The following is a 72,089-nucleotide window of genomic DNA, read 5'->3' as shown; positions in this document are numbered from 1 at the left end:
TTCTCCCACAACCACAATTTTTATTGGGCTGAGCTGCGCTGCGCATCGCACACCGCATCCGAGCTGAGAAAACATGAAAGTCAAAGTGTGGGACTGTACAAAAAAACCCGATGGACAAGATTACAACAAATCACATCGAAATGTCGACAACCAACTAAAATACTGAAAGTCACTTACTCCTAAATATGGCCCTTGCTCTTCTTCATCATAATCTGAGCCTAAATCAGACATTTTGAGAGTTTTTATGTAGTAGCCTGAACTAGAACTTAGAGATAATCACTGAATCGTTCTTCCTTGCAGCAGAGGTTGTTGCTAGGCAAACCTTATTTAGCTGTAGTGAAGGATTTTTCGACAGAAAATTGGGTTAAAATAAAAAAAAATAATTGCACTATTTTTGAAAAATAATTGGAAATTATCAACCAGATTTGATCTTTTGCTTCAATATTAAGTATTTTTGTACACAATATGTGACCAAAATGTTATAATATTGAACAATTATGAAATTCATATAAATTATAGGATTTCACACCCCTACATATTGTGGAATAATCCAACATCAAAACTGCATGTATTCCACCGCACCAAGAGGGCGCTATTAGACAATGCAAGCATGCAAGATCGGAAAAAAAGATCGAAAACACAGAATGAATAGATCTCTCTATGAAAAAAAAGAGAGAATAGTTGCATTTGTATCCTTCATCATAATCTGCTGTAATCTTTAAAGGGCTCTGCAGACTATCTCGAAGAGGAAATTAGACTTGGATGGGAGGAGTGAGGGGAATTTTCAGGGTGATTTTGCAGGAGTTATGAGCTATTTTATTTATGCGGTCCCAAATTATGGAATAGTTTATACCAATTCATCTTCGATCAGGTACTTCTGTCGAATCATTTAAAAGACATTTAATAATAATAATAGATTATTTCTTAAGCGCCAAATCCACATTGATCATGTGCTCAAGGCGCTGCGAAAAGGAAATAAGAGAAAAAATTACACGGAACAGGAAGGGACAAAGATAAAAGAATGACAGTCATGACAATGAAAGGAAACTACTGGAAGGCAATTTTAAACAAATGGGTTTTTAGAGTAATTATGAAATTATCGATATTTGAAATACTACGAATAGAATATGGCAACTGATTCCACAAGGATGGCCCAGCATGTGCAAATGACCGATCCCCCCATGATTTCTTGGATTTAGGAACTGTAAAGCAATTTAGAATCGGAAGATCTTAAACGTCGAGGAGGATTGTATGGCATCAACAATTTAACATTATATTCTGGGGCAGACCCATGGATACAGTGAAAAAATAACAATAATAACTTAAATACAATACGGTACTCGATGGGTAACGAATGCAGTGAGGACAGAAATGGAGTTATGTGAGTAGAGCGTCTGATAAGGGTAACAATACGGGCTGCAGAATTCTGTAAGTTTCGTAAGCGTGAAAGTTGGGATTGTGGAAGCTGAAACAAAATAGAATTGCCAAAATCATGTCGAGATGATATCAGAGCATGTATAATCTTTTGTGTAGCGGAGCGGTTTGAATACTTGCGAATGATGCATAAATTTGAAGACATACTTATTAGTTTGTTTAGTGTAATTGTTATATATATTGGAAAGTAATTTGTATATGTAAACCGCATGATTATGTGCTATATAAACACCAATTTATTGTTATTATTATTATTATCACTAATATTATAATGATCAAATGTAGGCCCTATAATTAAAAGAAAACGAAACCTTTGGAACAATATAGTTTTTGAGCAAACCGAAAAGAGACCAACAAAAGTTTGAAAAAAATGAATAAATAATATGAAAGATATGAGTGTATTAGATCGTTATTGTAATGTAGATGTGACAAAGATGTGTGATGTCACATATGAACTACTCTTCCATTACTTTTATATATATTTTACTTAAATTGCCTCTCTTATCACATCTATCAGTAGATTCTATAGAACATTTAGAAAATGTTGTCACTCCTCCAACCTTTCAAATGTTAAGTTAACATTTCTTGTTTTTAGAGTGAATAAAATACATAACAAGTCTCAACTTGGTTCAAAATTAGTAAAAGGGAAAGTGGTTCACATGTGACATCACACATCTTTGTCGCATGAGAAGATCTCTAGTGATCGCAATATTAAAGGGGAAGTTCACCCTGACAAAAAGTTCATTGTAAAAATAGCAGAAAAAATAATAAAATATATTGCCGAAGGTTTGAGAAAAATTCATCAAATAATTAAAAAGTTATTAGAATTTCTATTATTTGATTTGTGACGTCATATGCGAGCAGCATTCCTACATAGCAAATGGTAAAAAATCAATGAAATGTCATTTTCTCAGAAAATTGAAAATGGTTTTCACTTAACCTTTTGTATATCAATAGACAAATCATTTCACACCCGATCATGAATAGAAAACAAAATTAAGTCATCAGGAACCATCAAAAATTTGAAATTCATGCATTTTATATTACATAACAAATGGGGCAGCTGCTCGTTTATGACGTCACAAATCCAAAACTTTGAACTCTAATAACTTTCTTACTCTTTGACGGATTTCCCTCAAACCTTCACCAATATTTTTTTACTCTTTTTTCTGCTATTTTTACAACAAAGTTTTCTTCAGGGTGAACTTCCCCTTTAAAATGTTCGGGACTTTCTCATTTGTTCAATTTTTCTCAAACACTTTCTTTGATCGTTATTTTTGAATTTTCTCTTTCCCGCACACTTGCCCACTTGTTCCAAAGGTTTCATTCCTATTTGAATAAAATATCAAAATTCAAAGTCAAATTACATTTTTTTTTCAATAAAAGAAGGGTAAAGAAATTGATTACATATACACGTATAAGTAATTAATTAATATACAGGATAATCAATGTATACACTTTAAAAAATGAAGTGCTAATTTAGCACTTACAGTGCTTGTATAGTGACTGCACTATACGAGTGCTGATTTTCTAGTGCTGATTTTTTAGTTTAAATTTGAATTAGAAAATCAGCACTCGTAGTGCAGTCACTATACAAGCACTGTAAGTGCTAAATCAGCATTTATTTTTTTTACAGTGTATAAAGAAATTTACAAAATTGAATGTTTTTATGACAATGTTAACCCATTGAACACGAATTTTTGTCTTTATTATCTCGGGCAAAGTGGCTCTTGAAAATGCTTGTATAATGCTGCATCTCCACCTCCGAAAGGAGGGGGCGGTATTTGTCTCTATAAAGGACAAGGATAAAATAACAAAACAGAACGAAGACAAAACAAATAAATAAACAAATATTAACAACATACAGGACTCTGTCACCAGCTAGGCTGCAGCAAATAGGACCTAAATATAAAACAGGGCTCCGAGAAATAATCTTACACAGGTACTATTTATATTATGTAATTTAATGAAAATCTTGGAGTAGGGCTGCCAGTGAAGGCATGAATCTTTAACAGGAAAATGGGAATGGGAAATTAAACGGAAAAGAGAAATAATAAAAGAGTCGGGGGAATCTTTTAAAAGACATTCTTCATAGCCATTTTAAATTGCTTGCAAAATTAAGTAGAGAAAATAAAAATAATAACAAATAACAATCGGAAAATATTTCTTGACTTGTAAGAAGAGGAAATCATACTCCACGAGTGATCGGCATTAAACTAGAACCTTCGACAAATCAGGGTGTTTTAATAACTGCATTATCATTGTTATTTCTTCTAATAGGCCCTATGTATTTTTCTTTTTGCTTTTACAATAAAAATTATAAAACGATTACACTAAACAAAAATAAGTATGAGCTTCCCCTTTAAATTAATGTCCGATGTCACATATTTTCAAGCCCCTACTGAAGTTTAATTCCAAAAGTTGTGCTACATGTAAATTAAATACTCAAAGGGATGTTGTATTAATACGCCTCTGTGAGTTCACTACTTTTTGTAAACCTTTTTAAGGATGAACTTTCGAATCTCAAAAGATTTAAATTCATATCTTTTAGAATTATATTCAAATCTACAAGGCTTAAAACTAAATCTAATCTTCGACTGGTCACTATTCAAAGCCGAATGAGGGGGCTAAATGGACTAAACATAGAATATGTGGGGAAAATTTGTAAAGAAAAAGTTGCGAGAGGGTTAAGCAAGCATTGGCGGTGGAAGTCGAAAAATTTAGGGGGGGGGGCCACCTGAAACTTCAGTTGGATGGACACAGGGCGACTATTTGACGAGCCCTCCCCCCCCCAAAAAAAAGGTTATCAACCAAAATTTTAGGAGGGGATCGCAAAAAATTTTGACATGCAAAAAAAAAAAGAAAGGTTCCCCCACCTCAAATTTAGGGGGGGACAGGTCCCCCTCCCCCGCTTCCGCCGCCTTTGCAAGCAAGTGAGTAAAAATAATAACAATTTGATACCGGGATTTACTCAGCACATTTCACCCTTATCCTTTTCCTTTTCTCTTTTTTTCATGGCAGTGATTTTTTTTTGTACGCCAGTGCCCTTGGCCTTTTGCTTCCATCATTTATAAATGTCATGTTGCTTTAAAATTTTCTGCTACTATCTTCACCCCACCTAACGCGCTTCATAACAACTAATTAGCCAGCGGCTTACCATATTCCTTTTGTTGTGTGATGGTGCGGTGGGGAACTTTTCGCAGAATATTACACCCAAAATTGCAGAGAAAATGCAACAACAGCCGGTATCATCCAACTTGGACCATCAGATAATAACGACTAATCATGATCTTAGCCAACTTGTGCCGTCATTCCTCGGACAATCCATCCAGGCTCAGCAGTCAGCGTCGACCCAAGGAAATGCGGCTCAAAATGTCGCTGCGAGTACGGTTCTTGTCAGTGCGTACAGCATGTCCCCGATGATGAGCGCCGCCGGAACTCCCCGCATGAGTTTTGCTGGGAGTATGGTTTCACCGAATACGTCAGCTCCTCCTTCGGCAGCTGCAGCAGCAGCAGCAGCGGCGGGAGGTGGTGGTATTCCTTTGCCCCTAATGTCTCCGGTCGGAATGCATGGCTTGCCGACTGGTCCACGAACGCCTGATGGACAACCTCTGGTAAATTCTTTACCAGTTTACAGAGAAAACTTGGTCAATTTAGAATTAGACCACTAGAGGCGCTGGTCCAAAAATTGGGATTGTCCCAGAAAACAAGGATATCCTCATAAACCAAGACAAATCATGTCTTGATAAATTGAGACTGTCCTTGTTTATGGGGACGTTTTTTTTTCACTTCCCCCTACGGGACAAAGAAAGCAATTACGGAAATTGAGAGTGCTAAAAATAGATTCAGTGACCTCAATTCCCCCCAGTTCACCGTCTATTTTTCATGACTTACCGTCTTCCAATAATCTTGTTATGAAACCTGATATGTTTACATTGACTAGCACGCTTGATTGGTGTCGGCACTTGACAGGTGAATGAACTTTCCTAGATTTCGTGTGTGAAGAAATTCTTATAAACTGAGACAGTCCCTGTAAACTGGGACGATCTAGTCTTGAGGACGCAATGATGATGATTTTTTTAGATATGTCATATACTTCTTCATCATTGACGTCTTGACACTCTCTCCATAGTGTCTTCAGCGAAGGACCAAAACAAAGATGGATTTCCCCAAGAAATCCATCTTTTTAAACCGAAATCATGAGAATTCTATTAATTTTATTAATTCTTACACCTTCCTACGCCTAATGCATAGGAAGGTTTTAAATATTATTATATAAAAATATAAAAAAATGAAGATTTCTTACCTAACTGATGCCGCGTAGACCTCTCGTTCCACAAAGAGAAAATTCAGAGTGTTCTTATCTTACTTTTGATCATCAGAAATGAGGATTAAGTCTAAATTGCAAACCCTTATTTTTGAGTGTGTTGAGATTGCCAATTTTAGCAATTTTCCCATCATTTACTATGGGAAAATTGAATTTCTGTTTGGCACAATTTTAACTTTGTCACAATTTTGCACTGTGATCTGATTAAAGAAAACATGCCATCAGAGAGAGTGTAAAATTTACTATCTGACACTCTGGACTCTCGAAAGCTGAAAATATGGATTTGTGTGTGTCCCATTTCTTAACTACACAGCCAGCATTTGGCAAAATGCTTAAAATCTGTCTAGGGGAAGCAATCCAGATTTTAACACCAACATCAACACCAAGGCCATCAAGGTAATCACCCAATTCAGCGTTATAAATTGTGGAGGGTTTGACGTTCCGGTAGGGTGAATGCTGATTTTTCTGCTTTTAAAATTCTGCTCAATGGGAAAGAGGAGAATGAAATTGGACCAAGTGCCCTAACCACCCTTATCTAGGACAAATTATAACAGTGCAATCCTCACGTTTCTGAAGCTTTTTAATTGAATGATGATGAAAGTGGAGGTTTGCATGTGCAGTGATATAGAAATGCTCAAATCATAAAGAATTAGATGATAAGGCTAGTCAGCATGCATCAGGATGGATAGAAACGTTCTGACAGTACAGGGAACAATTTTTCTGGTATTGCATCACAATTTGCTCCACATTTTTGAAAGACTGCTATGCATAGTCTTTTGTATAGCATATTTTTACATATGACTGTACATTATAGTTGAGAGCTTTTCTCTTACATGTATGACCAAAAATGTTATTCAAATTTGTAAAGCAAAATTGTTCCCTGCAGAAAATTTGAAATATAAATGACTAACAATCGTATGATCTAGTATTCTAGTTAAGCCCTCAGATATCAAGTGGCCCTGTTTGACGGCTTAGCCCTGTTAATACTACTATAATGGCAAAGCTACCCTCTGTGTAAGTATTCATGAAACAGGTCTACGCACTTCTGAAAGAATACTCTACCTCCCAACCTTCCACTTTCTCGCCTCTCTATTTCAACTCTACATGCACTTCTATCTTTGTTCTAGTCCATCTCCGACTCACCACATGGTGTACCGCTAACATCTCCTGCAAAATTCTGACTGTTGACATTATGTGCTATCGTTTTCACTTCCTTGGCAGCTTTCCCCGATGGGTGCGTTCCCTGGCTACCCCTACCAGGCCGTCATGCCACCCCTGGAGTCTCCTACCAGCCTTCTCCAGGCCAGGCTACAACACTCCCCAGGATTTCCCTTCCCTCAACAGGGAACCATGCATCCACAACAAGTCTTCTTTCCTGGGTAAGTAATAATATACAATGTGTCCCATAAAAAAGGAAACTAGGATTTTCACGTCTTTTTTCTTCAAAGATAGATTAATTATGATGTTTCATTCACATCATCATGTAGTTCAATTATTTTTCTACATTTTGATACCTAATATGTGACGAACACTTCACGCATAAATGAGCAAGATTATTTTGAAATATTAATGTTAAACCAGTCCATTTAGACCAATTGGTATATAGAGTAAATGGCTATTGGACTGGTTAGTTGACCATGTGGATATTGGGCGAACTGATGGTAGACCAATGATAGTAGATGAGTTGGTAATTGGACGAAATGACATTAGACCAATTGGAATTAAACTGGCGAAAATGAAATGTTTCTTAATAATAATAATGCAGTTCTGCTGTTCTTATATACATGTAGCGCATTTCAGACCTGAAAGGACTCTCAATGTACTTTACAGAAATAAAAATGATACAACATAAGGAATAACTTAGAATAACACTTAAATATTATTGACATTAATCAGTTACATACATGTATGGTATAAGTATTGGGAGAGGTCTATTTGAATGCTTCATTAAAGAGGAATGTTTTAAGTTGGGTTTGAAAAGTCCAGGATTATTTTGTGATCGGAGAGTACTGGGGAGGGAATTCCAAAGGGTTGGGGCACTGTTGAAAGACCTTTTACCATGCATCTTAGTTCTTAGTCTGGTACTTGAAGGAGTAGTTGAGTTGATGATCTAAGTGTCCTAGAGGGGTAGTATGGAGAAACAAGTTCAGAAATATATTCTTGAAAAGCTCCCTTGGATTTCAAAGACCATAAATCATGAATGACATCCCAAAATTTTTGAAAAAAAGTTAGATTTTTCAAATGAAAATGAACATTGTCTTATGTTAAGAATTTCCAACACACCTGTCTTTTCTCTCACCATTTGACCATACATGTAGGCCCTATGAGGACCAGGGGACTGGCCAGAGGGTGCCCACTATTGACAAGATGTCTTGGCTGGATGCTGCAGAGGTAACTAAGTTATTTACACTCCCATCATTTTATGTATTACAATGACATAACCAAGAATGGATCAGTGAATAAATGACAGTGGACCATATCTATCTTCTAGCAATGCCGCATAAATAGCTTTGCTAGTCTTCATCCATGCCTTGATTTTAATATTCATTGTGCAAGGCCTAACCTATAATCCAGGCGGATGCTGCAGCTCATTTATTAGCTTTCCAACTCTGATACTATTATGTGAAATTTCAGAAATACGTCTGATGCCAAAGACTAGGCACTATGACTACAAGCAGCCTTCGTCTGTACACCCTGCTCCTACGATATTTCACAAATATGCATGAAGCCAGGAACTTAAAAGAGGTATTTTTCACTATTTTATTCCCTCATCCTTAACTCTGTAAATATTCTCTTATCAGAAAGTTACAATTTTTGCAGCTGTGAATACGTAACATTCAGAAAACTAAGATAGTCTTTGAAATATCAAGCTTATTCTGCTTATTTTCAGATTATCTTAGAGGAAGCCCAACAGCCCCTACATCTCAAAGACATTAAGCAAAGGATCGTAGAACAGGGACTGGTTGGTCCTAATGCAAGGTCCAGTCTAGAGACCCTCATGTACAGGGACGCACAGAAAGGCAGCAAACGATTCGTGAAATTGGATGAACTTCTGGGAGTCTTCAGACTTATGGTGGGTTTTAAGTGTGAAAATACGTTTGTGCTGCTTCTTTTAGCAGAGATCCCACTATAAGAGTGGTGTGTGTGTCTTTCCATTGTAGCTTTCATGCATTCCCCTTTCCATTGTCTACATGTATGTTGAAATGTTAGGATTGCTTGGAAAATACCCAATATCTGACATAAATCCCACACTTATTTTGCTAATTTCTCAGCAATTACACGATTCCTTCCATAACCCTTTAACATCATGGCAATTCCACAGGTTGGTGGACATGAGCTTAAAAATTCAAATTCAATATTTTCTTGAATTTTTTTATAATTCAAGTCCTTCATACATGATAGTTTCAGGAACAAGAAATAAAAAGTTTATTTTCATATGTATACTTTGGAAAAAAATGGTCAAAAGTTGTGTCTTCCATTGTGTACCAAAATACAAGAAAAATAGTGAAAAATGAAATATGCCTTATTACCATTTTTTTATTGCAACAACATACCACTTTATATATTTCTGAAGTTTAGAAGAGTCAAATTACTTAAAATACACAACCGCTTTTCAAGTAAATTTGTAGTACTCATTCAAAAATGAATATTGCAACCTGCTCAGGTGATGTAACGTGAGTAACCGAAAAAACTGACTTTGTTTTCTGAGAGAAAAATTCTTCACAGTTAATTGGTGGGATTTTAAATTCTCTTCCTTCAAACCATCTTTGACAGAGTGATGACTATCAAAATCATTAAAAAGTACAAATTTTTTATAAAAATGATGAAAGAAAACTGTAACGTGAGTAACTTTGTAACGTGAGTAACCATCATGTAATGTGAGTAACCAGTAAAAATTATCCAGTTCGGTAAAATTTTCTGTGGGATGTCAAGTTTTAAGTCTCATGGTGAGTTGTGAAGTTATTTTTGATTAATTAAAAGCAAAATGAGCGTACATCTCTTTGATGCGACTCTTTGTTCATCAAAATATCAGTGGTCATACAATCACACAAAAAATTGAATATTAGTAAAAGTATTCACAATGCGAGAGTGCATTAGTAAGACTTGGTTTTGATTAACCAAACTTTAAAGAGTGTTCGAACAACACATTGAATGCCCTTACCTGTAACCCTATCTAGGCCGGGGTATTTTGGGAGTTGATATGGCCCGGGGGGGGGGGGGCTCCCAGGCCCCCCTTGAGATCTCGGCCATTGGCCGCAAGATCACGCCGAAAATTTGCGTGCAGGTTGTCTTGGACATAATCTACAATACTATACAGTAATTTATTTCATGCAGATTGGTATTAAGTGATTATGCTAATTTATGCATAATTAGTAAGCGAAATCATACTTCCCCCCCTACTCCCTAATAAAGCTCCAATTGTTCCAATTTTCGGTATAAAATCTCTTTTTGATGTTCCTAGCAATGAATTTTACACACATTATTGAATTTTTAATGACATGTGTGTTGTTAACCATACATGGACAAAATGTAACGTGAGTAACCGTAACGTGAGTAACCATATTATCTGCACCCCAAGTAAAAACCATGTGTTCTTTATTTTTTTAATTATATACAAAGTTTGTCTCCCTAATATACTTCTTTGAAATGGATATAATCAACTTTCATAAAAGCCTTGTATGAGGAGACTTTTCACTTATGTCGACTTTTCATTTTATGCATGTCCAAATCATGTAACGTGAGTAACCGACACATTCCAAAGATTTGCCAGGAGCATAATAGAATTTCCCAAGTTTTGTTTTTATACAAAGGATAGTCAGACTGTGTACTTTGTTGTGATAAGGAGATGTTTAGTTCCTATCAATAATAATGGAGTTACAGCTCCAAGTATGAGTCAAGGTGTCTCCAAATGTAACGTGAGTAACCGTGGAATAGCCCATATCTGCATTGTTACTGTCTGCAAACAGGCAATTGGATATTCATTTTATATTTTTCTAACTCAGTTTGAAATTGTTAACACAACTGGCATTAAATCTTTAAAGTCGTGTGTACAGTTTTTTTTAAAGTCATGTGAAGTTGTGTGTAACTTATGAAAACGCCCCCTGATCTCATTTGATCTTACCTAGACACCTGAGGAGAAAAAGGCTGCCAGGAAAACCAACAAGAAAACCCCCAAGCAAGCGACCCCAAAGACAACCTCCCCGAAAACGACCGTCGCGACCACGGTCACAACCACTACAACAGCGCCAACAATATCACCAACAGCCACAACTGAACCCACAACAGTGACTAGTCCCACTGCTGCAGCGCAAGCCGAGAGGAACGCCAAATTCAAGAGGAAGAGCCGAAACCTAAGACGTCTTATCAAGGCCATGGTATTTGTAAGTTGAACAGATTTTGTCTTCTTCATCTGTCTCATTCTCTTCTTTCTTCTTCTTGCCATTCTTTCTTCGCTTCATTCTTGTCATCAGTTTAATTCTTCATGTCCCTTCCTGATTTTCCTATCCCTGCATTTTTTTTTTCTTTTTTTATCACGTTTTTTGCTCTCTATACTCTCCTCTTTCTTTTTAGAGTTTGTTCGTCCTAATTACAGGGGAATGAAAGCTTTGAAACAAGTAGGCTTGTGTCAAAACAGAAAAATCAAAGAATAAGAACAAAGAAAGTTTGAAAAAATCAGACAAATGAGAAAGTAATGAGCATTTGAATATTGCAATCACTAATGCCATGAAGATCCTCCTATTGGCAATGCGACAAGGATGTATGATGTATGTGAACAACTTTCCCTTTGATGGACTTTAAAATACCCTGAAAATGTCTCTTTTTGCTTGTTCTTATGGTGATACAAACGCTTTATCCATGATGTATTCTTTAAAAATCTATATTACATGCCCTCCTATAGAAAGAACACATGATCTATTGATAGATGTGATAAAAAGAGGCAGTTTAAGTGATATACTAAAGTAATGGGGAGAGTTGTTCACAAGTGACATCACACATCTTTGTAGCATTGCCAATGTGAGGATCTCCATAGAATCAGTGATCGCAATATTCAAATGCCCATAACTTTCTCATTATTTGTCCGATTTTTCTCAAAATTTTGTCGATCTGTTTCTTTGATTTTTCTGTTTTCACACAAGCTGTCTTGTTCCAAATGTTTCATTCTCCTTTAAGGTCTTTGTTACAGGCATTTCCATGCTTTTCACAAAGTCTTGGGTCAGCAAATAATGATCCACTCTCCTTGAAAACTGACTCCCATCTGACTTAAAGATTAATTGTGAGAAGTACTTTTCAGTGATGCCAAATTTCAGAAAGAGTTGTGTTTAAACGCAACTGAAGCAATCAGGCGTAAGTTTCCTATTGGCATGTTTCATTGGTTAGTAATAAAGCAAGTTGCATTTTCCTTTCTGAGTTGTGTTTCTTAGCAACTTTTTTTCTGCAATGGGATCAATCACAACATGAGATTGATCTTATACCCTGTCTCTTCAATTTTGAAATTGTGATTTACATCATTAAAGGTCAAGTCCACCATAGAAAAATGTTGATTTGAATCAATAGAGAAAAATCAGACAAGCACAATGCAGAAAATTTCATCAAAATCGGATGTAAAATAAGAAAGTTATGACATTTCAAAGTTTCGCTTATATTTAACAAAATAGTTATATGAACGAGCCAGTTACATCCAAATGAGAGAGTCAATGATGTCACTCACTCACTATTTCTTTTGTTTTTTATTGTTGGAATTATACAATATTTCAATTTTTACGAATTTGACGATTAGGACCTCCTTGCTTGAAGCTCAAAATGTTAAAATAATGGAATTCCATGTGTTCAGGGAGGAATGAAACTTCATTTCACATGACAATGAGGAGAAAATAAAAGTATTTCATATAATAAAATACAAATGAAATATTGAGTGAGTGATGTCATCAGTTCCTCACTTGCATACAGACCGAGATGTGCATATAACTGTTTTGTGAAATGAAGCGAAACTTTAAAATGCCATAACTTATTTTACAACCGATTTTGATGAAATTTTCATTGTTATGCTTGTTGAATTTTTCTCTTTTTATTCAAATCAAGTTTTTGTTGGGTGGACTTTTCCTTTAATCGGTCATGACACTCTGTAAGACTTGTTCTAGCTAGTATACAAATAATGCATGTATGCGCGTGCATGCAGGGCCAAATAATGAACGATGTGCGAGAAGAGCCAATGGATATACCGCACCGAGGTCTGCAGAACCGAGTGCGGTATATCCATTTGGCGAGTCGAGCACAGAGTTCATTATTTAGGTCCTCTATGCAGAAGAATGCGTGCATTGTCATCACCCATGATACCGGGTTGCACAGAATACTATATTTGATCTAAATTCTAGATTATTCTAGATAATTCCCGACCTCGCACTATCCTGCACTCTGACGTCACAGTGCAGGATAGCACTTTTGGTATGACGTCAAAGTGCAGGATACTGCTTTTTGGATGCAATAGTGCAATTCGCTGAATGTCATGTGATCCGATTTGGACCAATCAGATTACAGAACATTCTTGGGAGGTGTATAATTTGTTTTGCACTATCCTAAACAGGAGAATGCTGCCCTCTGTGATGAAGTGGCACGCACCGAAGCAAAGCTGCCTAGAGCAAGAGCAGAACGGCGGTTCCTCCTTCTGCGACTCCTTCACTACCAAGCCTTGACCGGGAAGCCCCTCCTGGACAATGACCAGCAGCCAGCGGTCAAGAAGGAGACGAACACAAAGGAGAAAGAGGCAGAAAAGACGAATAGGAAGGAGAAGACAGAGAAGGTTGCAAGGAAAGATAAGGATAGGGAGAGAAAGAAGGACAAGAACAGGCATAAGCACAAGAAGAACAAGAAAGGATCTAAAGGTAGGGGCATATTACTATTTTTTTTTACAAAAAAAGCCTGTGAATGACTGAGAGATAAGAGATATTAAGAAGGAGGAGGAGGAGGAAAGAAGAAGAGGAAAAGAGGAGGAGCATGAGGACGAGGAGGAGGAGAAGAAGGAGAGGAAGAGAAGGAGGGGGAGAAGAGGAAGAGGGAAGAAGAAGGAGGAGGGGAGGAGGAGAATAACAAAAGAGGAGGGGGGAGGAAAGAGGAGAAGCTTGAGGAGGAGGAGAAGAGAAAGAAGAAGGAGAAGAGGAAGAGGGGGGAGGAGGAGGAGAATAACGAAAGAGGACGGGGAGGAAGAGAAGGAGGAGGAGGAAAGAAAGAATAATACAATGGAGAATATAAGAGAAAGAAAAAAAGGGAGAATAGGAAGGCAAAGGAAAAGAAGATGGAACAAAAGAGATAGTGAGTGCAAGACAGAGACAGACCATCATCAGCAGAACAAAACAAATAGAAGAGGGAGAGTGAATAAGGTCAATTTCTTATTTTTCATTTTCTTTGCAGATGGCGATAAGAAATTAGAAGCGAATCAACTCAAGAAGAAAAAGCCAAGTAGTAGTCTGAAAAGACACATCTTACCCATACCTATGAATGAAGAAGGTAGGTGTCTCCAAAATATATATCCCATTCTAAGTCGTCACTTGGGCCGGAATTCACTTTCATGCTTAAAGAGAAATGCCAGTAATTGCAGTAAACACTGCTTTCATGAGAAAGTCTGTAAAATAAGGCTTAATTGTCAGTATATCATCGAGGATCTAGATCTGGTACAGTTGCATAAACTGAACTTTGTGAAATCTTGAAATCTACGCTGTTCACACTGAAGATCACCAACACAGAAAAGCGCACGTGGGACGCTGTATTATTACTGCATTGAATGTCGGGCCCAACGCCTTGACCCGAATCCTGTGCTTATTTGTTGATTTCTCAGCAGTTACACAATTTCTTCCAGAATCCTTTGGCACATATGTTTTATCTATACAAAAAGACACTTTGGTGGTCATTTCATTGGATTCTGTACGAACTCATTTTGATATCGTTACCAAAACTGGAATTTACCTTTAAGTCACAATTTAAAGGGGAATGAAACCTTTGGAACAAATAGGCTTGTGTAGAAACAGAAAAATCAAAGAATAAGAGTAAAGAAAGTTTGAGAAAAATCAGACAAATAGTGAGAAAGTTATGAGCATTTGAATATTGCAATCACTAATGCTATGGTGATCCTCACATTGGCAATGCGACAAGGATGTGTGATGTCACTGATGAACAACTTTCCCTTTGGTGGACTATAAAATACCCTCAAAATGTCTCTTTTTGCTTTTTCTTATGATGATACAAACTCTTTATCCATGATGTATTCTTTAAAAATATGTATTACATGCCCTCATGTAAACAGAACACATGATTTATGGATAGATGTGATAAAAGAGGCAATTCTAGTGAAATATAAACTAAAGTAATGGGGAGAGTTGTTCACAAGTGACATCACACATCTTTGTCGCATTGCCAATTTGCTATCTCCATAGCATTAGTGATCACAATATTCAAATGCTCATAACTTTCTCATTATTTGTCCGATTTTTCTCAAACTTTCGTTGATCTGTTTCTTTGATTTTTCTGTTTTCACACAAGCTATCTTGTTCCAATGGTTTCATTCTCCTTAAAGTATTTTACTAAGTATCTTGCTATAGTAAATAATAAACTATTGTGGTACGTGTATTCAGTTGCACGGTGGAGCATTGTGGTCCACTGGATTAGACTTCTCCACGATATCATTTCCCTTTCACATCGATGCGGATAGGTATCTCTAAAATAGTATATCCCTTTCACGAAACTTGGGAGTGTGAAGTCAGTGAACAGCTTGATCATTAAATATTTCACAGTGATATAGTCATGGAAGATGTTGATTCTCCCCCTGTCTATTATAAAAATAAAATGCCCTAACCTGTTTTACATCAAATTTTCAGTGTTATGTTTATAATTTGGTCTCATATAATTTATATCTTATAAAAACCTTCAATAACAAGCATTGCTTTCAGAAGGTTTGATTTCATAATGTTATTTTATATTTGGCTTTACTTTGTAACTTTGTTGAAATTTTGGATTGAAATAAATTCATTATCAAATCAAATTAAATTGTTGTTCGGATAGACTTCACATCTAAGCAGAGCATTGTGAACATGTGGGTCCTGTTGATAAAGACTTGTCATAATCACATTCACTATTGAATGATCTCAGTACCTTTTACCCTAAATCTCCTGGGGTATTTTGATTCTTGTCATTCCGGGGGGGGGGGGGGGGGGGGCATTATGGCCCCCCTTGGCATGATGGTAGAGAATGACGTAATCTATGCAGTTGCATTGGTAAATTTCACTGAATTCATATATTTTTATTTTATATGAATTGATTATTCTAATTTATTCATGAAATCATACTTTTTGCTCTGATTCACTAAATAAAGCTCCTAGAATGCTATTTTTTGGTGAAAATATTCTTTATAGCATTCCTAACAATTGTGAATGAAAAACATTCTGGTACCAAGACCAATTTCTTATGTATTTTATTGTTTTTTAATTTCTTATGTATTTCTTTGTTTTTTTACTTTGTTTTTTATTGTTTCTTCAATTGAAATCGTTCCAGACTTAATTCTGATCATAAACAAAGCAAAATTAAAGTTCAATCAGTAAAAGTAGAAATAATGATACATTTATGAATTTTGGCTAAATACACAATTTGCATTGGATTTGTACATGAAATCACGTTTATGAGCAATTTTGGGTCTGACATGCACTTACATAATGTTGCGTAATGTCGTAACTGCCTACCCGGGCGTCACAAATTTGGTCTCAAAATTTGTGACGAGACTTGAAAGTAAAAAGTCAGTGAGCAGCGAGGTCAAAAAATTTTGCGCAGCAGATATATCGCGAAAATTGTCAAGGGGGGGGGGCTATTATGGCCCCCCAGGGAGAATTAGGGTTAATATGTTACTTCAAATTGAATTGTTATCATAACAAGTTTTTACGAAACAGGCCCCTTCTCTAATGTCCATTACAGGTCAGCCAATCTTCCCCATTGTTCTGGGAAGCCTGACTGTCCACTCCCTGGGGAAGGTCATCCCGGACAAGGTCACCTTCCACTCGGACCGATTCATCTACCCCGCTGGTTTCCATAGCACCCGTATCTATGGCAACATGGATGACCCAAAGAAGAAGTGCGTTTACACCTGCAAGATTATTGACAATGAAGGGGAAGCCAAGGTAAGTCGTCAACATGTGGAGTGTTGCAAGAATCTTGCGATCTATTGCAAGTCAATTTGAGGCCACCAAATCAATCATGAATTTCTGACAGAAAGCCCCCCCCCAACGTTTGGCTCCCCTTTGCAATTGATTGCTGGTCTGCTATCAACAATTCTACATGAGGAGGAGGGGGGTTGATTCACCCCCCTCCCAGCCAGCTAACACCCCAAAAAGCCTGGCCTGGGTAGGGTGAAGTTTTATTTCTAATCAGTTGATGGATGCCAAGATCTCAAGGGGGTTGATTCAACACCCCGGACCAGCCAACACTGAAAATAGACCGGCCTGGTTAAGGTAATTTTTTTTTAAATTTCTAATCAATTCTATTTCTATGACATTGCAGTTTGAGATCTCTGATGACCAAACACCACCTACCATCCTGAGTGCAAACACAGCTACAAAGTGCCATCGGAAATTACTTCAGGCCGTCAATAAAGCTTTGTGAGTATTGATAATAATAATAATAATAATAACAATAGCCAACATAGCACTTTTCCCAGAATGGCTCAAAGCGCTTTACAGCATATTATTACCCCGGTCATTTCGATCCTTCACAAAAAGTGCACGATTTCCACTCCTTGGGGAGCATTCCTTGCAGCCTCATTATGGCGCTGGCAAAATCAAACATACAATATCTTTCGCATCCTACAGGGTGCCCATTTAGCACCTGAGTCGAGAGTGGCAAAGTGTGTATTAACGCCTGCCAAAGGACGCTAGACCGCAGTGTGATTCGAACACAGGACCCTCGGTTTACAAGGCGAGTGTCAGAACCACTACACCACGGCACTTCCACTGAGTATGGATATTAGATTGAAATAATGATAAAGAGTAGACCGTAGCCTTGGGAGGCCTTGGATCTAGCCATTCAAAGTTTATAGCCATGTCACATTGTTCCATGAAAGCCTTGCTGGTGAGTTGCGGGTGATTGCCCGCAACTCACCCACAACAAAGTTTAGAGCATGTTAAAATCTTTTATGCATGTAAATCAGAATTGCATGCACTTGTGCGGGCAACCGTGTGCGAGATATTGTCAATGTGGGCAACCTGCGGGTAGCAAAAAAAAAGTCACCTGCAAGTCACATGCAAGGCTTGCATGGAACATTGTGACAGGACCTTTAGTTGTCAATTTTCTTTGATTTCCCCAGTAGAAGGAACGTCACTATTTAGTCAATAATAACAATTTATTTTTAGTCTAGTTTAGATCCCCTTTGCTCAAATGATTGGGTTATAAAGCCCATTGAATAATATCAATGTATAATTAACATACTTCACTCAAAACTTATAAAGCCCATTGAATAACAGCTGCACTGCTAAAGCCAGGGTAATTATGCTGCAGATACTGTAGAGCGCTTAGAGACTTCTGACAAAGTAAGTATTAAGTGCTATATAAGCAAGTATAATTATAAAGCTAAAAAAATATAGATTTTTATTATTTTCGGGGCCTACTTTACACAACCTACTGTATTTGTCTGCAACATTGGATGAGCTTTAAGATTGCAGTGAATGGGGATTTTGGGGGCTCTTTTCTGATTTTCTAGCGCTCTTTTGAGGGTTGAGGGGGCAATTGCTATGAGTACTCGAGGCAGGTAATGTTTTCCCTGCTTCATTTGCAGGGCTCCCGCAGTCATGGAAAATTTTGTGGTCATGGAAAGTCAGGGAATTTGGAAAATTCGTGAAAAGTCATGGAATTGCATTTACCTCTTGGCTGTGGCAACTTTCCAGTTTGTCTTGTGTCTCGCAACTCTCATACTCTGCAATTATAAATAATTGTTATTGGTGTTCGTGACTTCCATTTTCCCCAGTTTTGTGACTTCTCAAATTCCACACAACTCCCGGGACATTACAGGAAGTTATGGAAAGTAGCAATGTAGTCATGGAAAATTCATGGAATTCTGTTTTCAATTTTCTGTGGGAACACTAATTCGTATAAGTCTAATGGTACACATAAGGTATGCACCATTGGCGGCGGAAGCCAAAAATTTTAGGGGGGACCACCAAAATTTTTGACAAGCAGAAAAAAAAGTTATTAATCTTTGGTCAATGACATTGTCAACAACATGAACGATCTATCTGGTGACAGAATCAAAACTTCAAAACATCACATGTAAATACTTGAAACAAGTCTGATGTATTACAGTAACAAGCTGGCTGGAGTAACTTTCAGAAAAGATCACAGCCAAGGGCTGTGAACTGATCTTTTTTTTGGGGGGGGGGGCATCGTAGCCAGTCATATGGACAGTGAGGGCCAGGCCATCGATGATTGTCTTTTAATTTGTGCCCAGGAACGCTTTTTATCAGCATTTTTCTTGTAAGATCTGACAACTTTGCTTGGTTGAGAAACAGAAATGTTGGATGAGATAGATTTTGTTGCATGAAACACCTGACAGGTGCTTTCAAGAAACTCCCCTGGCTCTGAATACTCTGAAATCTTTTTAGTGTTGCTTTACATGTTATGAAAAGTTTACAGGGATGTCATGGTCTAGTGGTGAAGACTCTTTGGCCCGAATTCTGAAGTCAGGTTTAACTTAAACTCAGGTTTAAAGTTGTGGTTTAAGTATGGAAAGCCAATTGCTACATAAATCACTAATAGTAAAGATATCATAATCAGCTCATTTGGCTCTCAAATCATTCATAATTGTCTAGGAAGTATAAATAGATGATTGTCTTCACCATCGATGAATCAGAAAATAGCACAGTGAAAAATTAGAAACATACAACTTAATAAAAATTTTGTCACTTTTGGCTTCCCATAGTTTTAGCACAGAGTTAGACCATGGTCTAAATTAAACCTGACTTCAGAATACGGGCCTTTCAATCTAAGAGATGTGGGTTTGATTCTCAGCCATGGTGTGTTTTCCTTTAGCAGGAAATTTACCCACATTGTGCTGCTCTCAACCCAGGTGAGGTATATTTGGTACCGGCAGGAAGTAATTCCTCAAAAAGCTGTGAGCATTGGAATCGGTAGACCAGCTTGAGCACCTAAAAAGGAAGATACGTGCGCTGTACAATTCCTATGTAATTATTATTACACTGCATTTCTTCTCAGTGGCGAGGACATCGTCAACGAGTCCCGGGACCGGTCCCAAGAGTTCTTCGGCTTCTCCCACCCCACCATTCAGAACCTGATCCAGGGCTTAGCCGGAGCGACCCAGTGCATGGCCTACCGGTGGCTACGGTTCGAGGAATGCAAACCAGAGGAAAGAGAGAAGATTGCTCACTGGTATGAGAGCGACCCGACCGTCTGCTACGAGGCTCTTTGTAATGCATACAAGAAAAAGATGGGTAAGTCCGTTTGAGGCCTTAAAGTTAAACTGTAGGTCACATATAGGGTGGTATTGTGATAGCCATGGTTTAGTTAAACCTTGGTTAACTTATTCCACACTTTTATTATATGGAGTGCTAGTTGCCGAATCATTCTCCAAATAAAAAAAATATTCTTATTCTACTGCATAAAGTTGTCAAAAACTGAGTCATGAAATGGGGAGAGTGGGAAAATGAAAGAAATGTGATGAATTTTACTTAATTTTTGGTACATTATAATTACCACGAATATGGAAGAAATATTATGAAGCCTAGCATTCCATACAAGTGTGATTTAAAATTCTAGTTTATACTAGGATTAAACCTAGGCTTTATCATCCGAATACCACCCATAGGTTTAATATTCACCAGGGGTGGTATTCTGGAACACTGTCATAACTTTTGTCATAAATTTTGTCATTTCTCTCCGAGATGTGACACCACTATGAATGTCACAAATCGGTCTTCTTAACATTGTCTTTCCCTGTCATATCTCTCAAAGTTCCTGCCTATCTTTTCGGAAGCAATCCAATCCAAATCGTCGTTAGTTCCCATTGGGAGCCCTTCTAGCCAATAGGAAGGCCCCGTGACAGGTAGGGCGTATCCCCAATACAGTTGCTGGCATCGCGCAACTCCGCAAATATTGATGCGCTTAATTACAAAGAGAGACAGGGAGCTGTGAAGTATTTTAGAGGAGAAGTAGAAAAAGAAGGAAAACACAGAAAAAAAGGAGGAATTAATATGTCGGGCCTAACTAATTGTAGCATGAAAAATAATTTTGAAAATTGTTATGGATGATGAGTGAAACCAAAATCTAATGTAAATAATATCATTATATGAATGACATTCAGTCAGCAGGATATCGGGATATTTGGTACTAAAAGATATGACAAAATTTATGACTGCTACCCCCGTCATAATTTTTGTCATATCTTTTGCTTGTATATTTTTGATGCGCACTAAAGAGAAGATACAAAATTTATGACAATTTTTGTGACAAAAGTTATGACATCCACCAGAATACCGATTTTGTCATATCTCTGAGAAAAGATAAAATATGGAGAAAAGACAATGTTCAGAATACCGCCCCTAGTTTACTAGCAGTTCATCTACTCAGCTGATTGTCTTATTTCACTGGGCTAAACCCATAGGCCTTCTTCTCAAAAGAGGTTTCAAACTATGGTACAAAAGCATGGTCTATGTGGTTAGACTAAGTAAACTGTTTAGCCAATATAATTCCTAAATACATACCTCTTATCCCATTCGTTAATTGTTTTTTGTCTCACCTGCGAAGCAGAGTGAGACTATAGGCGCCGCTTTTCCGACGGCGGCGTCAACATCAAATCTTAACCTGAGGTTAAGTTTTTGAAATGACGTCATAACTTAGAAAGTATATGGACCTAGTTAATAAAACTTGGCCATAAGGTTAATCAAGTATTACTGAACATCCTATTAGAGTTTCATGTCACATGACCAAGGTCAAAGGTCATTTAGGGTCAATGAACTTAGACCATGTTGGAGGGATCAACATCGAAATCTTAACCTGAGGTTAAGTTTTTGAAATGTCATCATAACTTAGAAAATATATGGACCTAGTTCATGAAACTTGGACATAAGGTTAATCAAGTATCACTAAACATCCTGCACGAGTTTCACGTCACATGACCAAGGTCAAAGGTCATTTAGGGTCAATGAACTTTGGCCGAATTGCGGATATCTGTTGAATTCCCATCATAACTTTGAAAGTTTATGGATCTGATTCATGAAACTTGGACATAATAGTAATCAAGCATCACTGAACATTTTGTGCAAGTTTCAGGTCTCATGATTAAGGTCAAAGGTCATTTAGGGTCAATGAACTTTGGCTGAATTGGGGGTATCTGTTGAATTACCATCATAACTTTGAAAGTTTATTGGTCTAGTTCATTTAACTTGGACATTATAGTGATCAAGTATCTCTGAACATCCTGTGCGCCTTTCAGGTCACATGACCAAGGTCAAAGGTCAATGAACTTTGACCGAACTGGGTGTATCTGTTGAATTACCATCATAACTTTGAAAGTTTATGGATCTGATTCATGAAACTTGTACATAAGAGTAATCAAGTATCACTGAACATCCTGTGCGAGTTTCAGGTCACATGATCAAGGTCACAGGTCATGTAAGGTCAATGAACTTTGGCCATGTCGGGGTTTTTTGTTGAATAACCATCATATCTCTGTAAGTTTATTGGTCTAGTTCATAAAAAGTGGACATAAGAGTAACCATGTATCGCTGAACATCTTGTGCGAGTTAGAGTAGTATTCAAAGTCAGCACTGTTGCTATATTGAACCGCGTGATGCAGGTGAGACGGCCAGAGGCATTCCACTTGTCTTTGTATATTTATTGATTATGAAATCGGATGCTTATTGTTTTGTTAATGCTGTGATATAGTGACATACCAATAGCATACTAAATGCTTGATAATATTGGTTTTGTGAAACATGAAGAAGTAGTTTAATTAGATTGTATTCGTGAGCTACATTTCAAGAAATAAGCTGTGCCAAAAAACTTCCGAATTGCGACGCTTTGCATTGATTTTTTCCCCTGATATTTTTTTACCTAATCTCCAGATGACAAACAAGCTGCAGCTATAGCTTCCACAACTACCTCCGCGCCACCAACGTCATCAACATCAGCAACCTTCCCAACGTCGATGTCATTGACCGGCTCGATGTCATCAAGCGCTTCTATGTCATCGGCCACCATGCCCGTTACACCTGTAGCGTCACCATCAGAAAGTCATAATCTAAGATCGTTGCTTACCTCCGCTCCCATTGTCAGCCTGCAGCCTTCGATGTCAGCAAGACTGGACAGTTTCTCGGGAAATGAAGGGAAGTGATGGCACTCCCACAGGTGTATATTTACTTGGCCTCCAGGCAGTTAGACCTCTTTTCAAATAGGCTAATGCCACTTGGGCTAATAATGATCCGCTTTTATGCAGTGCTGAAATTCATTGGAAAGACATCCGTAAGAGCTTTACAGATATATTATTACCAGTCATCGGATCCTGGCATGCCAGCTTAATGTGTATGCACCTTCTCCACTCCCTAGGGAGCATTCCAACATGAGTTTCAAGACTCATTTAATAGGCATACCGGTACTTCATTAGGCTTTCGCATCCTACTGTTAACCTGTTTAACTCCCGGTTGGAGAGTGGCAACGTGTGGATTGATGTCTTGTTAAAGGACACTAGACCATGGTAGGATTTGAACACATAACCCTATGATTACTAAGCAAAGTTGGAACCACTACACCACTATGCTTCCACATATGTTCACTTGGTCTGCAAGCAGTACATATAGTTCTCAGATAGTCTAATACAACATCTGATAAACCCATTTGGTCTAATATCAATTTGGTTTAATGGACATTTGGGCCCGAATTCACAAAGGTGGGTTTGAAAACCCACGGTTGAGTCCATGGTTTATGCAGATCTCCTGTATAAATTAAGCCTAATTTAGCATGTATCGGGCGCGTGTATAAAAAGTGTCCAATGCTGATGCGCACTTTTGTCACAGTGCGCCAAATTGACGCCTGTTGCCATGGTTATCTACCCTATTTTATTCATGAGTCCACTGGAACCACCTTTGTGAATTCGGGGCTTGGTGTACAACACACTTGGTTCCATAATCAATATGTCATAAGGGGTGTTGCAAGAAAATATTTGCAATCAATTGCAAATATTCTGTTGCCATTTTACAATTGATAGATCAATTTTTACTGCAGCAAATGAGATGAAATGCCTTGTTTCAAGAAGCAGATAAGCAATCAATTGCAAATTTGCAATTAAAGAGAAATTCCAGTAGTTGCAGTTAACACTGATTTCATGAGAAAGTCTGTAAAACAAGGCTCAATTGCCAGTATATCATCGAGGATCTAGATCTGGTACAGTTACATTAACTGGACTTTGTGAAATCTTGAAATCTACGCTGAAAAATGTTCACACCGAAAATCCCCAACACAGATAAGCGCACGTGGGACAATGTATAATTATTGCTTAGGGCGTCGGGCCCGACGCCCTACCCGAATCCCGTGCTTATTTGCCGATTTCTCAGCAATTACACAATTTCTTCCAGAATCCTTTGGCACATGCCTTTTATTTATACAAACAGACACTTTAGTGGTTATTTCATTGGATTCTGTACGAACTCATTTTGATATCGTTACCAAAACTAGCATTTACCTTTAATTTCAAGTCATATGATTGATTTAGGGAACAATAATAGACTTGCAATTGATTGCAAGTTTCTTGCAATGCCCCATTCGAAGGTGTTGCAGCAAAATATTTGCAATCAATTGCGAACATTCTGTTGCAATTTTACAATGGACAATCAATTTGTATTGTGTTATTAAAAAGTACTACTGGGTAGTCATGTTAAAAAATGATAACCAACATATAAATGTTGTCCATCCATGTGTGAATTAGAGGTGAAAACGTTGCTTGTCTTGTTTTGAGTCTTGTACGGCACACAGCATTGTCACCTTTAATTCACCCATAATCAAACGTTTGTTGTTGGTTGTCAGTTTTTCACATGGCTAGCCACTATAAATTCGTCATTGACAAAAGAACATTTTATTGCTCAAGTATTTAGCTAAGAGACTAGAAATTGTTGTTGAAATGTCCCGACGAAAGAGGTATGGGCCAAATGGGAATTGGATGATATTGTAGACAGATTGAGTGGCAATTCGATGAAAAGGCTGATATCTAGACAACTTGTTATGGACTACCTACTAGTAAATGGGAGTAGCTTCTGGGATGACATTGGATAGGCAATTTTACCGCCGTAGTGACTTACAAAGTCTGTGATATGTAATTGTAATTTGGGGGAGATTCTCCATCGCTCCTGACTTGAAGTACTTTAAGCAACTATGGAATTCATGTGTATTGGCTTTGTACTTGTACATATTTGTACAGCTTTCTAGATTTTCATAAAATACAGGATAAGTACCGATCACTCGTTTTCATTGTACTATTGTATTGTATGTTGACCTTCGATTTGGGATATGTGTCATTGAGAGTTAATTCTCATTGACACATTTTCCAAATAGAGGAGAGGAAAAGAGAGAGAGAAATACCCACAAACATAGAAATAGTGAGAGAAACGACAGTAGGAGAGAGAGAGAGAGAGAGAGAGAGAGAGAGAGAAGAAAAGAGAATGGGAGAAGAAGAGAGAGAGATGGAGACAGAAAGAAAGATATCAATGATGGAAAAGGGAGAGAGACTGGGTATTGGTGTTCATTGTTTTCAAATTCCTTGGCTCAATCAAGAAGGGAGAGTTATGTTAGAAAACTTGTTTACCCCCTTCCCCTTTCCTCCAAATCAAAACTGTCATGGTAACAAACTAAGATAAAAATAACCTTTCAACTTCATGTCACAGTCGCCCCATCATCTAGGCTTTAAATCCGGTTTTAGTCCCCCAACTATGGGCGGTTTAAGGTCACACACAGAGATCAACCTCAACCCAACCCTCCCCCACCACTTGCTTCTTCCATGTCTTCTTTGATCGCCCCCTTCCCCTCCACCTCCTTCAAGCCAACCCTCCTACTCTCCTCCACCACTTGCTTCTTCCATGTCTTCTTTGGTCGCCCCCTTCCTCTCTTACCACCTTGAACTCGAGTGCCTTTTTTTCAAAACATGATCAACATCCACCTCAACACATGTCCTTACCAACATACTCCACTTGCCATTGTTATCTGATCTACCATCTCCTCCAAACCCAATATCTGCATTAAAACCATTGGCCCGATTTCACAAAGGTGGTTTTGAAAACCCACAGTTGAATCCAAGGTTTATGCAGATTTCCTGTATAAATTACGCTAAATTTAGCGCGTAACGGGGTGCATGTATTAAAAAAAAAATGTCCGATGCTGATGCGTGCTTTTTTCACAGTGCGCAGAATTGACGCCTGTTACCATGGTTAGATACGCTATTTTATTCATGATCCACTCTCCAAACCATGGACTCATGACATGGTTCCCACATTCATGGAAAATCCTGGAAAAATTTGTGGTCCTGGAAAGTCAGGGAATTTGGAAATTTTGTGAAAAGTCATGGAATTGCATATACCTCATGGCTATGGCAGCTTTCTGTTTTGTCGTGTCTCGCAAAGTTCTCTCATACTTAATTATTATACTCTGCTATTATAATTGGTGTTCATAATTTCCATTTTTCCCAGTTTTGTGACATCCCAATTTCTACAAAACTCCTGGGACATAGTTTGCCAATCAGTGAATGTATTTTAAATATGTCACATTTTGTAACCAGTTTTGCATTCTTAGTTGTTTTTAGAGAATTTAAATTTCAAGTTTTGTACAATTTTACTCAACATTTATGGCAATTGGTTGACATATCCAGTCACAACTGATCAAGCACTACCAGCATGGCTATCAGAACACAATACATTCAAAAGGTTCTGAATCTCTTAGTTACACAAGATGTTTCATTTGCTATTTTAGTGTCAAATAATGTGTCCTCTCTGGAAAAGTTACTTGAAAATGAAGTTTAATGAAATACCAAAATAGACATCAAATGTCCAATTTTCAAGATATCCTCATTATTTTTGGAGCATGTAGAGAAATACACTTGTTAATTTAGCTGGTTTTCTCAAGTTGTATCACAAATGGCCTCATTTTTTGTAATGTAGAGTAAAATGCAGCACTATGTTGAGAATTTTAGGATGAGGATGTCATTGTTAGCCTTTTTTTTTCATGTCACCTTATAGTAAAACTTAAATGTCACTCTTTGGTAATAATTGGCTCATGTGTGACATATGTAAAGTGTTTCATCTTCATATAATTCAGGGTTCCCCCAGAAATTTGAAAACAGAATTCCATGACTTTTATGTGGAAGTTTTGTAGAAAAGGTGAATTCAGGATCCTAATTTCAATATGCCTGGAAAATTTGACATTTACATCTATTGTATAGTTAACTTTTGTGACAAGATCTGCATGCTATGCTCTGAAAATTCGAAAATAGTTTATGGCAATCTGTCAGTTCAAGAAATTACATGAGTTTGTGTTCAAGACAATATTGAATCTTGATGTTGGCGAAACAAAAATTGTACTGTACCCTGGTCAGAATACAAATGATAATACATGTAGATGTACATGTCACGAGTAAGGTAGTGAGTGGAATGGATTGCTGTGAGGGAAGGTTATGGAGGCCATCATAATGTGTCTGATTTTAGAAACCGTGCCAGAAAGCAAGTCATGGAAAGCAGCAATTTAGTCATGGAAAAGTAATGGAATTCTGTTTTCAAATTTCTGTGGGAACCCTGCATGAATAAAATAGCGTATCTAACCATGGTAACATCGAATTTGGCACGCTGACATTAAAAAGATATACCAGGCAATATCTGCCAGTCTATGTAGATTCCCCACCCGAGTCTGCATTTATGATCTGGCTTTACGATAAAACTTGCAATGATTGCTGCTCTGAAAATAGAAAATTAAGAAAAATATAGCGAGTGCGTTCTTCATGCATCAACGCACGGGTATAGCGTGTACATCAAGTAAACTACCTGATTATTATAGGAGGCAAGTGACGTCACCTCGGTCAACATACTGCTGCCATTTACAATACAATGCAGTTATATTTACCGAGGTGACGTCAAAACCTAGAATATAACAAATGTGATCCTTGCAGTGCTGATCACGTGATGGTGTATTGACTTATCACTGATTTGAATCTACATAACCTATGTAATATATTTATGCTATTTCCACTGACATGCTGTCACTCTGTTTAGAGTCAGTCTCATTGGTGAGACTGTAGAATCACGATTCATACATCTGGGGCCCGTATTGTAGCCATGGTAACAGGCTCAGCATCCAATCACAATCAAGGTTTCCCCGGTAGTTGCCACATGGCAAAGGTTTAGTAACAGGCTCCAGAAGTGCTTAATTTACGAAGAGCTTTGTGAAACAGCCTCCAGAGTGGAAAGAAGCCAAGTGTAGAATGAAAGATTTGGCTTGGAATTTTAAAAATAATAATTAATCACAAAAAAAAAGACAGAAGCATAATTTACCAGGAAGAAAGGGGTTACATGATAAGATAGGAAAGACAACAAGAAATAAGCAAAACAAAACAGTGGAACGTGGAAATGTTACTTATAAACCAGTACCTTTTTATTCATTTTCATACTTAAGTACATACTAAAATATCGTTTTAAAACAAGGATAATGATTCCTTATCAATTTTACATAATGAGCAGCCCACCATTTCCTGAGAATGAAATGAAATGACAGTACATCTATATAAATTAAGTACATACATTCATTTATATAGCAATAAAATAATTTGAGGGTGATTAGCCAGACAAAATCCCTCATGGTGCAATCTGATTGTGGACTTTAACAATCCCTTTGATGGGATATTTTTTTTACCCAAAATTTCAGCGCGCATCCTCGTTCAAGAATATTCATAGTTTTCAAAATTCTAGATAACAATCCAAGTTTTTCAAAGTCTTCTTTGCAATCGATTTTGAAATCTCAGGTAGTACGTGAACCTGAGAAATCTACGGAACCCGAGTTTTCAACCTTAGAAATCTCAGGTTAGGAAAAGAGTTTTATGCAACGGACCTAATGAGTTGATTATTTGCTTTATCTGATACAGCCTAATAAAAACAGAAGTATACTATCGACTATCGAGTGTTGATCAGAGAGTTTACATACTTTAAACATAAAAGTGCATACATGCAGAATATGAGTACTTTATGGAAGGAGGTAATGATCAGTGCAATAATGCACTATATTTTGTGAATACTCCACATGCGCTTAACCTCTATGATCAAACACTATAAAACAATTACAAAGTCTCACAAGAAAAGATTCAAGTAGCTGTAGAATGAGATTTAGATTAAACTTTTGGAAAATAAAGACATCTTACAAATCAATTGCTTCTTCAATATTATGGAACATATTAAATGGGGGAATATGAACATTGCAAGAAATATGCAATCAATTGCACTTTCTAACTGCAATTTTGCAAGCAGTAAGTCAATTTGAAAAAAACAAAAACTTTCCATTGCAAAAATGGAACCCGATTCAAATGCAGCTTTCCAATCACTTACGACTTTAATAGATAAATTCCAGTTTTGGTAACGATCTTAAATTGACTTTTTACGGAATCTAATATAATGACCACCCAAGTGTCTGTTTGTATGAATAAAAAATATGTGCCAAAGCATTCTGGGAGAAATGGTGTAATTGCTGAGAAATAAGCAAAATAAGCGCGGATTCGGTCACTTCCGTCGGGTCTTTATTCCTGCAATAATAATACACTGTCCTACGTGTGCCTATCTGTGTTGGTGATCTTCAGTGTGAACGTTTTTCAGCGTAGATTTCAAGATTTCACAAAGTTTAGTTTATTATGTAACCATGGTAGAACTGTACCAGATCTAGATCCTCGATGATATACTGACAATTAAGCCTGGTTTTACAGACTTTCTCATGAAATCAGTGTTTACTGCAACTACTGGTATTTCTCTTTAATAGTTACCAGACTATGACGGACTTTGGGACCTGACAGTTAATAAAGTCGATGCCCTATAACAGTCATTTATCGGCTGATCAAATCACATACCAGTACATACAAAGAACTGTAACTATTATGTATAAGGCACTTTGGTCCAATAATTAAAGAGAAATACCAGTAGTTGCAGTAAACACTGATTTCATGAGAAAGTCTGTAAAACCAGGCTTAATTGTCAGAATATCATCGAGGATCTAGATCTGGTACAGTTACATAAACTGAACTTTGTGAAATCTTGAAATCTACGCTGAAAAATGTTCACACTGAAGATAAGTTAAAGATAAATTCCAGTTTTGGTAACGATCACAAAATGACTTTTTACAGAATCTAATATAATGACCACCCAAGTGTCTGTTTGTATGAATAACAAATATGAGCCAAAGGATTCTGGAAGAAATTGTGTAATTGCTGAGAAATAAGCAAAATAAGCAAGGATTCGGTCACTTCCGTCGGTCTTTATTCCAGCAATAATAATACAATGTCCCACGTGTGCCTATCTGTGTTGGGGATTTTCAGTGTGATCGTATTTCAGCTTAGATTTTATGATTTCACAAAGTTCGGTTTATGTAACTGTACCAGATCTAGATCCACGATGATATAGTCATACTAAACCTTGGTTTTACAGACTTTCTCACGAGATTAGTGTTTTACTGCAACTACTATCATTTAGCTTTAAAGTGTTCAAGTTCTGCCATTTTTTAGATATTTATTTGTGAAATCAGGTGATAAAATATCAGTTTATTTTTCTGGTATCACCGAAAATTGTAGTGCTGATGTCTACATTCAACATTTTGTGAAGAGGTTCACGAACTTTTGAGCACAACTGTATATCAATAACGTCAATATTAATTCATCTTTGCAGTTCATAACCCTATTATATAGGGCACAAAAATGAAAATTAAGACATTATGGAGTCGTAACTAATTGATATTCTTTCAAAATTAATATTTTTCCATTACAATGATAGTCCATTGAAATGCTATCTATTATAACATCAATTTTGATTGATTTTAGCATTTCATAACCCTGTTATATAGGGCTTATGAATTGTTTCATAAAACTGCACGACTGTTACTTAAACATTTTACAATCAACATGTTTTGTGAAAAACTTGATACAATTCCTAATGATGTATAAAGAGCACAGTATTAAAAAACAAGTGGAATGCCTCTGGCCGTCTCACCTGCATCACGCGGTTCAATATAGCAGCAGTGCTGACTTTGAATACTACTCTAAGTCGCACAAGATGTTCAGTGATACATGGTTACTCTTATGTCCACTTTTTATGAACTAGACCAATAAACTTACAGAGATATGATGGTTATTCAACAAAAAAACCCCAACATGGCCAAAGTTCATTGACCTTACATGACCTTTGACCTTAATCATGTGACCTGAAACTTGAACAGGATGTTCAGTGATACTTGATTACTCTTATGTACAAGTTTCATGAATCAGATCCATAAACTTTCAAAGTTATGATGGTAATTCAACAGATACACCCAATTCGGCCAAAGTTCATTGACCTTTGACCTTGGTCATGTGACCTGAAACACGCACAGGATGTTCAGTGATACTTGATTACTCTAATGTCCAAGTTTAATTAACTAGACCAATAAACTTTCAAAGTTATGATGGTAATTCAACAGATACCCCCGATTCGGCCAAAGTTCATTGACCCTAAATGACCTTTGACCTTAATCATGAGACCTGAAACTTGCACAAAATTTTCAGTGATGCTTGATTACTATTATGTCCAAGTTTCATGAATCAGATCCATAAACTTTCAAAGTTATGATGGGAATTCAACAGATATCCCCAATTCGGCCAAAGTTCATTGACCCTAAATGACCTTTGACCTTGGTCATGTGATGTGAAACTCATGCAGGATGTTCAGTGATACTTGATTAACCTTATGTACAAGTTTCATGAACTAGGTCCATATATTCTCTAAGTTATGATGACATTTCAAAACTTAACCTCAGGTTAAGATTTCGATGTTGAATCCTCCAACATGGTCTAAGTTCATTGACCCTAAATGACCTTTGACCTTGGTCATGTGACATGAAACTCTAATAGGATGTTCAGTAATACTTGATTAGCCTTATGGCCAAGTTTTATTAACTAGGTCCATATACTTTCTAAGTTATGACGTCATTTCAAAAACTTAACCTCAGGTTAAGATTTGATGTTGACGCCGCCGCCGCCGCCGGAAAAGCGGCGCCTATAGTCTCACTTTGCTTCGCAGGTGAGACAAAATTTAAAAGCTGTTGAAAATATTTCTAAATATGAAGGAGATTTTCAACATTGATAGATGTTCTACTATCTCACAACGCCAAAAAGACAATCTTTTGTTAAGCGATTGAGCAAAGACTCATCTTTTAGTCTGCATTGTAAAAAGTTTGCACCGGCCAAAATGACAGATACATGCATATGGTGAAGGGTCTCATAAATATTGTTGTTTCTAATTAACCTTCAAGGTAAACTGAAATACACAGGTAGACATCAACTATGCACCTTCTGGGCATGTTTTGAAACTGAAAGCAATATTTATATGATTAGGCTAAGCAGAACATAATTTGATGTAGACATTTGTAATCTTCGGCGTCGGGGACCCTCGGCCTCATGGGAAGACTCCAATATGTGCACAATAGAACCAGGGCCCCATCTTCCAAAGAATTGCGGTTGATCCGATCAATCACAACTATGGACGGCCAGCAATGTCAACATCTATTATGCATGTTTGTTCAAAATATTTTCTAGCTGTGATGTATATTCACGCATTCAATGTTTTCTTGAAAATTTACTGTGTTTGTCTTTGGTTACAAAAGACATTGTGCAAATTTCCTGTAGAAAAAAATTATGACACTGATGGATTTCCATAGAGTTACGATTGATTGGATCAATCGTAACTCTTTGTAAGACGGGGCCCAGAAGTCTGAATTGCACAGCTGTTTCTTTCTCATATTCAAGTCAATAGCAAAGTCATACACAGTTTTTAATGAAAGACCATCTCAATCCTATATCGTGACGTACATATATATCAATAACAAAAGCACATACATATATATCAATAACAAAAGCAGGAATTCTATGACAAATATCCCCTTGGCCAATCAAATTGCACTATACCAGTAGCTTGTAACAGAAGCTTTCCATTTGTCATTGATTGCAACTTTTGTGAAACAGGGCCTTGAATAGCTAGACTATTTCAGCAGAATACAGTCCGTAGAGTGAAAGAATGAATCGATCTCACTTTCTTCTTTCCGCTATCTCTGCTTTAGCTGCTTCTAAAATGGGCCCAGCTCCTTTCTCAAATAGACCCTTGGCAACGCTTATGCCAAGAGCCTCAGCTTCCTGCATGGCATTCTGGGATACCCAAGGAGCAATGACGCTGGAAAAGAGCTGTATTTCAGGAATGGTTTCTGTATCGATGGAGTGCTACACGTGGGAAGAAAAAAGAATTTACAAACAAAAAGGCTATTTCAAAGTATTAATGAAATTCTACACAATGTGAATCATACTTGATTAATGGCAAAAAAAAATCACAGATGTCAATGAAATCAATTACTATTAATTAGACAGCTGAAATTCAGTCTCTCACCCCCCCCCTCTGAAAACTATTTTATTTCCAGGCAATTCTTTTCACAACATATTACCTAAATTTGAAACAAAATTTGAAGAAAATTCATCCCGAGCCTCCATGTATTATTCTCTGACCCCCTCCCCATGAAAAGTTATGCGTGGTTGACAATAACCATCACAAATACATGAATAAATGATGAACAATGATAACTAAGTTGTATATACAGTGCGTCCCAGAAAAAACGAAACCGAGATTTAGCGATCATTTATCATTACTTAATCATAAATAAAATAGACAAATGACCTACCAATTTAAAGCTTAGAATCTCCTCTTTCATCTGATATTACTTAGATTATTTCTCATTCACGCATGAGTGAGCAAATGCAATTTGAAGAAAGGATATCAAAAACTCATTTGGCAGGGGGTATCTGGGTTTCAAAAAGTAAACCACATTTTTGAAAGGTTCAATATCTCCTCTTTAATTTGATACCTAAATTACATAAAATGGTCACGAAATAACAAAGTTCTGGTCATTTGAACTAAGGCTTGAATTTCAATAATTTCATAAAATGAATAGGTTCTCCAGGCTGGCTTTCAAACTCTCTCGACACTCTGTTTTGTAGACGATCAGCCATGCATCAAATCTTTTGTTCACCATGCGGAAGCTTCTGTGGGAAACCGGTGAAAACACGTTTATCTCATGAAATTATGGAAATACAAGCCTTATTTCAAATGACCAGAACTTTTTTATTTCTTGACCATTTTCTGTTATTTTGGTACCAAATTAAAGAGCAGATATTGAACAATTCAGAAATGTGGTTTTCTTTTTGAAACCAAGATACCCCCCCGCCAAATGAGTTTTTGGTATCCTTTCTTCAAATTATTTTTGCTCACTCATGCGTGAATAAGAAATAACCTAAGTAATATCAGATGAAAGAGTAGATTCTAAGCTTTAAGTTGGTAGGTCATTTGTCTATTCTATTTATGATTAAGTTATGATAAATGATCGCTAAATCTCGGTTTCGTTTATTCTGGGACGCACTGTATAATCAAATACAAAATAATAACAATTGTAATAAACATATGAATAAATAGATTAATACATCAATAAATCAAGGACTAAATAAATAACAGAATTCCTTCTTTAACTCTGCGCGCTGATGGAATTTTTCACTTTCGTACAATAAAATTTAACAATTGTATTAATTATTTTTTTTCCTCTACACAGATATTGAGAAGCTCATAATTGCAATAGTTCTTGGATAACATCAATGTCATAATCATAAGTATCAAAGAAGCAATGTAGGAATCTTCAATTGAAGAAAATGACATTGAAACAGCCGTCATTATTATCCCCCAAAATTAATTCAGTGTGCAAAGAGTCAAGTGATAGCATGGGCTTAAAAATATGACTAGTAGAATCACCTCTTGTGTTAACTGCTGAGGTAGGTTACTTGATTTCTCTTCCTCTCTTAGTTCTGATCCATCCAGACTCAGTACTGATGCATTGAGTGTTAACTGAAATAAATATAATACATGTATAATCAGATAAAGGTGAAGAATAGAAACTGCGCCTCGGAATAGTTTACTAGATTACAGGGTGCTACATAACTTTATCGAAGCACTTGCCCTGTCGTTAAAGTAAATTTTTAAATAGTTGGAATATACGTGCCCGAAAATCTATTTCACTTGCCCGAAAAAAATCCTTGAAAAGAAAGTTTTACCTCTTCAAAAGAAAACATTACGGTTTAATGAACCATTGACCTTTTTTTTCTCTTTCATCATGAACTGATGTACCTTTTTCTTGAATTTCTTTTTCCTAAGTGATTTTATCTTGTCCGCCATTACCAAATTTAGGATCAATATATCATATCGACCCTAATTTTGGTCATTCTACTATGGGAATTTTTGCTTGCCCAATTCGGGCAAGTAGTTTTGGTCTTTATTTCAAAACACTTGCCCGACTTTAACTTTTACTTGCCCTGGGCAATCGGGCAAATGCGTATGTAGCACTGGGCTAGATAGATGGCGCATAATAAATGCTGTGTTTATAAGAACAATTATTACTGCAATATACATTACATCATATATCCAACACACAAGAATCAGAGAAGATGATTGCTACAATTTTGTCTGTGATTTTGCTGGATGGATTATTTCATAGATGTCATTACCATAATTAATTTTTTGTATTTATTATCAAATGCTTGTAAGCTATTGTGTGTGTGTTTTTTTTTAAAGAAGTGAATAAAGAAGTCGTTATCATTAAAATAAGACCTGGATGAGACGGGTCGTGTGGTCCAGTGGTTAGAGCATTGGACTCATAATCGCAAGGTTGTGAGTTCGAAATACTTCGAATCCCAACTCTGCCATTGTCTCCACTTTGATAAAAAGGCCCAAGAGTGATATCTGTCGTCTATAACGTCAGCCACTATGACTGATTAACCTAGACGTAAAATGTTTCATAGGTAATTGGTTATATACCAGCTTGGCGTTTACCAGCAAAATGCTGTCCTGCCGAGTTCCTACGGGAGTTACCACAAACAGAAACTTTGGGGAAGCTGCCTGCATGGGTATAGATAAGGTTTACTATATCACCATAACCCACAGGTCTTCCTCCCAAAACCCATCCAAACTCTGCCCATTCCAGAATAAGAAAAGTGAAATGAAATTAATAGGTTAAAAGTGGCAGTTCATTATCTTTGGTCATATAAATATTATACAAACAACGAAACCGAGATTTAGTGATGATTAATCATCACTAAATCTCGGTTAACTTAATCACAAATACAATAGACAAATGACCTACCATGGTAAAGCCTAGAATCTCCTCTTTCATCTGAAATTATTTAGATTATTCCTCATTCACGCAATGAGTGAGCAAAAGCAATTTGAAGAAAGGATACCAAAAACTCATTGGCAAATTTCAAAAATTTCATAAAGAAAATCACATGCCTAAAAAGTTAAAAATCTGCTCTTTTATTTGATACGTTAATCACAGAAAATTCTAAGATTCTAAGCTTTACAATAGAGGTCATTTGTATATTGTATTTGTGATTAAGTTATTATAAATCATTTGTTCGACGCACTGTATATCAAACCAACATGTCAATTATCTTCAACAAAGCGACTGCACGGGAGATAAAAAAAGATGAGGAATAAATAAGATTTCTATCATAACTTGTTTGAAATATTAATTCTAAATGATAAAAAAAATCACACATACCTTATCATCTTCTAATTCTGAGAAGACGGCAACGGGTGCACTGCAACCACCCTCTAGAGTCTTCAACAGCGCCCTCTCTGATATACATCGGAGAAGTGTTGGTACGTGATTGAGTTGTCTGAGTAGCGCATGCATCCGCTGATTGTTTGATTTGATCTCGATGCCAAGAGCCCCCTGGCTGACTGAGTACTTGCAGGTGTCTGGCTTTAGAATCTTAGAAAAAGGGGTAGAAATTGCAAATCGGTAAAAAGTAAAATCATATAGGATATCATATTCATGGAAATATGTAAGATAGAGTGTGTTATGTACAATGTATTACAGATAATTGAAAAAAAAAAACAGATTTTACTTTATAAAGCATGAATGTACCTACTTAGCTAGAAATTCAAATGCAGATATTTCAGCTTCAGTATGTTACTTCCAATAAATCAGATACTAAATTGTACCTTCATCAAATCATCGACCCATCTTTCCATCAATTATTCCATCCATTCATCTTTCCTTCAATTCTTCCTTCCATCCATTCATCCATCTATCTTTCCATCCATCCATCTTTCCGTCCATCCCTCTTTCCATCATTCTTTCCATCCATCCATCTATCCATCTGTCTATCCATCTATCTATCCATTCATCCGTCCCCCCACCCACCCATCCATCCTTCCTTCCATCTATTCTTACATTCGTCTTTTCACCCATCCATCCTATCTTTCATCCATTATCTATCACTCCCTCCATCCACCCTTCTATCAATTAATTCATCCATTCATATGTACCCATCTATCCATTTATTTACCAGTCCATCTATCTGTCTATCCATCCAACCAGTAATCTAAGTACCACACCCTCCATCCATAAATATATCTATCCATCCATTCTTCTTTCACTCTATCCATCCTTCTATCTAACCATCTATCCATCCATCCATCCCTCCATCCAAGTATCTGTCTATCCTATCGATCCATCCATCCATCAATCCATTCTTCTATCACTCCCTCCATCCATCCTTCTCTCTAACCATCCATCCCTCCATCCACCCATCCATCCAAGTATCTGTCAATCCATCCATCCATCCCTCTATCTATCTCTCTATCTATCTATCCATCCATCCATCCATCCATCCATCCATCCATCTATCCTTAAATGTACCCTTCCATCCATCCCTCCATCCAAGTATCTGTCTATCGATCCATCCATCCATCCATCTATCCATTCTTGTATCATTCCCTCCATCCATCCTTCTATCTAACCATCCATCCCTCCATCCATCCAAGTATCTGTCTATCCATCCATCCCTTTATCTATCTATCTATCCACCCATCCATCTATCTATCCTTCAATCTACCCTTCCATCCATCCATCCACCCATCTATCTATCCTTCAATCTACCCTTCCATCCATCCATCAATCAACCTACCTGGCTTATTCTGTGTTCCCATCCCATTCTCATGAGGCCAGCTACAGCCAGCACCAATCCATCATAATCCTTGGTTTCATCTAATTTCCTCAGCCTCGTATTCAAATTTCCTCTCTGATCAATGTTGGTTAAAGAACTTTATCAAATTTAGACCCAAGATTAAATCAAATCCCAGTTCAGAATATTGGCCACTGTCATTAATATTTGCTCTTGGATTTGTTTCCTTCCTGCAGCCTGTCACCCTTCAACTGATATTCTTTGATGGTGAAGCAAAGAATAATATGGTGTTAAAGGGGAAGTTCACCCTGACAAAAAGTTTATTGTGAAAATAGCAGAAAAAATAAAAAAAATATTGCCGAAGGTTTGAGAAAAATTCATCAAATAATTAAAAAGTTATTAGAATATCAATTATTTGATTTGTGACGTCATATGCGAGCAGCATTCCTACATAGCGAATGGTAAAAAATCAATGAAATGTCATTTTCTCAGAAAATTGAAAATGGTTTTCACTGTACCTTTTGTATATCAATAGACAAATCATTTCACATCCGATCATGAAAAGAAAACAAAATTAAGTCATCAGGAACCATACAAAATTTGAAATTCATGCATTTTATATTACATAACACATGGGACAGCTGCTCGTTTATGATGTCACAATTCCAAAACTTGGATTTTGCTCAAACCTTCACCGATATTTTTCACTATTTTTTCTGCTATTTTTACAACAAAGTTTTCTTCAGGGTGAACTTCCCCTTTAAATTATATTGGAGAATAAACTATCAATATAAGAAAATTGTGTTTTTAAGTTGTTGTTTTTAGTGTGAATCAAATAACATCCTCAAATTTTTCTCTCTGAACAACGTTAGTTAAAGAATTTTACCCATTCCTATTCTATTTCAATTATCCCTCTGATTAATTTTTGTTAATATTCTTTATCGAATCATAATCTATTTAAAATTCCTCTCTGACCAATGTTAATTAAAGATCTTTAATAATCAAATTATAGTCTATTTAAATTACCCATCTGATCAATGATAGTTAAAGATCTTTAGTCAGGCATAATTAAGGTTTCTTTCTGATCAATGTACTGTAGGTTAAATCTAACAGTTTTTTTCTCTCTCTCTTATATGCCCGATCATTGTTAAACTTTCACCTGTCTGCTTAGAATTTGTTTTCATTTGATAATAACTTTTTATTGGATATGCATTCCCAACTGATTGTACATTTGGAGGCTTGACTGACAAAAGCTCCATATTTAGTCTTAAAAATAATGTTTCTTTTCTGGGGATGTACAAAAAATGTAAATCAAATCAATCGTGCAAGGAAACAAAAAGGATACAACATCTTTAAAAACAAGATGTGGAAATTTTCTCTTCAGTTGGGCCACTCTTCTGACTGAGCTCGTGCCTAACACACTGAAAGATAAACAGAAAAAAAGAAACACGATTATATTCACTTGATATACAAGCAGTTGGTTAACTTATCATAACGTCCAATACAACATGGGCTAAACACACTTTCAATTTGGTGTAATTGCCATTGGGTCTACACTGCACTTGGTCTAATATCCACGCAGTCTAAAACCACTTGGCCCAATGCCTTTTGCACTTTTTCATATGATAAAAACAGTTCATAGACTAATTGGGTGTTAGACTAATTGGAAGGAATCAGTAGGAAGCAACTCCTCGAATGCATGAGCGCCTTGGTAGCTGAGCTAAAGCCGGGGTAATAATAATAGCAGGGCCCGCTGGGAGAACAGCTTTCGAACTGAAGTGGCTAGCCTGGCCAAATATACTGTTATTATTTATCATCATTATTGGATGATAGGTAAAATGAGTATAGCATAACTGGAAATCCAACAAAAGGAAAACGGGTTGAATTTGCAATTTGACTATTGTAGACAACTAAGTTTACACCATGCAGGATGAAACCACAGAGAAGGTTGACATTCATCATCATCCTCATAGTAATCATCAATACTGTTGTCATCATCATTACTATCATCGTCATCATTATCAGCACCATCATCACCATCATCACAATCTTGATCACCACTATTACAATCAGGATCACTATCATCATCCTCATCATCCTCATCATCATCATCATCATCCTCATCATCATCATCATCATCATCATCATCCTCCTCATCATTAACATCATCATCATCATCATTATCATCATCATCATCATCACCATCATCATCATCATCATCATCATCATCATCATCATCATCATCACCATTACCATCATCACCATCATCATCATCACCATCATCATCATCATCATCATCATCATCATCATCACCATCATCACCATTACCATCATCATCATCATCACCATCATCATCATCACCATCATCACCATCACCATCATCATAATCATCATAATCATCTTCATCCTCCTCTCTCTAGAGTCCATTTTCTCCAACTTTTGTCCTCTTCATCGCTCATGTTATCCATCATGTATCTCATAAGAGAAACTTAAACACAAGATATTTTCAATACCGGCGTAAGACCTTGAGGCAGTCAACTGGGGGATAGGCATATTTCAGGGCTTGCTTGCTTGTTTTAATAGGTTTGATACAATAAACTATGCTACATGTATATGCAATAATTTCTTGTCCAGTCTTCAAAAATTCATGTGATGTGAAATCAATCAAACAGCCAACCATATGGGGAAACAATTACTCACATCTTGTTTATACTCTGGGTGAATTATATCCAAACGGACTCATTATATGAACAAGGTTATGATATAACCTTGTTCTCTGTTACCACTCCCTGTGTGGTGAAATAAGGCTGGCAATGTTTGGCTTATTTCTTCTTTTTCTTTGGGACAAATGCTTGATTTTGACACTGTCAGTTTCCATTACAGCTATTCATCATATAACTTGGCTCTTAACCCTATCTAGGCCGGGGGGGGGCTCAGAGGCCCCCCACCCCCATCAACGAATCGCACGATATTTTCGCTGCGCGAATTTTTTTGACCACGCCGCTCGCTGACTTTTTACTTTCAAGTCTTGCGCAACTTTTAAGACCAATTTTGCGTCACCTGGGTACCTGGTTCCGATATTACGCAACATTATGTAAGAGCATGTCAGACCGAAAATTGATCAAAAACGTGATTTCGTGTACAAAGTCAATGCAAATTGTGTTTTCAACCAAAATTCATAAATGTATGATTGTTTTTAGTTTTGCTGGTCTAAATGTATTTATTTTATGCTTTTTATGATCACAGAAGAGTCCCCAACAAATTTCATTGAAAAAACAATGAAAAACAAAAGGTCCAAAAACAAAGAAATACATAATTGCAAAAAACAATATAATACATAAGAAAATGATTTGATATTGCAATTTTATTCATTTACAATTGCTAAGAACACAAAGAGTTTCCATGCCAAATATTACATGTAGTACATTTAGAGCTTTATTTAGGGAGTTAGAGGAAAAAGGATAATTTTGCATACTAATTACACATAAATTAGCATAATCACTTAGTAGCTATTTGCATGAAATAAATTACGATCGCGTGGTTGACGGCCGAGATCTTCAGGGGGGGGGGGCCTGGGAGGCCATATGAACTCCCAAAATACCCCAGCGTAGATAGGGTTAAGTAAATTTGATTCTTTAAATTATTTTTTCTTAATTAAAAATAGAGAATGAAAAATTACAATTGTATTGCCATATATTTTTCCATCAATAGAGGATGTACACAAAAATATGCCCAAAATTCAAGTTTTCAAGTACTGTGGTGAATAGAAAAATTACGCCCAATTTACTAATGAAAAATAAATTGCAACTGTACAGAAATTAGTATTTTTGGTCACATCAGTGATATTTTAATTTTTTTAAATGTGTGCTGTGTACAGTATTGGCATACCATAGTCCTACCTGTAGATTCCCCACAGGCAGGATGGTAATGAACCCTTGGGTGATCCAAACGGTGTCAATTTCCCATAAAAACAATCTTCCTTCACTCACCTGCCTTCTTTCATTGTGTCGATTGTGATTCCACTTAAATTTTTCCGAAGGACCAACGCATCGTGGGGATCTTCTCTCCTAAAATGATATTGACAAAGAAACATTGATCAGAAGGAAGTAATTGTTAGAGTTATTGGCCTATATTCTGAAGTTCAGCTTACCATAAGTCATGGTCTTACTCACCTTTACTATAGGACGTAAAAACTAAAAATTTTATTCATATTTTGTTTATTTACGATTTTCTTTCCCAATGCTTTAATGGTGAAGAAAGATATTTGGTATCATTCCCAGCCAGTCGTGAAAAGAATTCTGCAACAAATGTGCCGACAATTTGCACGTCTACTGTTAAAACAATTTATGTCAAAACTGGCTATCCACAGTAAAGCCACAACTTAAGACCATGGTTTGCTTTCAAGTAAGGTTCAGAATACAGGTCTGCTAAGAATTCATTTAGAAATCAATTTTCAAAGAAATGTTTAAAGGGGAAGTTCACCCTGACAAAAAGTTTATTGTAAAAATAGCAGAAAAAATAATAAAAAATATTGCCGAAGGTTTGAGAAAAATTCATCAAATAATTAAAAAGTTATTAGAATTTCAATTATTTGATTTGTGACGTCATATGCGAGCAGCATTCCTACATAGCGAATGGTAAAAAATCAATGGAATGTCATTTTCTCAGAAAATTGAAAATGGTTTTCACTGTAACTTTTGTATATCAATAGACAAATCATTTCATACCCGATCATGAAAAGAAAACAAAATTAAGTCATCAGGAACCATACAAAATTTGAAATTCATACATTTTATATTACATAACACATGGGGCAGCTGCTCGTTTATGACGTCACAAATCCAAAATTTTGAACTCTAATAACTTTCTTACTCTTTAACGGATTTTCCTCAAACCTTCACCAATATTTTTTACTATTTTTTCTGCTATTTTCACAACAAAGTTTTCTTCAGGGTGAACTTCCCCTTTAAAGTCTTGTGTTGTAGCTACATGTACACATCTAAAAAACTTCAATCCAAATGCATTCATAAATCTAAGGCAAAAATATTAACCTCAATTTTTTCCCAAAATCCTTGAAAATTCTTCAAGGAAGTGACCATCATAACCTCTCCAAGAAGACAGAAGGGTTCAGGCAAAACTTTCTAGGTTAATAATTTCACCTTGATTATGCATTTAAATCAATAACAAGCCTTTAACCCTAACTAGGCCGGGCTTTTTTTTGGCTGTTCTGTGGCGGGGGGGGGGGGGGTTTGATTCAACCACTTCCCCTTGAGATCTCGGCCACCGATCGCGCGAGCGTTGCAAAAATGTGCACACTGGTAATGTGCAATGTAATCTACAAGGCTGTATGGTAAAATTCTCCAAAATAATGAGATTTTATTCTATATGAATTAATTATGCTAATTTATGCATAAAGCATAATTTTTGCTCTAACTCACTAAATAAAACTCTTAGAATGCTTATGTTGGTAAAAATATTCTTTGTAGCATTCTTAACAATCGAAATCGAACAAAAACTTCGTTTTGGAAATGAATTTCTTAAGTATTTTATTGTTTTATGAATTTCTTCTGTATTTCTTTGTTTTCAACCTTTTGTTTTTCTTTGTTTTTTACCAGATTTATTGCACAACCTTTTTGAAGCATAATTACCTAAGATCAATTGATTTCAGCTGTTTAAAGTAAAAATAATCATATCTTTATGAATAAGATTGAAGATGAGAAAACTCAATTTGCATTGACTTTGTACACAAAATCATATTTTGGAACAATTTTTGGTCTGACATGCACTTACCAAATGTTGCGTTGTTTCGGAACTGCGTTCCCGGGTGTCCTAAATTTGGTCTCAAAAGATGCCGAGATTTAAAAGTATAAACTCTCTGAGTTGCGCGGTAACAAAATTTCATGTGGCGGAATGATTACAGAAAATGTTGAGGGGGGGGTTGATTCAACCCCCCCCCCCGGCCATTTTAGGGTTAAGGAGTCCTATAGATAGTGCAGTAGAATATATACTTTATGGAATATTTTCTGCGCTCTCTAAATTTATATATTATTATTACTAACTCTTAACATGCCACAAACACATATCTGTGCATCCACTGGAGTGCCATGAACACATTTTCGTGCAATGGTCATACAGCTATTGTTATGCCTATTGCATTTTGAGGAGTGCATTGCATGCATGAGTGATTCCATTGTTCAGTTCAGCTCATGTTTAAGAGGTTTAACATTATTGTTTCAGGAGTGATTCCCTTTTTATATAAATAAAACAATTAAATATAGACTCTCTGAAAAAAACATGGCACTCGCTGATTACAGTGAATCAAAAGTATTTTGGAGCTACATGCATTCTATATCATTATTGATATACAACATATGACAATTGAGTCATAACAAAACAAACTGTAAGTACAGAAACATCTAAAAAGGCCATGTGGATGCCCTGTTGACATTGATGTCCAAGCATAGGCCTTGGACTCTTGAGCCCGAATTCATAAAAGTCGTTTTGAAAACCCACGGTTGAATCCATGGTTTATGCAGATTTCCTGTATAAATTACGCTTATTTTAGTGCATATCGGGCGTGTGTATAAAAAATGTCCAATGCTGATGCAGGGTTTGTCACAGAAAGCCAAGTTGACGCATGTTACCATAATAAGATATGCTAATTTATTCATTAGTACACTGTTTGAAGAGTGGACTCATGAATAAAAACAGTGGACTCATGAATAAATAGCGTGGATAACCACGGTAACATGCGCCAATTTGGCGTACTGTAAAAAAAGCGTGCGTCAGTATTGGACATTTTTTAATATACGTGGCAAAATAAGCGTAATTTATACAAGAAATCTGCATAATCTATGGATTCACCCATGGGTTTACAAAACCACCTCTATGAATTCGAGCCTTGGAGATTTGTTGTGTCATTTCATATTTTGCCAATTTGTGATAAAATAAAAACGTTCCCTCTAGAAAAGTGACAATGTACATGTAGTATCATTTAAATGAAATAAAAATTATGCTCTTACTCGCAAATGGCTCCAATGGCCATGTCCGAGGGCAACTTTGACGGCATATCCTTAAGAGAATGGACGATCATCTCAACTTCATCTAGCGCTAGAGCTTTCTCAAGTTCTTTGGTGAAGAGATTGGATTCTCCGATAGATGCGAGCGGCTTGTCTTGAATGTGGTCTCCAATGGTCTCCATGGTGACTGAGATGAACAGGAATAAAATTAATTATTAGCAGACAGTGTACATCTCAATGTAACATAGCTGAACACATACACTTTAAGACACATTAAACTTAAGAAAGGAGCTCAAAAGCATGAGAGTGAATTGACAAAGCCCGTTACGGGGACGCTCATGCATTTTCCTCAGTGCATTTGAAGGATTTCATGCACAAAATTTCTGGGAGAAGGGGAACTGCACCCCCTCCCTCCTTGCCCTTCATTGCCTACAACCACAAAATACTACTTTGATCACTCCCCTAACTGTTTTGCTAACAAAAATAAGTGGAATTTTTAACTGTCATAACTTTCATATGTTACATTGTAAGTCTTAGTAAACTGAATTACATGTAGAATATGATTTGACCAGTACAAAGAAACATTTGTTTTTCTTTTGTCAGAAGACCCTACATGTACACTAGAAATCATGGATCCAACAATGATGAAAATGTATTTAAATCATCTAACTTTTTTCTGCATTCATACATGTAGATATTTTAAGCCCCTTCTCATTGCTAAATTAGTTTTCTAGTGTACCCTTGTCATCTTGCTTAATAACCAATAACCATCATCATAATCCTCCTCCTCATTATTATATGTTTAGAATGGCAGCTTTGGCAATATTTTTTTTTGAGTTGTACATTGTAGCTCTTCAACATTTGAAGAAGAAAAAATCCAGGGCTTCACATGAAAATAGTAATAACTTAAAGAGAAATTTTGTGAACAATGCCAGGTTCATCATCATCATCATCAGTTAGTTCTTAATTATTCATAAAAATCTCATTGAAATCATCACTATAATGAGGGGAAGAGAAAAAAAAACCCTCATCAAAATCATTTTAAACAATTATATGGACTTCATAAAAAAGTATTTATTCATCATTGAAAGAAATAACATTTCACAAGTTGGGTATTTGTTTTTTTTATGCAAAAAAGGTGGTGAATGAATAATTTTCCATGTAGTGCCTTGGATAAATTGTACCTACATCACAGCCCCATGGCCAAAATTGTTAAGTACGATCTCATTTTTCAATTCATTATCAATAATACTATGGTCATTAAAAACTTGATTGTCTTGGCATTAACTCCTCAAAATCTGAGGAAAAAAGTAAAAAAAAAAACACAATTTTGTTAATTTACCAATCTTGAATTCCACATCTGGATGAACTTTCTGCAACAGTTCCACAACATGATTGGTTTGTATCATGGCCAACTGAAAAATGGTAATGAATGAATGTTTAACTTTAAATGAAGTACATTTATTTTCCAATAATATAAGCAAACAATATATAGATAAGAAATGAACCCCTTATCACTTGTCAGTTTCTTCTCAGCATTTTGATTTAGAATAATTTTGCAATGGGAACGTAGGATGCAATATTGGAACCATGTGAACTCAAATTATTTTTAAATAAAAGTAAAAGTGATTTCAAGAAAAACAATAGGCCTACATGACTATTAATATATAGTCACGACTCACGTATTGTTTTTCTTGAAGGGTATGCGGCAATTGCGATGCAAAGAAAAACGGTTGGTAAATATAAAATAATTTATTTTTATGATAGGGCCTATTCATAATTTCCACAATATTTGTCTTAAGTTTTGGAGTTTGGAGTAGCTAGTGCGAATTTTTCCTGAATGTATTTCCTCTAACAAGTTAGTTGTCATTTTTAATTAAAGCACTGAAATAAAGGTGTCTGGCAATGATAAATATATCATCACAAAACTACGCTGTGTCTAGATCAAGGTCCAGGCCAGCGCCAGGCTTGCCAGGCCCAGGGGTGCCGGCCAGGATCAGAGTGGGCGTGTCACCTCATCGACATCGCTGAGACTGAGCTGCGCTGTCAATTGAAGTTGAATTATCTTACGACAAGAGGAAGAAATTCGCTAAACACAATACACAACCAAACACGTATGGGACCGAACAAAAATACTTCGGTTCCCCACAGGCATTCACCTCGCTCTTCCTCGAGCCTATGCGAATAACTTCCACTTGACCAGCCATACTACCGACAAGACGACGATGCTTATTATCAGTATGAGAAACTCCCAATCTCCGTGAACCGAAGTCTTCTAGTAAAAACTACGTTTTCGGACCGTCTCGGTCTGCGTCTGCACTGTATGTACTGCTCGCGAAAGACTGACTACACGTGAAATGCAAATGACCTTCAACCCGGAAGTCGAGCCCATTATATGTGTACAATTTTAGAGCAAAAATATAGTGCTGTGCATTGGTTGAGATTGTATTTTTTACGATTAAAACACACAAAAACCTTCATTCAAATATTTTTTTTAAAGATTCAGGAATAATTCATTTAGTGAAAGCGATTAATGTTCTTTTGAATGAGAAAGAAAAGTCCACAATTAAAAAATATTCTTCCGCCACGGGCGTTATCCGTCTCAAACTCCACATCACACGGACGTGGCCCGTCTCACCGACTGTGCAGCGAAAATCTTGATAAAATCCCACAGAAGACAGTGAAATTGCCGCTTTATTCGAAGAGCATACAGAATAAGAAGATGGTATGATATTGTTAGCTATAATTTCATTAGTAGTAAACAAATGGTGTTTGTCGTTTATTGAAATGTCTCTTACAAGGTAAATAATCAAGCCTTGAAGTGAAGTGAACTTTTTCAAATTATGAAAATCTTGCTGGGTGACACTGACAGACGTCGACACAGTGTGAGTGCAGTGCAGTGAATAAGTGATCATTGGTGTTCACCTTTTGTTTTGCCTTGTTGGTGTTTTACTGTTCATGTGTTAGGAGGTCAGTTTTTTCATGAGTAAAGTAGATTAATCATTAACACCAAAAGCCAAACAATGCCCAACGTGTAGACATCTGGCAGCTGTCTGTTTCGAGGAGTTTTTTAACATTTTTATTTTTTTTAAATTTCTCCTCGTTATCTTGCAGCCTAAGTTTCTTGGGCTCGAAACAGTAGGCGCACGGCCTATATGGGAGACTGTCTCCCATGACTGAGAGAGATTACCTCCAATATCAGAGACTTTTTAAAGAATTTGGGTATCCAATTTCAGAGACCAATTTCCTTTGTTTACATTTGCTGCAAAAAGATTAGCTTTACTTTAAAAATTCACTGTCTACTTTTGTTTTGAAAAGGATTTTTGTTGTCATCCACACACAAAACAAATTGGCTGCTGACCTCACTCAGTGAGACAAAATTTTAATACACTTTTGTTAGTGTTGTTTCTTTGTTCTTTTGCAAAGCAAGTCTCCAATATGGGAGATTATCTCCCATTTGGAGATAATCTCCCATATTGGCCGTGCGCCTCTACTGCCAAAACAATTTGAAACGGTTCAAAACAGTCTTCAATGGTCTTACCGGAAAATGGTCTTTCAGACAGTGGTCTTTTAGCAGTCTTTCAGCGGTCTTTCAATGAATTTTCAAAGGTATTAATAGTCTTTCAATGATCTTTCGTCAGTCTCTCAAGATTTTTGCGGAGATCACTGTAAGACTCATGAGAGATCATTCAAAGACCAGGCAAAGTCCATGGAAAGAATTCTGAAAGATCACTCGTTGCATAAAAGAATTCTGAAAGACCATTGAAAGATCTCTTTAGGACTAGTCTAAGACCAGTAAGATAAGAAATATCCATCAGTCTTTCAGAGTTCTTTGAGGGGTCTTTCTGAGCCATTCCACAGAGATAACAAATTTCAGTGATCTTGAAAACCGCTGTAAGACCTCACTAATTTCAAGTCTTTCAGAGGTCTTTCAATGGTTTCCGTTCTGTGGAATGGGGGCCTTTTGGGTTGACCATGCAAAATCTCCCCAAAGGGGTTCATCGATTTTTGTCTTTATTTCATAAAGATATTTGAAAAGAACTGTACCAAAATGAAGATTATAATTCCCTTTTGGCCTGAAATGCACCAAAACAGTGAAAAATAAACTTAAAAGGGGGAAAACAGTGAATTGTTTCGGCTGTCGCACAATTTCACTTCCCTGTTTTATCCGAAATTAATAACTAAATATATGGCAATTGAGTCCCCTGTACAGATCACGCTAGAACTTTGATCTCGGTATTTGGTGAGTGGAGCCAACAGAGTTCAGTGGGACAACCAACATACATGTAACAGAGACCGAAGCTTTTGGTCTACCAGACTTGTTTAAATTGATAATAATAGGGTGGCTGCACACAGAGACAAAAATGTCGCACTTTCCACTGCATTTACACAGCCAAAAATGGTCATGGTTTTGAGGTAAAAATCAAAGTTTAACGCATTTCTGACACATGATCCTGTTATCCAAATTTAATGATTTTGGTATCAAATTAAAGAGAAGAAAATGCTCCAAATAACATACTCAGTTTACATTTGGATTCTACAATGATTTTGATGTGGCATTAAGAAAGGAAGTTCAAAGTCTTGTATCTCGTATTTTTGTAAACTAGTGGGTTTTTGTAGTATTGATAATGGCAAATCCAATGAAAATACTATTTTTTCACCTTTTTTTAGGATCAAGTGTCAGAATTGATTTCAAAATACCCTTCCCCCACTACCCCAGAATGCCCAATGCAAAACTGCACACAAAGTACATGTATCTGCACTCTGTGTGTGGTCGTGTGTTTCAGCTGTGTGTGTGTTGTGACAAATTATACTACAGAGCCTATTGGGAGCATTTGGTGGAATTTCATTCGAAATTCATTTGGTTATTTCTCAAAATCGATTCGGAATTACTATGAAATTTGGTAGATTTCTATTTTTCACTATTTTCATCAAGATCTGAAAAATCAGACAGTATAATAAAGTGGTTGATGAGATGGAAAAATCTTGCAGTCTCCCTAATAATAAGTCCCGAAATGTCACTCGGTTATGTCGGTGTTGAGGCCACTTTAGTTTAGTACTACTTTAGTTGTCAATATTTTTCTAACGTTGTCGTTGTTTTAACTCAGTCATGACTCGTGTCATTGTCAGAATAGGTTTTGGACATGTTGGTAGAAGACGTGACATGTTACGTAATTGTTGTGCTCATTGGCCCATTGTCAGTGCGCAAACTTTTTTCCTGGGTCCCGTAACACAAAGGTTAGCAATTAATCGCACACTTGAATTTCACGATTGATTGTACATTGTAGTCAATGGAATCAATCGGAAAAGAAAGATTCTATGATGATTGCAAAGCTTTGTGTTATGAGCCCCAGATTTATTTATTTATTTATTTATAAGTCTTTTTTTGTAGGGTGGCTCCATCAGTAATTGATACACTGTTGTCCTTGGAGGCCCTACAACAAAAATACAAACATATAACAAACATAAGTATAAACAGTGTACAATGTAAGTTGAAACGAACAAACTGTAAAGAAAAGAACAACACAAGGGGCCAGTTTATAAATTAAAACTATTATAACGCCAAAATAAAAGACTGAATGAGGATTCGGATTGAGCATTTCATATGAAAATAGGTAGATTGTTCCAAATGAATGCACCAGCAAAAGAAAAACTTTGTTTGCCCATTTCTGTTCGAACTCAAAATTTGAGGGCAAAATCAATCCTGTGCTTTGTGCACTACGAGTACGAATACTATGTACAGTTTCAGATTTTTTAAAGATACTTCAAAAATAGGCTGAATTTTGTTTAAGAAAACAGAAAATATCATTTTACATTTCAAATATTTCCATCTATCTTCAGTGGGAACCCATTTCAGTTTGTTTAAATTAATTTGGGTAGGAGTTCTTGAATTGGTCCCAAAATTACCCTGGCCATTTTTTTTGTGTTTTTTATCTTTTGTGTTCTGAGCACAACTTGGCCAGGCATTATTACAGTATTCAAACAAAGGTAAAATCAATGCATTAGCAAGGAGTTTTAATCCTTCCAGAGGTACATTGTAAGTATTTACTTGAACGACCAAGTAATGCTATCCTCGATCCTATTTTTTTTACTTGTTTTTGTCACATCTTTCCAATTTAATGATGGATCTAGCCAAACTCTTAAGTATCTGTAAATGTAAACCTGTAAAATTTGCTGTTGGTTAAAGTTTAATGGAAATATTTTTCTCAAGTTTAGTCAATTTCATTTGTGAACCACAGTGATGCCAAGTTCAAAGACCAGCTATGCGTGAGATTTTTTGTGAATCTGAGTGAGATCACAGACATTGTGTACAATGTATATGGGGATAGGCTGTGATAGTGTTGTGAGACAGAGATTTGAGGGGATGAACAAGAGTCCAAAATGCTTGAGTCCCACGCATAACGCGTGAGACTTGGTTGCTCTGGAACCAAATAACATGAATTCAGTTTTCTTTGTATTCAATGTGAGATTGCTGTCTTTTACCCATTTGTATACTTGTTTTAAATCAAAATTAAAGGCTGATTCAATTTCTTCGCTGCTTTGACTACTAAAATACAGAACAGCATCGTCTGCGTATAGCATCACTTGGCATTCGGATACCACGTTTGGAAGGTCATTTACCATAATAGTGAACAATAACAGGCCCAAATTGGCGCCTTGTGGTACACCTGACACAGTGGTACCCCAATCAGATTCATATTTCCCTAATACCACTTTTTAACTTTAGCTGTCTTCCACTCATCTGGTAGTTTGCCTGAACGTAAAGATGAGTTGAAGAATTTGGTAAGGTGTGTATAAATTACAGGTGCAGCCATTTTTAGAAGTGCACCGCTTATCTTATCAAGACCAGGCGATTTATGTGTTTGTAATCTTCTTAACTCATTTAACACAAAATCATCACTTATTTCATCAAAAGTGAATGCAGTAGGCAGTGATTGAAAATATCTACCAACATCACCATGACTAATGTGTGAGTCATGCTTACTTTAATGAAAATGAAATGTTCGTCAAGTTCTTTCACAATAACAGATTTCTCATTTTGAATAATTCCAATCTTCAAACCGTGAATATCGTTAACGGTTATAGATCTATTTTAGTTTCAGGGTTGGTCGGACTGGAAAATAGTGGTGGTACATGTAAATATAGCCTCAATAAATCTTTAGGAAGCTGGGAAATGTAGTTAAAACTGCAGGGATATACTACACATTATTATACTTCTCGACTATTTTCAGGTATTGCACAGGTGTTTCTCAAGCATATTCTAGCATTTCCCTGCATTTACATGTGTCTCCTAGAATTTCCCGCCTGGGCGGATGATAACTTAATTTCCCAGGAAATTCCTAACCGTGCTTTGTCTCCATTGCATTATGGCCCCTTTTTTTTTTATAAAATGCCCTTTCTCACCTTTCTGTCTGTTGTCCTTTTTCCATAGGTGCTGTTAGCAGCTGCCATTTGCACGAAGAGCGGGAAGGCCCTTGTTTCCCGCCAGTTCGTGGAGATGACCAGATCTCGTATCGAGGGGCTCTTGGCGGCGTTTCCAAAGCTGATGAACACGGGCAAGCAGCACACGTTTGTTGAGACTGAAAGCGTGAGATACGTCTATCAGCCTCTGGAGAAGCTCTACATGCTTCTCATAACTACAAAGACCAGCAACATCCTTGAAGACTTGGAAACTCTTAGGTTATTTTCCCGTGTGGTAAGTACAAAGAGTTGGTAATGATATAGAGTCGAATTTCAATGTCCATTGGCATGCTGAATAAAAGGCATTGCTGCAATGGTCAAATCTGGGGCCTGTTGCAGAAAGAGTTGCATTTAAACGCAAGCCATAAAATCAATGGCAAGTCCCAAATGCGCGCTGTTAATTGGTTGAAAATCAAGTTGCGCATGATTTTTAGAGTTGCGAGTGATTGCAACTCTTTCTGCAATGGTCCCAGGAGAGGTAAATAGGTGCAGTATGTACACATTCAATGCACATATACATGTAGTAATATATTGCGCTATTGCGCAATGTCAAAATTTACTTGCCTGACCAAGCAAGCTGATGCTTCACAAAAGTTATGTAGCACCCTGGATGAATATTACTGACAGTCATCCTGTAGGGTTGGCAAAACTTGGCATTTATGCACATCGTGCATCTGTTCTATATATTACCTCTTTTAAGAAATTTATAACACTACGTGGCACATATGAAATTATGTCTTTGATCTTTTGGATTACTACTTTGTACTTTCAAAGGTTGGCAGCTCTGATTATATTTTTAAAAAGTTTTATCTCTATCTCCTTTCCAGATTCCAGAATACTGCAGAGCAATGGAAGAAAGTGAAATCCTTGACCATTCATTTGAACTTATTTTTGCCTTTGATGAAATCGTTGCCCTTGGCTATCGGGAGAGCGTGAACCTAGCTCAGATCCGTACATTCACAGAGATGGACTCGCATGAAGAAAAGGTTTATCAAGCTGTCAGAGAGGTGGGATTTTCTTCTTTTATTCTTCTTTTCTCTTTTTTTTGGAAGGGGTGGGGGTATCATGGTCCCCCGGTCCTGTTACAGTTAACCCTTGGCACACTTATGTTAAAGTTTTGCACATTCGTACAATTAAATTCAACAATCGTATCATTTAGTTGTCCTGGTGGGTGTTTCATAAAGCTATTTGTACATGTAAGTTAAGAACGACTGGTGATCCTTTCCTGTGGAAAATGGTATATTAATTGACGATGGTTAAGCGCATTAGAAGGTTCACCAGTCGCTCTTAACTTTCGAACAGCTTTATGAAACACCCACCAGCTTACATTAATGATACTAGAGAAGCAAATGAATGTGTTGGCTAACATGTGGTACATATTGGTATCAATGGTACAATTTTACAATTTTCATTATTTTCCCCCAGAATTAATTAAGCATGCAAATTGATATTAAATTGAATTAGATTAATTGCTAGAGGGTATTCATTTGTCTCGCAATCTACTATGGTCAACAAGGAAATTCGTGATCACTCTCGCAAAAAGTGTTCACTGGCTTTCTAGGAAATTCGTGATCACTCTCGCAAAAAGTGTTCACTAGCTTACAAGTTCACGAGCTTTCGAGTGCCGCTGCAACTCTTTATCAAGTGACGAAAATTGTCCGATATCGTACTCTATTTATACTAATCTCCAAGACCGTACGCACAAATGCGAGAACAATAGATTGGCCAGTGAACACTTTTTGCGAGAGTTATCACGAATTTCCTTGTTTACCATAGTAGATTGCGAGACAAATGAATACCCTCTAGCGATTATTTCAATCCGCAATAATGAACGTATTTAGTATTATTGAATTAGATTGTTTAATAATTGTGATGTTAATTGTTTCGCAGTCTCAAGAGAAAGAAGCTAAGCAGAAGATGCAGCAGCGAGCGAGGGAGCTCGCCAAACAGAGGCAGGAGGCCATGAGGTCAGGCAAGAGAGGGTATGGCAGCGGGGGTTATGGGTCATCAAGCTCGTCAGGGATGTCATCGATGTCCAGCTCGATGACAATTGTCACTCCGGAAAAACCTATAGAACCATCAAAGCCTATCAAGTGAGTGTACTTACAGGAAACCGAAACCCAAGACGAGAAGTAATCTTATTGGAAAGAGTAAAATAAGAGAAACAATTTAAAAAAGTTTCATCAAAATTGGTTATGAAATAAGCAAGATATGGACGTTTACAAAGTCAAGATTCTTGTACTTTCTATGGGGATCCTCAAATTGGAAAACATGCTTCAATGTGGCTGATTTTGTGGACAACTCTCCATTTGTTTTTAACACAATTTTTCAGATTTCCCACTTTATTCTACATATTTCACATTATCTCTTCCTGACCTTGACATATGCGGTGTGAATTATATTTTCCTGTTACATATGTTGTACTCAGAAGGAGGCAAGATGCAATTTTTGCAAAATTGTGTACAAAAACAAATTGGGAGTTGTCCACAAAATCAGCCATTTTGAAGCACCTTTGCCAATTTGAGGATCCCCATAGAAAGTACAACATGAGTTTTCAAACTTCCATAACTTGCTTATTTCATAACCGATTTTGATAAAACTTTTTAAATTGTTCCTCTCATAATCTTTCCAATAAGATTGCTTCTCTTAGGATTTGGTTCATTCAACACAGATAAATTTAGATGTTACAGATTGCATTCTGCATGCTGAGAATCTTACTATAGGATTGGCCAGAATTAAGTCACATGATTCAGGGCGGTTTCCCCTTCAATCATCACTCACACCGATGAAACTTTTGTATTTCGCTGATCTTTTCAACGCATAGGGTCACAATGTATAATGAATTAGTTTGAGTACGTGCAAAATTAACAGGTCATTGCTACTAGGGCTGATATCGATAACGTCTTTATTGATAGTCCTGTCGATTATTGCTTTTTTTTTGCCACTTAGTGATATCGATAACCTTTCTCTCTTTGTTGATAAAACTCGCATTATGTAGGGACAGAGTGATTTTCCGCAATTTCACGGAATTCACGGAAACGGCCCTTTGAAAGTGGCTTTTCAAACGGAAAATCACGAAAAACTTATTTTTCATCAAACTGCACAGAACAGCAACAGAAATTACTCCAAAATCTCAACACAAAATACTAGCCACAAAACACGATCTCACCCCTACTTCTAGGGACAGTGATTTTCCGTTTCAAAAAATTGCCTTTTCCATTTCAGAAAATCTCAAATTCCGTTTCAGCACGTCAGAAAACGGAAATTCCGTTTCCCCATAGACTTTGTACACACGGAAAAGTGACAATTCCGTTTCCACATTGAATAGCAAAATTACACGTACACTCGCACTAGTCCAACTTTGTATCTGCTACTGTACCAACAACACAATAGAATCCGTTCTAATCGGATCTATGCGGGTGTAAATAATATTTTTACAAAGACATTTAGCATGCATACATCCTCACCTCTCACATCTTTAGTATTATGTCACGGTGAAATGACTTTTCATCGATAATTTGGGTTTTTTTTTGACATCGTTATAATCAGTCAACGGCTTTAGCCGATCCGCCATCTTGGATTTTAAGACCACGATATCGTGCTGTTACATCTTCAAACGTAGAGGGCAGCAACACACGACCGTTCATAGTTGGAACGATCTTTGGTACAGTGCAATGAAGCCCAACCCGGCCGGCAGGCCGAGTATAGTATGTACGGGCGTGGGGTACTGTACAATCGAGTGTGCTGATGTCGGGTGCAGTCATGATTTGTGAATTGTCATGATTGTAGCGAAGTGAGATCGTGTTTTCTGGGGTTTTGTGGCCATTTAATATTCTCATTTGTTGTGATTTTGGAGTAATTTCTGTTGCTATTCTGTGTATTTTGAGGGAAAATGCGTTTTCCGTGATTTTCCGTTTGAAATGACACTTTCCGTTTCAAAAAGCATTTTCCGTGAATTCCGCCCGTTTTCCGCGATCGCGGAAAATCACTGTCCCTACACTTCGCTATTATTATAGCAAAGTTGGGGTGAGATCGTGAGAATCCAAACATTGTGACTGCACTCGACTCCAATCGATCGAGTTTAAAACATCACAAGCGCAAGCTCAACTAGAAGGCAGCTATCACACAGCCTTGTGGTGCTGCCCTCCACATTAGAAGATGTACAGCACGATACCAAAATGGCGAATAAGGGAATTACATTGACTGCTCAGAACGATGTCCTAAATGCCCCAAAATTATCGATAAAACTTCATCCAATCCTAAAATAATGCTAATAACGTGAAAGGTGAGGATATATTTATGCTAAATATGTTTGTTAAAAGATGCTTTGTAGTTATTTACATCCGATGAAAGCAAATTTTAAAGCATTCTTGGTACAGTGGCAGATACAAATTTTCACCAACCCGAGTATGTGACATTGCTATAATGCCTAAAAAATGCGTATTGATGTTCTTTTGTCGATAGTTATATCATTAACTCTTAACATGCCACGCACACTACTAACCCAATGCCACATTGCTAATCCGATGCTAATCCCCTGTGCCAGCCACAAAACCCCCCTGTGCCACATTGATTTTAGGATCGCGAGTCGTATTCACTCCTTCCAATAGTCATGATTACAATTGCTTGTAACTCTCTAACGATTAATTTATCCACAAAATATTGTGTAGTAAAGTTGTAGGAAATTTCATACTCCTTATAATGATGTCCTCATTATATGGATTGGTTATTATCTTTACCACTAAAATATGAGTTGTATCAAGTAGTTCCATTTTGTGGAGTGTTTTGTATGGATCAAAAACCTAGGTCTCTTCCCTCTCAGAGGCGGAGCCATATCTTGTAAAAAATGTAGAAATACTCGAAAAAGTCGAATGTAAACCGCGTAAGTTTATCTGTCAGAAAGCAGAGTTCGCACTGCACACAATAGTGCTAATTACGGCGTGCATGCGATGCGCAATACAATGTAAAACGGCGTAACAATGATTGTTATTCCGAATGTGCGCAGTCATGCACGAAGCAGGCGAGGGTAGGAAACAATGCAAGCACAAAGCAATCAATAGTAGGCGTGCGAGCACGAGTGTGGCATGTTATAGTAGGATACGTAGCGTGCACGAAGCACTCAATGAGTTAAGACATTTTTAGCATGATATCAACAAAGAATTTTCTCAACGCTAACAGCCCTAATTGTTACTCAATTTTTTTTGGCTCTCATCATTCTCTATCACGATAGCATAAGTTCTAGATGCACTAGCAGTAAAATATAGTGCAAAGTAAAAGTGCATTGCTCCTTGATTCTTTTGTTGCGACGGTAAATTCCTTTGTGAGGTCAAAATGAATCTTGCAAGAGGAAGATGTAGATCTTGCACACAGTTACATCCGCGTTGACATTAAAGAAGCATAATCATGCGACTCGATCAATTTTTTAAAGGTAACTTTGATATTTGAAGTAAAAGTTATTTCTTGTACAATATAGATTTCTTTGTTTTTTTTAAAGGTAACTTTGATATTTGAAGTAAAAGTTATTTCTTGTACAATATAGATTTCTTTGTTTATAGGGGTTCCCGCTGTGTGATGTAAAGCATGAGATCACCTCTTAATTTCAGGTGGTGAGGAAAACACATGAAGCTGGATGTACTCGCTTTCTTTCCCTAGCTTCCCTTAATTAGAGATAACTACATCCTGGTTGCTTTGAAAGTGATAGTTTCCCCATCACCTTCACCAAGAGTGATTATTTGCTTCATATCAATATATTTGACCCCCCCCACAGACACCAAAAATGAATTTTCAGTTAAATATCCTCACTTAAAAGAGGACATTTTCAGCTTTGGAATAAGATATTTCTCTCACTAATATTGGATGATCCTAACCCTTGATACAAAAAGAACAATGTTTTCTACCATGGATCGTTACTTTTCCGAAAGAGGGATTAAAATCGACTTCTCTGAAGAAGCACAGCCATACACTACTCTGCAAAGATGACCAATAGAAGATTAGAACTTAAGTCAAATTTTCCTAGGAGGGGTGTTCAAATTAGCTCCAAAGTTGAATATCCTCTTCATGATTATATAGAAATATTTCTGCAAGAGCTTAATCCAGTATTTGAGTAATTGGATTTCAAAATTAGACTAAAACTTGATACCATGGACAATGTGCATATTCAGAAAATTATACTGATAATTTTGTAATAATTTTCTGATAATTCTCTACCATGTAATTTTTATAATCACTTTTTTAATGGCATTTTTTTCCCCTCACAGACCATCGGGTACAGGCAAAGCCATGAAGCTAGGCAAGTCAACGAAGAGTACAGACATCTTTGTTGATAAACTCAGATTAGAAGGGGAAGAGGTCACATCAAATGCACCCAAGAGCAGACAATCCTCAAACGTCGCCAAAACCATAACACCTGCCAGTAAAACAGAAGGGTATGTATATAGCAATCATTTTAGGGGTACTCTGTGTCAGAAATGTCTAGTCCTAAGCTTACATATGTGCCAAAATTCATGAAGCTTTTTGTCAATGAATGATTTGATGAATTAATTTTGTTGTATTTCAGTGTTTATATTTAGAGAGCATCCAAAATAAATTGTGTGCTTTTATCACTGTTGCAAACTTGACATTAATTACTTGAGGTTACATCATTAATGAGCCCACTGTTCATTGACAGTAGTTAATAACAGTAGTCTCATACTTGTTAAATTCAACATTATTATTGCATGAAATATACTTAAACCAAACACATTTTCAAAACCGTATGTGTGAAATAGGGCCATTAAGCTTCTCTGTATTCTTTGATCCTCATTTAGAATTCACATAAGAGTGGAAGAGAAGATGACCGTCTCGACGGGTAGAGATGGAGGCCTCCAAACCTTTGATGTACATGGTATGATGACACTACGTATCTCAGACCAGAAATATGGAAAGATCAAGATTGGTGTAGCAAACAATGATGACAAAGGAGCACAATTACAGGTATAGTCTTTGTTTAAGTTTAAAAAGAATTGGGGGCTATGACCACCCCCTTCCCCATCAAGATTGGAATAGCAATCATTGACGTCAAAGTAGCACAATTACAGGTATAATCTTTGTTAAAGTTTAACCCTAAAAGGACTGGGGGGGATGATGCCCCCATCCCCCGACTCTTCGCACGATATTTCTGAAATGCAAAATGAAAGCACCTCAAAATTTTATGACTTTTTTTCTTTGAAACTCGCCCAAGTGTTGAGACCAAATTTGCAACATACGGATATAGCATTGTGACTATTTACGAGACAATGTCATGCCGAAAACGGCTCTTTTTTGTACTGAAATTCATTAAATGGTGAATATTTTTTTCATTCTTATTGGTCTGCTTAGTGATTTAGGGTTTAACCCTATCTAGGCCGGGGGGGGGCCTCGGAGGCCCCCCCCCTCAACAAATCGCGCAATATTTTTGCCGTGCAAAATTTTTTGACCGCGCCGCTCACTGACTTTTTACTTTCAAGTCTTGCGCAACTTTTGAGACCAACTTTGCGTCACCCGGGTACGTGGTTCCGAAATTACGCAACATTATGTAAGTGCATGTCAGACCGAAAATTGCTCAAAAACGTGATTTCGTGTACAAAGTCAATGCAAATTGTGTTTTCAACCAAAATTCATAAATGTATGATTATTTTTGGTTTTGCTGGTCTAAATGTATTTATTTTATGCTTTTTATGATCACAGAAGAGTCCCCAACAAATTTCATTGAAAAAAACAATGAAAAACAAAAGGTCAAAAAACAAAGAAATACATAAGAAATTGCAAAAAACAATAAAATATATAAGAAAATAATTTGATATCGCAATTTTCTTCATGTACAATTGTTAGGAACACCACAAAGAGTTTCTATACCAAAAATTAGTACATTTGGAGCTTTATTTAGGGAGTTAGAGGAAAAAGTATGATTTCGCATACTAATTACGCATAAATTAGCATAATCACTTAATAGCGATTCGCATGAAATAAATTACTATACAATCTTGTAGATTATGTCCCAGGCAACCCGCGTGCCAATTTTCGGCGCAATCGCGCGGTCGACGGCCGAGATCTTAGGGGGGGCCTGGGAGGCCCCCCCCGGCCATATGAACTCCCAAAATACCCCGGCCTAGATAGGGTTAATCTAATAATTGGTTTGTAATAATTTCCATTGAAAAAAAACAACGAAAAAAAAAGATGAAAAAACAAAGAAATAAGTTCTAAAAACAAAGAAATACATAGGGAAAAATTTGGCTTTCGCAATTTTCGTGAAAACATTTGAATTAGATTACAAAGATGACATCTGCAAAAAAGAAATTAAATTAGGTGTTTAATATGCAAATATGTTTTTCATGAATAAATTGCATATTTCATTTATAATGAATAGAGAAATAATTATTTTCAGAATATTTTTTATACTACCTTATAGTTTATGTGGTAAAGAATGTGCGTGTCGAATTTTGGCGCGATTGCGCGAACGACGGCTGAGATCAGAAGGGGGGGGGCATCATGGCCCCTCCCCCAGTCCTCAATACATCTCAAATAGCCCAGTCCTTTTAGGGTTAAAAAAGAATGGGGGCTATGACCATCCCCTTCCTGATCAAGATTGGAATAGCAATCATTGACGTCAAAGGAGCACAATTACAGGGATAATCTTTGGTCAAGTTTGATTTAAAAATACTGGGGCTATAATGATCCCTCTTCTCCAACCAAGATCAATTAAAGAACCAGTGATGGTCTAGTGGTTATGACTCATCCTTGAATCAGAGGGACGTGGGTTCGAACTGTATTTTGTGATATTTACTGAGGGGGAACATCCTCTGTAAACAAAATACTCTTCTCATGAGGGTACTGCACAAGTTGTACATAATCTATTTATAATGAAGAGACAAATAATTTTAGGAGATTGCCAGATACAGGGTTTGATATGCATGTTCTATGGAATTGTCAATGTTTGAAAAAAAAAATTATGTTTATAATGCATTGTTCTTGCTGGTTCTAAGACTTCTAATATGTAATAGTTGGTGCCAAATAATAGGCATTTAAAAAGACATTGTATTAATTCACCTCCTTGCAGACACATCCCAACGTGGACAAGAAATTATTTGCATCTCAATCATACATTGGCATGAAGATTCCTGACAGACCGTTCCCCGTTAATAACGACGTCGGTGTTCTGAAGTGGAGACTCCAATCCTCAGATGAGACATTGATCCCCTTATTAAGTGAGTATCCTTTGTTTATGATTAATTAGAAATAGATCTTGACTTTGATCTTGATGTTGTTGATCAGGATTCCCTCAGTCATGGAAAATCCTGGAAAAAATTTGTGGTCAGGGAAAAGTCAGGGAATTTGGAAAATTTGTGGATAGGCGTGGAAAAGTCCTGGAATTGTATTTACCTCTTGACTTCATAGTCATATGGCAGCTTTCCAGTTTGTCGTGTTACCCAACTCTCATTTTTCCCTGTTTTGTGAAATCCCAACTCCTGGAATCCTGGACGTCACAGGATGTCATGGAAAGCAACAATTTAGTCATGGAATTCTGTTTTCAAATTTCTGTGGGAATCCTGCTGATGTACAAATGTGTGGTCTGGCTCTTCTATACATTTTAGGCAGAAATGCTTTGAGTTAAAAACACAAATCAATTAAAACATTCCCAATGAATAGAATCGAAGGTTGATCCTGTTCCTTATTGCTTATTCAAGCCCAACACAGTCCAAGATCTTATCGTGACCTGGTCCTGTAAGATTAATTTAGCAGTTAGAGCATATTAACTGCTCATGGCTAGATTACTCCTCAGGGAGTGGAGATGTGCACACATCAGATGCAGGCAGGTTAGAATCCATTGACTGGGTAATTTATCTTTGAAGCCCTTAGAAATGTCATTCCGATGTGATAAGTGCTATATAAATGAAAATTGTTATTATTCTTATTTTTTTTACTCTTTTGTCTTCTGCAGTTAACTGCTGGCCATCACCCAACAATGAGGGCGGTTGTGATGTGAATATAGAATATGAGCTCTTACAAGAAGATATGGAACTTCAAGATGTGGTCATCAACATACCTGTGCCGTAAGTTGACAATATCTGGACAATTCTTATTGATTTTACATTTCTATATTTTTAGGGTAATGTCACTTTTCTTTAGGGCTTATATTTTTCTACACAAAGAGAAAAAAAAAATTAAATGGTTACACCCATTTTCAAAGGCCAATGGAAGGGCCATTTGGGTAATTCGATAGGGCATCCACAGTTGTGGCCTTCCATGGCCACAGATTATTCAAGACCAGTGCAAGGGGATTGTAATTTTATTGTTTTCAAGGTTTGCTGTCCTGTGTCGACTAAGAATAATCGATTTGATGTTTCATCTTGACTATATTGATACACATTACAATGTCATTTTAGACAAGCATCCAGTTTATAATGGTGCAATTATTTACTTAATTCAAAATTGCATGTGTATAGCATATATTCTACCAAACATAATGGATCATATTTATGCAAATATCTCATATTTATGATTAAAATTGCAATAGGTAATACAAACAGGATTGAAGACAAAATTAAAATGAGGAAAGAGAAGGTGTTCATCTTTATCTTTGTCAAGATTTTTTCTTCTATGCTCATTTTCGTACAAACTTTTTTAAATTTTTTTTTATTGATTTAAATTTAATCACTGGGTGGTATTCTGCTAATAAAACTTAAGTTCAACCCTAGTCTAAAATATAAGTTTAAAGGGGAATCCAACCCAAATAAAAACTTGTTTTTATAAGGAAAAGAAAAATCAGACAAGTTGATAGGTGAAAGTTTGAACAATATTGGACAAACAACAAGAAAGATATGAATTTTTAAAGTTGTAAATATTGGTAATCACTATACCCATGGAGATTTCAAATTGGCCGCATATTGGATGTCATAGTGATGTAAGGCAAGGACTACTCTTCCATGTACTCCAATACATATTATGGCTAAAATGTCATTTTTCCCAAAAGTTTTATTTCAAATTATATTTTTCTTTCATGAGGACATAAAACAATATACTACATGGGTTATATTTAGATTACTGCCCCAGGGGAATGGGTACTTAGGAGAAAACCACAAATCCCTGATAATAAAGTACATGGCCTATGGGAAAGTTGTCCTTGCCCCTTGTCATAATTTACTTACCCAGTTGCCAATTTGAAATCTACATAGTATTAGTGATCTCAATTTCAAAGCAGCTATAACTTTCTTATTGCTTGTCCAATTTCTTTCAAACTTTCACCATTCTGTTTAATTTATTTTTCTCCTTCCCAACACAACATTTTATGGCCAAGGCTGGATTCCCCTTTAAACCGCACTTCTATTTCATGGAAATTATTATGTACTGGTACCAGTTCATTAAACTTTATGATATTCTTGTATTTTCACATCCTTCCAATTTCACAACTGACTTCATTTTTTCAGTAGAATAAGAATAATTGTCAATTGGTGAATAAGTTGACAACTGGCATTCCATAAAAGTGTGATCTAAGTTAATCCAGGTTTAATTAAAGGGGAAGTTCAGCCTGAAGAAAACTTTGTTGTAAAAATAGCAGAAAAAATAGTAAAAAATATTGGTGAAGGTTTGAGGAAAATCCATTAAAGAGTAAGAAAGTTATTAGTGTTCAAAGTTTTGGATTTGTGACGTCATAAACGAGCTGCTGCCCCATGTGTTATGTAATGTAAAATGCATGAATTTCAAATTTTGTATGGTTCCTGATGACTTAATTTTGTTTTCTATTCATGATCGGGTGTGAAATGATATGTCTATTGATATACAAAAGGTTCAGTGAAAACCATTCATAATTTTCTGAGAAAATGACATTTCATTGTTTTTTTACCATTCATTATGTAGGATTGCTGCTCGCATATGACGTCACAAATCAAATAATTGAAATTCTAATAACTTTTTAATTACTTGATGAATTTTTCTCAAACCTTCGGCAATATTTTTTATTATTTTTTCCGCTATTTTTACAATAAACTGTTTGTCAGGGTGAACTTCCCCTTTAAATATAACAATATATCTTTACTCCCTTCTTATCACAACAGATCTGGTGTTGGCGCTCCGAAGGTTAGCGAGGTAGATGGTAACTACAAGCACGATTCAAGACATAACATGCTAGAGTGGAGCTTGCCCGTTATTGATACCAGCAACAAGACCGGTAGTATGGAGTTTGCTATTGCTGGTCAACCCGATGATTTCTTCCCCATTACTGTCAGTTTTATCTCCAGGAAATCATACTGTGATATTCAGGTTAGTTCTGAGCCGCTCTATTTTTATACGGTTAGGCTTGTTCACTTGCCTTGAATGTCATGTGTTAGATCATCTCATGTCGTGTAGAGACCTTGCAGAGAAATTCAGTGTAATTAAAATGACACTGTAATCTAACCATTTGTTTTGACGTACATGTTCATGTATATTATTAATCCTTGATTACGCTGTATGCGATATGCATGTCAGTGGCGGATTCAGGCGGGGGTGTATGGGATTCCTGCCCCCTGCGTCCCATGTTTTAAGAATGATGCATTGAAGATACAAATAAGTAGGCCTATCTAAGAAAGCAGTCATCTGTGGCCCTTAATTTTCAAATTTGCTCCTCATGCTCATCTGTTTTGAAATCATCTATCACTGTATGGTACCAGAGTGACATTTTTTTGTTTTACACATGAATGTAAAGAAAGCCTGGTTCATTGAGCATGGACAGTAATAATAGGCCTAACCTATTTTTGCCTCGTGTGTCTTCTTGATGAGGAAGGAATTCACAGAACCTTAGTTAGGTCCTTTCTTGTTACACTGTCTAAAAGGCAAACACTTTGTTCATTAACTCGAAGGTCTTACCAAAACTGTAGTTTGGCTTAATAGACTGACAGTACAGTGCAATCTAATGGTTTTGTGTGTGTTTGGGAGGGGGATGGAGCACACAGGAGTGTTTCATGAGTCATCAGTGATTTTCACTGACATATTTTTGTCTGAGCCAATCACATTCAAGGATTTCAGTAGCTTACAACACTTATCAGTGAAAGTAAGTGGTTATTTGTTTCATGAAATGCATTCAGGTTAGCCCAGAGAAAAACGATTTCCCATTCTGTCATTCCATCTTTCTACTAATTGTTCTTTGATTGAAAGTGAGTTAATGCTCTTTTCCGTTTGTCCATGTTGTTCTCTTCATACATTCTTTTAACTATCTGCCTCTTGTCTCTTAATATCTGTTGTTCGCAGTGATTGTCTCCCTGTGTCTGAATCCTAAGGCCCGTATTCTGAAGTCGGGTTTAACCCTAAAAAGACTGGGGGGGGCTGATTCAGCCCCCCCCTCGACATTTTTCGCGATAAATCCGCCGCGCAAAATTTTTTGACCGTGTCGCTCGCTGACTTTTTACTTTCAAGTCTCGCGCAACTTTTGAGACCAAAATTGTGACCCCCGCGTACGCGGTTCCGAATTTACGCAACATTTCGTAAGTGCATGCAGACCCAAAATTACTCAAAAACGTGAATTTGTGTACAAATCCAATGCAAATAGTGTTTTAAGCCAAAATTCATAAATGTATCATTATTTTTCCTTTTACTGCTTAAAATAGATTAATTTTATCTTTTTTATGGTCAAAATAAAGTCCCTGACAATTTCCATTGAAAAAACAATAAAAAACAAAAAGTCAAAAAACAAAGAAATACATAAGAAATTTAGAAAACAATAGAATACATAAGAAAATAAATGTGATGTTGAAATTTTTTTTGAATAAATTTGATCAGATGGCTATCTAGATTATGTGAAACAAAAATTAGCATTTCAGGGGCATTATATTATTAATTAGAGCAAACTTATGATTTTACGCATAAATTAGCATAATTAATGAGACATGAGTTTTTTTGCAGAATTTGATGTTATAGTTTTGTAGATAATGCCATGGGTAACGCGTGTGCCAATTTTCGTAGCGATCGCGCGATCGACGGCCGAGATCATAAGGGGGGGCTGAATCAGCCCCCCCCCCAGTCTTCTTAGGCGTTGAAATAGCCCAGTCTATTTAGGGTTAACTTTAACTCAGGTATAAAGTTGTGGTTTAAGTATGGATAGCCAATTGTTACATAAATCACTAACTGTAGGGATATCATATTTCAGCCCATTTTGGTCTCAAATCATTCATAATTATCTAGGAAGTATAAATAGATGATTGTCTTCACCATCGATGAATCAGGAAAGAACACAGTAAAAATAAGAAACGTACAACTTAATGCAAATTTTGAAACTTTTGGCTTCCCATAATTTTAGCACAGAGTTAGACCATGGTTTAAAGTTAAACCTGACTTCAGAACACGGGCCTCTGTGTCTTCCTCTCTAAACCTGCCTGTCACTGTCTTGTCTTGCTCTCTCTCTCTCCTCTGTCTGTGTCATCCCTCTAGCTCTCCATGTCTTTATCTCTCTTCCCCTCTTTATCCTCCCTGTTTCTGTCTGTCTCGCTCTATTTCAACCATACACACAAACGTATGCACTGCCTTTTGTATCTCTTACCCTCTTTTATTTTTGTCTCCACTTTCTTACTGTCCAGGTTGAGGATGTCTTAGCAGTTGAAAGTGACCAGCCAGTCAAGTTTTCATCGGACGTTGCCCTTCTTGTGGACAAGTATGAAGTTGTATAAGACCCAGACTCTCCACATATCGAAATGTAATATTGCCCATCATATATTGTACAGGAGTCACTTTTCTTGTACCATGTAACCCAAACAATCAAGAGTTCACAGTTGCCGCTACTGAGTGCCAGTGGGATAGTGGCAGAAACTATTGGCAATCATTAGGATCATAGACTCTTGTATTTTTTGCTCTTTTTCATATGGGTCATCTTCAGAATTCTTTGAAGGGTAGTCAGGGCACTGTGTCATTAACCCTCAATTTGGACGGTCATGACCCTGGTCCTGAGTTATGAATACTACGTTGAAATAGTCTCATATTCCCATATTTCAAGCCCCAGCGGTTCCTTCCTCTGGTACCTGGCCTTGCTGATGTTGTCTAGCTTCTGTGTCCCACAGAAGAAAAGGTATTGCAATATACGTTTTCTGTATTTGTGTGGTATTGCGATGTACTTTGTTGAAGAGTGCACATTATGTCTCGATTGTCATGTAATTATAATTATTACATGCATGCTTCAAGATATACAGGTTTATCGTTTATTCCAGACTCCAGGAGGATGTGATGGCAATGGTATTAGGTATTTTACAGCATTCCAGTTTAAAAAGAACACTGATTGATTGTAATTAACAATGTATTCATTGCACAGGATTAAGTATGTATGCCACTTTACTGAATCCTTATCAAGTAATAGATTGCAACACATTAATGTGTGTCTCTAGTCTTTTCTCTGCCGTCTTTTAACTCTTTGTTCGCCGTGCACAGAATCCCCTATTGCCGGATTAATTCTGTGGACACCAGAAATGGGTGCTCTGGATTTGCATGCGTAGTTGACATGGCTGTAACGTTTTTATGCTTTTTCCTACAGAAAAATGTTCTACAGTAAAGTTGTAGAGTATGAAATTAGCTTTCTATTGATGTATATTTTCTAAATGTTTGCTCATGTTTAGAAGATATATCTCTAATCAATGGAAACCTTCAAGTTTCAATTTGCAAACTATAAGTGTACAGGCTATTCATTCCCAGATTTTTACAAAATATAAGAACAAGCTACTTATAACCCCTTTGTCAAAGAATAATAGCACAGGCCCAATACTCTAAGCCTAGGCTATTTTTTTTTCAATGGCAAGGCAAGAAGTGCAGCTTAGGGAGCTTAGCTTTTGTGATTGATAGCATTGTATAAATCAATGTAATCAGATTGTCGTGAGATTTGTGCCGATCGGCGTACTTGGCGAAGCAGCAAGTTTGCCATCGGCGAACTCGGCGGACAAAGAGTTAGTCATATCCAACTCAATGGAGAGCTGTATGAAACATGCTTCAAATGTGGGTCCTCTTTCATGAAGCACTGTATACATGGCAAGGAAGAAGCTTCTGTTAAAAGCTTCTGAAATCCTGTAATTTCATTGGACGAGAGTAAATCTGACATACTTAAACTAGTTCATGACAAAAGGCCTCCTTTATTGATTCTGATTTTTAGGGTTATATGGTACAAGGACTTCTGTTATTTTTTTTTCATTTGTGTAAATAAATATTAGAATAATATTATCATATCAATTGTAGTATTGTACTTTACTTCATTCCAAAACTAAAGTAAATGTACTTCATACATTGACCTTTTTCATATTATTTCTTAATTTATTGAGTTCCAGGATGTGAAAGGAAAGATTTATGTTTCAACATGCTGGGTTTCTTAATTGTTTTTCTTAAAAGCATGATTTTCATGTTTGAAGAAAAGAAGTAAGTCTTTGGGTTTTTCCTCGGGGGCACAGTTATTGACAAATACTGTATGTGTAAATAAACTAAATATATGAACACAATAGTAGGGACTGTTTTGTGTTCTGCTACAGAAATATTAATTATTCAATTGAAAATATTTTCCCATATCATGGCTGTCTCGTTATTTCTCCAGTTTCTTTTGTATTTCTTCTGATTATGTTTAATTCAATTCCGCCATTGTTCCTATTCAACTACTGTAAATGATATATAGAGGAGATAGGAACGTACTTGTCGGTTTGTCTAAATAACCTTTGTATGAAGTGATGTACTTTGCTGATATAGACGTGGATATAGTCCACACATATTTGTGTCATAATTTCTGTTCAAATTATTCTATCAATGAAAATTTGTATTAAAGGTCTACATGTAAAATACCCATGGTCCAAAGTAAATGTGTCCTTTGATACAAATCCTAAAGGGATAGTCCGGGCTGAAAATATTTATAACTAAAGAGTAAAATTCACTGACCAAAATGCTGAAAATTTTATCAAAACCATACAACAAATAGCAAAGTTATTGAATTTAAAGTTCATCAATATTTTGTGAAAAAAGTTATATGCACGTCATGAATATTCATTAGGTGGGCTGATGATGTCATATCCTCTTTTTCCTTTTTTTAAAATGTTATTACATGGAATCATAATTGTTTCATTTTTCATACATGTGTAAATGAATTGTCTCCATCATGATGAAATAAGTTGCTGCAATAAATAACTAATGCAGTTAATTAGTTGTCAATCCAAAATCCAATTGTTTTAGTTCTTGGTAGACACATTTTGAATAAACCTGATTTAATGTAATAAAATGCAAAAGAACAAGTGGGGATATGACATCATCAGCCCACCTAATGAATATTCATGAAGACATGCCAAGAACCGTTTCACCAGAATAATGCAAATATTTAAAATTCAATAACTTTGTTATTTGTTACCTGATTTTGATCAAATTTTCAGCATTTTGCTCTGTGAATTTTACTCTCTTTATTGAGATATGAATATCAGATGGCCAGCAAGGACTTTAATCTGAAATGATCTATTCTTTCAAGAAAAAAAGTTATGGTTGAGCATATTGGTATCCATGTCACTAACAAAACATCTCTTTTTTACACCACAAGGGTTCTAAAGTTGGGTTGATATTTCTTGCCCATCCAAACTGTTCATGAATTTCACAGAGGAAACCTCTGTCTATCCGGTGTGGGTGAAAGCGTGTTTTAAGTTGAAATTTTTGTGGGTGTGTATGTGGAAGTGAGATTTCTCTCAATTGCCTCAGGTTTGAGGGTGCATTGTGTGTTTGTGTGTGTGCATGATGGTGGGTGGTGTGTGATAGAGATGGTGAAATTAGGTGTGGAAGTAAGATCATTGTTATGGGTCAGAGGGTGTGGGGGAGGGGAGAATTTGCATTGTGTGTGTGTTTATGCGAGAAAGATGATGAGATTTATGTGTGTGGAAGTGAGAGCATTTTTCAGGGTTTGAGGGTGTGGGGGAGAGGGTACATTGTGTGTTTGCATGGATAGAGGCAGTCTGTGTATATGGGTGTGGGTTATGGAGCAGTTTGTATTTTAGGTGTAAAGTTTGTGTGTGTGTGTGTGTGGAGATTGCACTCAATTGCCTTGGGGTTTGGAGTGTGTGGGAGCGGGTGTATTGTGTGTGCGTGTGAGGATGTAAGGGTGTGTCTGTGTGTCAATGTGAGTGTGATGGAATTGATGAAAGTGGTTGTGGAAGTAAGATCATTGCTAGGAATCGAGGGTGTGGGATGTGAGGGAGCGGGTGTGTGTGGGTGTGTGTTGTATGAAGGAGAGAGAGAGAGTGAAAGTAGGTTATGGAAGTGAGGACCATTGTTTTGGAATTGAGGGTGTGGGGGAGAGGATGTATCTACTGTGTATCAGAATGTGTGAGGCAGGTGGTGAAAGTGGGTGTGGAAGTGAGACCATTACTTAATCATTTAGGGGAGAGGGTGTGCGTGTTTGTGTGGGTGGGTGTGTGTGTGTGTGTAAGAGAGAGAGAGAGCTGGTGAGAGTGAGTTGAGGGAAGTCAGAGCATGGTAAAGGTTTGAGGGTGTGTGGACACCTATGTATTGTGTATCCACGTGTATCTGTGTTTAAGAGAGAGAATCCCGCTGCTACACACACACACCCCCAAACACTCACGTCCACCAAACACCCATTATACACCCGCGCACACAGACAAGCTATGTATAAACGACAAGGATGTATAAGGGTGAACAACTTTCTTTTGCTTAAAGGAGAATGAAACCTTTGGAACAAGATAGCTTGTGTGAAAACAGAAAGACCAAAGAAACAGATCAACGAAAGTTTGAGAAAAATCGGACAAATAATGAGAAAGTTATGAGCATTTGAATATTGCGATCACTCATGCTATGGAGATCCTCACATTGTCAATGCGACAAAGATGTGTGATGTCACTTGTGAACAACTCTCCCCATTACTTTAGTATATATTTCACTTAAACTGCTTCTTTTATCATATCTATCAGTAGATCATGCGTTCTTTCTATAGGGGGCATGTAATACACATTTTTAAAGAATACAACATTGATAAAGAGTTTGTATCAACATAGGAAAAAGCAAAAAGAGACATTTTGGGGTAGTTTTATAGTCCATCAAAGGGAAATTTGTTCACATGTGACATCACACTTCCTTGTCGCACCGCCGATGGGAGGATCTCCATAGCATTAGTGATTGCAAAATTCAAATGCTCATAACTTTCTCATTAATTGTCTGATATTTCTCAAACTTTCGTTGTTCTTATTCTTTGATATTTCTGTTTCGACACAAGCCTACTTGTCCCAAAGGTTTCATTCCCCCTTAACAATCAATGTAATAAAAGGAGGTTGAAAGGGGTCCATTTTACAATCGATGATTTCATAAGTGGTATAGGTGTGGTAGGCAGATGTGCGCACAATAAAATTATCAGCAAACTGACAGATTTTCCCATGAGGAGATGTCAAGTTCAGAACTAAGATTGGCTGTGGTAAACAACGGAACTAAAACATATAGGCCCGTATTCTGAAGTCGGGTTTAACTTAAACTAAGGTTTAAAGTTGTGGTGTAAGTATGGATAATTGTTACATAATCACTAACAGTAGAGATATCATACTTTCAGCTCATTCAGCTCTCAAATCATTCA

General features: G+C 36.7%; 4 protein-coding genes across 4 annotated transcripts in view; 2 read left to right on the top strand and 2 right to left on the bottom strand.

Moving 5' to 3' along the window:
- Positions 1-322, bottom strand: part of LOC121419815 (radial spoke head 1 homolog) — a 9,442-nt gene extending 9,120 nt beyond the window's left edge. The window contains exon 1 of the mRNA XM_041614278.1: positions 178-322. Within this exon, the coding sequence (XP_041470212.1) occupies positions 178-231 (54 nt within the window). The 5' untranslated portion in view covers positions 232-322. The remainder of the gene's footprint in view (positions 1-177) is intronic.
- A 4,253-nt stretch (positions 323-4,575) lies between these two features.
- Positions 4,576-24,080, top strand: LOC121419814. Its single transcript, XM_041614277.1, has 11 exons — positions 4,576-5,048; positions 6,983-7,140; positions 8,080-8,152; positions 8,652-8,834; positions 10,888-11,142; positions 13,344-13,641; positions 14,168-14,263; positions 16,715-16,917; positions 17,297-17,394; positions 20,000-20,235; positions 22,867-24,080. Exons 1-11 carry the CDS (start codon positions 4,665-4,667, stop codon positions 23,133-23,135), a joined length of 2,253 nt encoding a protein of 750 aa, XP_041470211.1. The 5' UTR covers positions 4,576-4,664; the 3' UTR covers positions 23,136-24,080.
- Positions 24,081-32,891: 8,811 nt separating this feature from the next.
- LOC121419813 (porphobilinogen deaminase-like) lies at positions 32,892-47,531 on the bottom strand. Its single transcript, XM_041614275.1, has 9 exons — positions 47,230-47,531; positions 46,413-46,485; positions 45,074-45,257; positions 42,041-42,118; positions 39,397-39,472; positions 38,055-38,168; positions 36,641-36,853; positions 34,840-34,932; positions 32,892-33,269 (listed from the first exon to the last, which is right to left on the bottom strand). Exons 1-9 carry the CDS (start codon positions 47,275-47,277, stop codon positions 33,081-33,083), a joined length of 1,068 nt encoding a protein of 355 aa, XP_041470209.1. The 5' UTR covers positions 47,278-47,531; the 3' UTR covers positions 32,892-33,080.
- Positions 47,532-47,600: 69 nt separating this feature from the next.
- On the top strand, positions 47,601-69,318 carry LOC121419812 (coatomer subunit delta-like). The gene is made up of 10 exons (XM_041614274.1): positions 47,601-47,795; positions 52,503-52,766; positions 53,359-53,538; positions 54,422-54,624; positions 58,789-58,956; positions 59,338-59,503; positions 61,605-61,752; positions 62,487-62,598; positions 64,600-64,804; positions 67,093-69,318. The coding sequence occupies exons 1-10, from the start codon at positions 47,616-47,618 to the stop codon at positions 67,180-67,182; spliced, it is 1,716 nt and encodes a 571-aa protein (XP_041470208.1). The 5' UTR covers positions 47,601-47,615; the 3' UTR covers positions 67,183-69,318.
- Positions 69,319-72,089: the final 2,771 nt, after the last annotated feature.

The sequence above is a fragment of the Lytechinus variegatus genome, chromosome 8, assembly GCF_018143015.1.
Source record: "Lytechinus variegatus isolate NC3 chromosome 8, Lvar_3.0, whole genome shotgun sequence".
NCBI lineage: Eukaryota > Metazoa > Echinodermata > Echinoidea > Temnopleuroida > Toxopneustidae > Lytechinus > Lytechinus variegatus.
This window is presented reverse-complemented; position numbering and strand designations above follow the sequence as displayed.

Excerpts from the sequence above, each read along its gene's own strand:
- LOC121419814 (XM_041614277.1), top strand. The coding sequence starts at position 4,665 with ATGCAACAACAGCCGGTATCATCCAACTTGGACCATCAGATAATAACG. Across the intron at positions 7,141-8,079 it reads CAACAAGTCTTCTTTCCTGG|GCCCTATGAGGACCAGGGGA; the intron begins GTAAGTAATAAT and ends CCATACATGTAG. Across the intron at positions 8,835-10,887 it reads TGGGAGTCTTCAGACTTATG|ACACCTGAGGAGAAAAAGGC; the intron begins GTGGGTTTTAAG and ends GATCTTACCTAG.
- LOC121419813 (XM_041614275.1), bottom strand. The coding sequence starts at position 47,277 with ATGGCTGGTCAAGTGGAAGTTATTCGCATAGGCTCGAGGAAGAGCGAG. Across the intron at positions 42,119-45,073 it reads GCCATTGGAGCCATTTGCGA|GAGAGAAGATCCCCACGATG; the intron begins GTAAGAGCATAA and ends ATATCATTTTAG. Across the intron at positions 36,854-38,054 it reads GGGAACACAGAATAAGCCAG|ATTCTAAAGCCAGACACCTG; the intron begins GTAGGTTGATTG and ends CCTTTTTCTAAG.
- LOC121419812 (XM_041614274.1), top strand. The coding sequence starts at position 47,616 with ATGAGAAAGAAAAGTCCACAATTAAAAAATATTCTTCCGCCACGGGCG. Across the intron at positions 47,796-52,502 it reads GCATACAGAATAAGAAGATG|GTGCTGTTAGCAGCTGCCAT; the intron begins GTATGATATTGT and ends CTTTTTCCATAG. Across the intron at positions 61,753-62,486 it reads GACATTGATCCCCTTATTAA|TTAACTGCTGGCCATCACCC; the intron begins GTGAGTATCCTT and ends TGTCTTCTGCAG.